This window comes from Palaemon carinicauda, chromosome 10, assembly GCF_036898095.1.
Source record: "Palaemon carinicauda isolate YSFRI2023 chromosome 10, ASM3689809v2, whole genome shotgun sequence".
In the NCBI taxonomy this organism is placed as follows: Eukaryota; Metazoa; Arthropoda; class Malacostraca; order Decapoda; family Palaemonidae; genus Palaemon; species Palaemon carinicauda.
The window spans coordinates 151,759,669-151,831,757 of record NC_090734.1 but is presented as its reverse complement, the minus strand read 5'-3'; the positions used below and the strand labels follow the sequence as shown (position 1 = coordinate 151,831,757).

At 44.0% G+C, this 72,089-nt stretch overlaps 1 protein-coding gene across 1 annotated transcript; it reads right to left on the bottom strand.

Annotated features, from left to right (window-relative positions):
• Positions 1-13,410: 13,410 nt before the first annotated feature.
• On the bottom strand, positions 13,411-69,628 carry LOC137648867 (serine-rich adhesin for platelets-like). Its single transcript, XM_068382033.1, has 4 exons — positions 69,497-69,628; positions 53,081-60,249; positions 44,855-45,082; positions 13,411-13,907 (listed from the first exon to the last, which is right to left on the bottom strand). The coding sequence occupies exons 1-4, from the start codon at positions 69,585-69,587 to the stop codon at positions 13,827-13,829; spliced, it is 7,569 nt and encodes a 2,522-aa protein (XP_068238134.1). The 5' UTR covers positions 69,588-69,628; the 3' UTR covers positions 13,411-13,826.
• Positions 69,629-72,089: the final 2,461 nt, after the last annotated feature.

The following is a 72,089-nucleotide window of genomic DNA, read 5'->3' as shown; positions in this document are numbered from 1 at the left end:
ATTATATTTTGGTGAGCTGATACTATGTAAAAGCGGAATGTTAAATTACGAGGGCACTTTTTTTTTTCTTTCTTTTTCAAAATTAGAGAATATTATGACCACAAAAACCATGCAGTATTGTAAAAAAAAGTATTTTGATAGGAATTATTATTTAATGAGATTTAATATAATTTTGAGACTATACTGATCATCCTTCTTTAAAATGTATTTATGATTTCATCACTTCTACTGTCCTTATAGAATCATGTTTCATCAATCACACTTTTAAAGAAATGTGAAAATTTTTCCAAGAAATAAGCATTTCCAGGTTTATCCTAAATTACTAAGCTAAGCATTTTCCTCATGTCCATTTTAATTTTTTTGACCATCCTCATGGCTAAAGGTTAAGCTATTCATTTCTGGAATAGACGGCATAATTTTTGTACAGTTATGTACTTTAAAGTTCCTCGAGGAACAAATATGCAAACCATTGTCATACATAATACTTCGGTTAATAATTCATAAACCATGTCAAGTGCCTGAGAGACAAGTGGGAGAGTCCCGCCCTTCAATTGGAGTTTGCCATATCATAGAAGCTAGTCCCATCTCATTCTATTCCAGCAGATTTTCTAAATATGTATGGTTAAAAGCCCATCGTACGTCCTGAGTGAATGAGAGTAGGCAAGTTGGGTGCAATTACTAACTTCTTCATAGAGAAGCGAATCCATTGGCAATGGTATAGATGAAGACTATACAAAGTAGAAATGAGTTTAAAGACATGGCATATACAAAGTATGTCCTTCTACTCTTTTTGTACCTTTTATAAAGCTATAGGTACACTTTGGCACTGCTACTTGAAGTGTTTAGATTCCCTTCCTTTACATAGTTACATGATGTGTACACTCAAACTGCACAACTCCCACATAGATGTTTAACACCTAGGAAGTCTTTTTCCTCCTCTTCATTCTGCTCTTGCTTATATAATGTCTTTGTCATCCACATCAAGCAAAATCTTATGGTACATCTTGACAATACCCTTGCAGATACAATACACTCAACAGAAGTGGGAACTTGTGAAATCTTGGACACAATCAAACCATACATTTCACCACATGGAAGGGATGGATCATTGATGACTGCTGTTTACTCCTGCACCAATAATGCAGTCAGTAACATTATATTCATGTTGAAGTTCTTTCTAAATTTATTCACTGCCATTCAAGTGGCTAGTGGAATGAAGCAAAACCAACTGTCCTCCATCATCCACCATGGCATGACTAGTAGACTGGATGAAAGCGGTGATTTTACGAGGTAAGAGCAATACCTTAAGTCTTGCTCGCATCAATCACCAAAGACCTTGAAATGACGGGAAACATCATCTATGAAGAGGAATCAGTTGGTACAGTAATGCTCCGCTCAACACTGTTAATGGATGCCAAGAGAGAGTACTTTAGGCAATTTTAGACGTAGGTTAGGTTTTGCCTTGTAAAATAACTTCTATGTTCCCTGTAGACATATTGAAAACAAAAAAGTACTTATTTGTTTTATATTACCAGATATTTATATTTATAAGCTTACATGTGAAGTACTGTACAGTACAGTCCATAATAATTATTTTACAATGTAGGAACAGACGTTGGGTCAGGCAAATCGACCTAACGTGGATTTAATTTTTATATTGAATACTTGGGGATAAGCAACGTAAAGTTGGAGCCCATGTGTGTTGAACCGACATAAAGCAATGTATTACTGTAATTCTTATATTACTCAATTGTTGACAATACAATTGCCTATGTAGTAATGGGTGACAGCTGGTATCATCCATACCTTCTAATTGGGCTTCTAGATCCCACACAGCTGCTCATTCCTAAGTATCTCAGAGCTCTTGGATTCTCTGAAGGATGAATATTAAAGAACATGAGTGTTTGATTGCCTTCATAGGGAAGTAGAGCAAAGGTGTTATCCTACTGCATTCTTCCACTTCTTAACAATGCCAGTCTTGTTAGATATCATTACTCAGAAAGTCATCTCACTCATGTTAATGTGTTGTTTCTGGATGCATTGGAACACCTGGGCAGCCTACTAAGCTGCCAAAAGGAAACATACTAGATTTTTAAATAAATCTTTACTACAAGCTATAGCTTGTAAAAAGTGCTTTCCTTCTTTAAACTAATATTTTGATTCCATTCAGTTCTAAAGATTTTAGAAAAAATATAACGCTGTTGTATGTTTGACAGGATATGATATCCTGCCTGCAGCTTAGTTGCTTAGACCCAGATGAATATGACCCTCTTTTCCTCTATGATCATGTTTCACATTTTGGTACCCCTCATCATAGCTATAAGTGATAGCCTGTCCAGTTGCACAAACAGTGTCATAGTTGGGATGGACAACAGTCTGCTTTACATGTCCTAGTGGATTGGCAATACTATTGGCCATTTGTCTTTTTTACTTTCCTTCCTGATCAACTTATGACACTTCTGACTTAGAAGTGGCACTAGACTTCCACTGGTTGGCAGATATTGTCTCATTTGAAAAAAAAAAAAAAAAAAAAATTGTCAAAAAGTTACAATTATGCACTTAATTTTTTTTTTCATTTATTTTACTTGAAGATTTAAATGAAATTCAGTCATCCAAATTCCTAAGGAATGACTTAACATATAGGATTAAAAAATGAATGTTTCATGTACTGGTAAGATTGGTAATTGCTGTCTGATTCCATGATGTAATGCCTGCATAATCCCATGCTGTATTTAAAATTACTTGAACCTTTTTCCCATTTCTATCTGGATGGTTTTTCTTTTGATCACAACAGGAAGGGCTTATCTTTGAGCTAGTTGCTGACATGATTGACTCGTGTACAGCTATCTTCTTTCGAAAATGGTACCATGTATTCACATATTTATCACTTAAAAATATTTTACTGCTTCAAGCAAGCAAATGTATTTATACCTCTAACCAAGTACCATTTGCCAGTTCTCAGGTGGGCAGATCTTCAATACGGTTCAATCTAATATTATCCTTTTGCTAACTCTCGGATAAAGAGACTTTTCCCAACCTTGTTATCCATGCGTGTACTGTATTCCACTTTTCTAGCAAATAAGCTTGAAAAACCTAGTCTTAACTGTCTATTTTTGGAGCAAGATTAACTCGATCTGGAATTGTAGCAGTTTTCAATCCTCCAATTGGTTGTTGTAATTTAGGTAAAACACAATTTCCCCATCGGTTTCACTTGAAGCGGGTTGCTAGCTGTAATATTCTTTCTTAGCAAATAAGTACTTTGTAGTTTACCAAGAAAATATTAAAAGCCGTTATTTCCTTTAGTTGCAAACCATTATTTTACTGGGGTGTTTTGATTTAAAATTGAAACTAGAGTTAAAGGATGCAAAAAAAGGTCTCTTAAAGGGCATGCCTAACCAACTTGTACCAAGTGTTTTTCTTGTGTATATTCTCATTTCATCTGCCATTCAAAAGTACCAGAAGGGTTGTACAGATAGATAAGCAATGGTTTATATTGTAAAAAACAGTTTTTGAGCTTTTTTATGCAGTTTATGCTGAATTTCTTGCATCCTGTGCTGATTGTATTCCTCCCAATGTTCTTGCTGTCATATATTTACCATTTGTATAGTATTGGTCCAAAACTAAGCAACCTGCTCCTCTTTTAAGGTATGAATAGACAGAATAAACTATTCTGATTTTATGATTAATGTAGGATTAAAACTTCATTGTATAATCATTCTAAGTATTTTGTTGTTTTCTACATTTTTTATTACATTGTCATTTCTGCTATTACCTTTTGATTACCTCATTAATCTTGTGAATAGTTATTTGTTTAGTACAACCCAATTAATCCTATATTACCCCTATTTTATGTCACACTAACCTGCACTGTTCAAGAACAAGAATTGCCCAGTGAGCATGCCCAGTATTGTTGCAGGCTCAACAACTTCATTTACAGTATTTGTGCAGTTTTGTTGTTTACACCATTTTTTTGTTGCTCTTCCAAGTTACAATTGGATCAGATTTATGAATTTGGGCTATATAGCCCATTGTTGGGGCCTCTTGTGAGGCCATTCAGCAATGCCCAAATGAAACTGGGAAAACCTTGCAGTAACTCCATGAAGTAAAACTACGCCTACAGTGCATCACATTAGGTGTATTGATAGCACTATAGTATTCTCCCACTGGGTCTTCCAGATTATGGCTATCCAGTGATTTAAACCTTTTTTCTTATTTACTCACCATTCACTCATTTCATAATTTTATGGTGTACTGTATATATTTGATTAATTCATTTATTATGAACCTTTGTAGTACTGATTTTTGGGACTGCTTTGTCTACTGCTCTCTGCATTCCTTTTGATTATTCCCAAATTGTGGTAATTTTAATTTTGTATGCTTGGTGACAAATTCATTTGTATATGGTAATTTAAATGGAGTTTTCTGAATATTTTTTTTTTTTTTATACAAAAGCTGAGGTTTAACATGATGTAATTCTTTACGAGTTTAGTACTTTGTTTAATTTTCTGTTTACTTATCATAATTGCATAAATTTTGTCTGAATTTTAAACCTTGTATTTTTCCAGTATAAGAATTTCATACATTAATTTACCTTGTGATTTGTAAAGTGACTAAAGGTATTGTGTTTGTTTGTTTACTGTGTTGTTTACCATGTCTCCAACTGTGTTTATTTAGTTGTTTACTATGTCTCTGTGGCCTTATAAAGACAGTCTTGTCATGGAGGGGTCTGCAGTGTACTCCACGGCAATCTTGGAACAAGTTCTGGTAAATAGTAGTTTCTGCTCATAATGAAGAACCTATTAAAGCTATTCCTTGTTGCCCTTTACAATTTTTGCCACCATCATGTGGCTGAATTCCCATGTAACTTTTTAAAAAACTCGGTTGCTACTGTGAAGGCTCGTTGATGATTCTGATGCCTTCTTCCATATAAAAACATGTGAATATGCTATGAGAAGGAAATGCAGGATTTTTTTGGATTCCCTACTCATTACCTTGCTCTTCTTCTTGTTTGGAAGCCTTGCCACCAATGAAGACTACAAGGTTGATGATCTTCGTGGGATGCATGGATTGAATATTCCTCATCTAACATGAGCATTCATTCTTCTGAATCTTCTCTTATCACTGCCTTAGCCATTGTATTGGCCCACTACTCTATTGTCCAGGTTGAATTCGTTGAGATTAGTCAATTCTTAGCTTCCTTGACTTTTCTGGACTTTTCATGTTTTCATTGGACAAATTGCATACCACAACCATTCCAATCTATCTTACACTTCTTGATGTACTGCATATGTGCCTCCAGTTGTATATAATTCTGCCTTAGCATGCAGTTCCTGATTTGTATCTGCCATTTTGTGTGTTGGCCTATCTACACCTGTTGAATTCGTTGGGCCACTTCCTGTCCTGTGTTAGGATACGAAATGAAGTGAGCGATTGGTTTCTGGTGAGAGTGGGGCTGAGACAGGGATGTATGATGTCCCTGTGGTTTTTTAACTTGTATGTTGGAGTGGTGAATGCTCGAGTGCTTGGACGAGGATTGAAACTGGTAGACGAGAATGATCATGAATGGGAGGTAAATCATTTGTTATTTGCGGATGATAGTGTACTGGTTGCAGACACGGAAGAGAAGCTTGGCCAATTAGTGACAGAATTTGGAAGGGTTTGTGAGAGAAGGAAGTTGAGAGTTAATGTGGGTAAGAGTAAGGTTATGAGATGTACGAGAAGGGAAGGTGGTGCGACGTTGAATGTCATGTTGAATGAAGAGTTACTTTAGGAGGTGGATCAGTTTAAGTACTTGGGGTCTGTTGTTGCAGCAAATGGTGGAGTGGAAGCAGATGTACGGCAGAGAGTGAATGAAGGATGCCAAGTGTTGGGGGCAGTTAAGGGAGTAGTAAATAAGAGAGGGTTGGGCATGAATGTAAAAAGAGTTCTCTATGAGAAACAGATTGTACCAACTGTGATGTATGGATCAGAGTTGTGAGGAACGAAAGTGATGGGGAGACAGAAATTGAATGTGTTTGAGGTGAAGTGTCTAAGGAGTATGGCTGGGGTATCTCTAGTAAATAGGGTTAGGAACGAAGTAGTGAGGGTGAGAACTGGTGTAAGAAATGAGTTAGCAGCTAGAGTGGATATGAATGTGTTGAGGTGGTTTGGCCATGTTGAGAGAATGGAAAATGGCTGTCTGCTAAAGAAGGTGATGAATGCAAGAGTTGATGGGAAAAGTACAAGAGGAAGGCCAAGGGTTGGGTGGATGGATGAAGAAAGCTCTGGGTGATAGGAGGATAGATGTGAGAGAGGCAAGAGAGCGTGCTAGAAATAGGAATGAATGGCGAGCGATTGTGACGCAGTTCCGATAGGCCCTGCTGCTTCCTCCGGTGCCTTAGATGACCGCGGAGGTAGCAGCAGTAGGGGATTCAGCGTTATGAAGCTTCATCTGTTGTGGATAACGAGGAAGGGTGGGCTATGGCACCCTAGCGGTACCAGCCGAACTCAGTTCAGTCCCTTGTCAGGCTGGGAGGAATATAGAGAGGAAAGGTCCCCTTTTTTGTTTCATTTGTTTGATGTCGGCTACCTCCCAAAATTGGGGGAAGTGCGTTGGTATATGTATGTCCTTGAACCTCCAGTTCTTCCTGTGAATTTGTCTATCCCATACCATGAAGATATTCCTCTGTCTAGAAATTAACCTGTAGATTCAACCCACTTGTTTACAAAGGTTTTAGTGTGGATGCTCATCCTCATTCAAGTCCTTGATGGTTCCCAAATTATCTTTGCAATAGCCTACCAGCATAGAGACTAATTCTGAGACCTTTAGTAATGCCACAGGTTCTGTCGCAGGCTCTCGAGCCCTTTATTGTTGGCAATCTTTCTCCCCAGGATGTAGATACAGTTTTATGCATTGTTCCTGAGATACACATAAAAGTAGTTTTTTGGATCATTTTGTCTTCTGTGCCTTGTGAGTCATGTTCATCTTGGCCTACAACCTTTTCTTAGCTGATTGTGATCATGAGTTATTTTGAAGATTTTTTTTTTTTTTTTTTTTTTTTGCCAGTCGTATGTTGACTCCAATAACGGCCATTCCCCCAAAATTGGTGTCTGAGGTCTCTTTTTTGCCTCCCATGATTCGTCCATCTGGACCTTTAGGCATAGTTAACTCATATACCTAGCCAACCCTTTGGACCCTTACCTCTTCCTGGCATCTTTGGCAATGAAATAATTTGAGAAGAAATGCCCATAACAACAATGACAGCTGCCAGCTTCAACGTGTGCAGCTCCTCCTTGGTTTTAGTCTTCCTTCAACCGTGCTTCTCCACTCAAGTCAATCTAACCCACAAGTCTACTGTACATGTGATACCAAGTCTACACATTTTTTTTAGATAGATTCTCTTACTCTCCTTTATAAGACTCTCTTTCTTTACAGTCCAAGAGCCTATAATTGGTATTTGCTCCAGTGGGAGCAGTTGGGTTTCATTTTAAATGTGTAAATGGCAGGAGCATCATAGATGAGATTCCTCTTCTTGCAGTCTCTTTTTCCAGTGGCAACAGCAATGCAGAATTTTATGGGCTTATGGAAGGTTATGGAGTGGATTCTTGGGTCTCAAGGTCCTTCAGGACAATTATCACCTATGTTTCCTAGAGGCAAGTCTCCCTTACTCATTCTGACGGTCGTTTAATGTCCTACTTATCCAACGGGAAGTTAAATGTCCTGAACAAAATGTGTTATGGGTAGAAGAAAAGGACTCTCAACCAGAGCTTATGGCATACATCAATTTCAGATAACATTCTGGTTAGTCAAATATTGTGATCTGCTGAATCTCTGCTGGTAACACCAGGGGCGAGAATTGTCAGAAAATTTTTCACATACGTCAATACAAAGCTGGTGAGTTTAACCCGTAGATTTTCAGGTGGAAGGTGTGTAGTCAACCAAGAAATGGGGGAGGCCTCCAGTTTCCTGATATAAAAGTCTCTTTTCTTGGCCTTCAGGCACTTAGAGTAATCTTGTTAGAATGGAATTTTGGTGTTAGCCACCACCACCAACCCCACAGGAAAAACTTCTTCTTGGATTCTTAGTGTCATCTACAGTGGAAGTCTTCTCTGTGACATTGTACTGGGTGTTCAAAATATGGAAGCTAATAACCCAGACATTTCAGGGTGATTGGGTAGGTGTAGGGCACTATTAGGTCTGATTGAATCATTACATTACATTCATACTACTGATTTATTGTTTTCCACAGCTAGACCCCATGGATGCAGTATTACAGCTACAGTATGTGACAATTTGGATGTCTTATACCTTTAGTTTAATCCACCAGGTTCTGGTGGAGTTTTGGGTCCTCATTGTTTGACTGGATTTCCCATTGGGTCTCCCTTGCTTTTCAGCAGAAGTGGTTTGTGGATCCCCTTGGATTTTGTCAAAGATAGTTGTAGAATACCTCTCTACTTGAGCTAACTTATAAAGCAGCCACACTTCTATTGGTTTTCCGTTGTCTAAAATCCCATATGTTCATTCTATCAAAATAATTTCCAGAAGAGATGGTTTTCAGAGATTGTTGCTGCTGCTTTAGTCTCACTGTGTTGGATGCCTATCACTTAACTTCAAAAAAGAAAATGGTAGATATTTCACTCAAAGCCTTTAGTCCTCTCACAGACTTCTTTGTCTCTCCCGAGTGTAAAGATCTTTGTTGTTGAGGTATACCGTGATTTTCTCGTAGGTTTTTAAAAACATTCAGTGGCACATGGACATGGGTGGTGATAATGATGTTTCAGACCAGTTTAATAATTTTGAACCATCAATTTCCAGGCCAACTAGTGACCTGGTAGGCTAGTATAGGGTATGGTGGGAAGGGCTTGGGAGGAACTTGTTGGGGGAGGAAACTGAGAGGTAGGGAGAGAATTAGATGGCAGGATAAGGTGAAGGATGGCTGATATGGAGAGAAAAGGTACAGTGGAAGAAGATCCTTTTGATAAAGGCATTGAAGAGGTGCATCAAGCAACTAACCCTTTAATGTAGGGATAATGGTGGGAAAGATGGTGTTGGGAAGCCTCTTTAGTATATCTTTACTCATAAACATGTTTTTCCAAGAATCTTGCCAAATTCCATGCTTTGAGATATTTCCCACTCAAGTTACTGGTCGACAATTGTTGTCTTGTGATTCCGGTACTTTTAAGTCTTGGTTTTTCTATCTGTCATCATGCCTCTTGTTGCCATCAAGTGTGTTAGTCCTCTTTGAAATGATTCATTTGGAATAGAAGCCAAAATTTTCCCCTAGATTATTAGGGATTGAATAATAAAGATATGGCCGCCTTATGTTGCTTTGCCTTTCAGAAGGATGGACTACTGATCTTCATGTCTTCTATTTGCTGAAGTGTCCACACTCCTAAATTGTAATGCAGGAATATTGCTGGGGAAGAACATTCACTTTTATAACTCAGAAATATTTTTCATACAAACTTATTTACTATATGCCAAACTCCCTCTCCTCTGCCTTCTGAAGGGCACATAAAATTTAAGAAAAAAAGGAGTCATAGGAAGACTGGGCATGCACAATGGAGGCTAGTTCTTAATTAGTACGAGTTGGTGTATCCGTTTTAAGGAAGAATGTATAAATATGATTAATGCCTATTTATGGAAAATATGTTTTAAGGTATATAGTTATTTTATTATGTAATTTAAACTAACTTATGCTTCATGAAATTTTTAAAGATAAAGGTTATGTGGGGGGTGTAATGCAAAATAATTTAGCATAAAACATTTGTTCCCCACAAATACAAACCATCATTTATCAGAGGATGACCTAGGCAAAGTTGGAAGGGCTGTTAAAAACTTTTGACTGGGTAAACATAATTTCTTTTGGGTGGAGCAACTGTCGCATCAACTTGTGCCGCCAAATAGTACAGGCTTACCTCTCTACATCCACATTTGGCTGTTTTAATAGTTACCTTTTTCATTCAGATTGAATAAATGTTCTTGCAAACAACCATTTTAGAGGGATATTACTAAAAGAAGCCAAGGATATGCAGTGTTTCCTGATAAATGTAATAGTGTGACCGTTTTCTGTACTACCTGCTGTTATCCACATAATTATTCCTGTTAGGCAGAATGTATATTGTGCGTGACCTTTCATCGATGACCACAACATGAATCTAAAGAAGTTGAATTTCCTTACATTGCTAATGAGTTCCATCGCTATCGAGCGCGAAGGGAAGAGGTGCTGCTCTTGCTCTTTTCTTAGTGTATGCCGATCTTGCAAGACACTAAGGACGTACCACCTGGTTATGTCATTGTGATCTCTTTCCACAGGAGAATGCCTTTTAGTCTTCACTGTAACTTGTGTTAAAGAATGATTAGTAGTAATCATCGTTGACGTCTAATTGGTAGCAGTCATTCGCGTAAGCCCTACGGTTTCAATCTCCATGGGAAAGACAGTGGGGTACAGAAAATTCCCTTTTTGAGTGAGTGCCAAATGTTGTCCCATAGCAAGAAGAAACTTCAGCACTCACAATACTAGGGAGATGCCTGGGTATGTTTCACACCTTTTACCCTTGCTCTGTCTTCTACTGGGAGGAGTAAAGGCCAAGAGTTGTCCCATAGCATTATAAGTCGAGTACTTCTGGTCAGCTTGGAAGGATGCCACCCTTATTTTTCCATTTCCTGGACAATATCTTTCAGGTGAGCGACAGAGAAGTGATGCGTGCCAAAGAGGTATCATTAAGCATTGCTATTGCTGTATCCCTTACGCAAGACCATAGAAGCTGCTGCCAGAGGGGAAGGTCTTTGGATTGTTCCTCTTCCTCAACTGAGCGACAAGAACCTCCCCTAATAGACTATCCCTATGTAGGCGTGAAAGGGACAGTACATACCAGAATTGTATCTACCAGGGAAGACGATTCTAGTATGTCCTTGCCCCATATGTAAGCTAAAATACGTATCAGGAATGCCGCTTTCCAGGAGAATGTGTTTTATTATGCGGTATTGTACATGTGTTCACGTGAGTGCTACCAGTGCTTGGTCTCATACTGGACTGCACCAGGGCATTGCTGTTCAGGACGTGGACTCACTGCCCTCTATCTCCTCCTCCTCCTGGACGTTTTGATGGCATGTCGGTAACAACTATAAAGATGATTGGCCCGGTTGGAATGTTCTAGCTTTCTAGGAGTTCTCTCTTCATAAGCCTGTAATCAATGTGTACTGAATAAACTTCATACATACGATCATCAACAAGCACAGTCTGCAAGCCCATCATCTCCACGTTCACTATTTTCTATGTCCAAGATCATCCACTCGCTCGAGCTTCCACACACACAAGCTTCATAAATATGATCATCCATGCATATAATCAGCCATCCACCTGACCAACACAAGTAAAGCATCCACGCATTATGTTCCAAATTGTGTCCGATGTCCAAATTCTTAGTCACCACTTCAGCAGTCTCGATGTGACCAGGTGCTACACGATCGGTCTTATCTAGCTCAGCTGAATGATAACACCCATGACTGATCCCTCTCTGCATAAGCATGAAAGGGACAGTATGTACCAGGGGGAACGATTCTAGTATATCACCACCTTGTACGTGAGGCGAGAGGCCAAGAATTGGATATGTTTCCTACCCCCGAGAACACAAGGTTGTTATTCACTGTACTTGTAGGACACTACGCAATCAGACGCCTCCCGCCTATTCGTCAGTGACTTTCAGGTCATAGAACTAATGGCATCTGCTTTGTTGCAGCTTTTCCAGTCCATGATAGAGCTGGAAGAGGAATCTATGGTCATTCTAATCGCTTGTACTGGCTATATTTTCCCTTCAAGCGCCGATGTTACTCCATGCCCTTCATCCTTTATCTTCATGGAAACTTTCTAATTGTATTCTCTCATGGCAAGCCAAGTTTTCTCATGCTTGTTCTCCATGATCATGGTTTCCTACAAATTAGGGTGCAATCGGGAATCATAACAATAGGAACTTATGCTAGTTCTTCAGGGAACTATTACACCTCTCGCTTGTTCCTTCCCATTACTGCAAGACCAGAAATCTTTCAACAAGATCTTCTGACACCCCAAAACTGTTCCCCGACCTAAATCTAAATACATTATGAAACCAATCTAGGATGTGAGATCTACCTATGCCCAGAGTGTTTCCCGTTGTCCAAGGTCTCTCACTCGCTAACAGGATAGGGAATTAGAACAATTTATTACTAGGTTTCAATCTCAGCATTCATACAAACTCTGAGAGGATTCATTGTGCTTGCAGTCTTCACCAATAATCCTCCTTAACCAAGGACAGGCTGGTCTAGAATGAAAGGTAGAATTTCTGGCCTTTCTCGTCTTTTCTTTTTCCCCTCCTTGGGGTGCAGCAGTCATTCAATTATGAGCTGGACCTGATGTTACATGAAGGTAAGCTGTAATCAAAGTAAAGTATTTCCCTCATCCTCCCAAACAAGGGGAAGGATGGCCATACAATCCGACAAAAGTATCCTTTTGGATGTAGGTTCTAACGTGACCACCACCTAGTGTCTTGGTGGGGATCTAGCCTAACACCTGCCATATCTTCATGCTCAGGTAGTACCTGATAGAACCGAAGTGCACTGGATTTCCCGGGTTAGTAACAAACCAGTTTGGTTATAGGGACTTCCGCCCTTGAATGAATCTATTAAGGATGATGGTTCGTATTCTTGTGGGAACAAATAGCAAATCTTTAAATTAATTTTTACTTTTCCTAAATACAAGCTCATGTCTGAGTCTGCCTCAACGCCCCATAAGTCCTAGGCTAAAGATCAAAGTGAGGGTTGCTCCACTTATCAGGAGGGCAACCTACCTGCCACCTGACAAACAACTATGTTTACCTTGTTTAAAGTTTAAATGACTGTAACAACTTCGCTGAAGTATTTATACTCCCACTGTATTAAATAACTCTGATTGTATATTAGGAAAAATTCAAATTACTTAATTTGTGATTTTACATGACATTGTTGCATACAGTATACTGTACTAAGATATTTTAGATTACTGGTTTTACAATGCACTAAGAAAAGCTTTTCAGGTGTACACTGTCAATCTGCTCTAGCAAATTCTTAACTCTAAAGTGGTTTACACCATTGATCTGTGATAAGAAAAAATCTTATGCTGTTTAGTTATTTAACTTAAGGTTTGACTGAATTTATGGCCAGATACATGAAATCATTATACTGATTACTGTATTTAATATTGTATATATATTGTAAATAATTGCTATATCCCTTGTCATTTGACAAGGGAATGATTGTAAAATATTTTACTATTCAAACCCCATGTATTTTATATCATTTAAATGTTTCTTGTCAAGTTTTATATTGGGACATTGCACTAATAATGTTAATAATACGTATAAAATGCACAATATGCTGTGATTTATCATAAAAAGGAATTTTATAAAAAATTACTATAGAAGAAAAAGCATTTTATTTATTACCTTTTAACTATATTGTAATAACTTTAATGTACAGTAATCCAAAGAACCTCCAAATATAAACTAAATACTGCCAAAGAACAGGACATTTAAATAAAAGAGACAAATGCATAAGATACAGACTGATCTATTACCTAACCTAATCACATTTACAATGTATATCACAGTTTAAGATAGCTGCGCTAAGGAAAATTGCAAATACAGTATTATCACACTTTGAAATTCATATATAATTCTACGAAAATAAATCTGAATAGCATTCATTTTAGAAAATTATTCACAAACCCACTTCAATCACATTTTAAATATCATTAAAACAATTAACAATTTTTTTGGCCATATATACATAAATATATACAAAATTAAAGGATACTTGCTTGTCACTTTAAACCTTAATGATCAGGCGTTGGAAAGTTAATGCCCGAGAAAGAGGTGGGAGGCAATGATAGCGATGATATTTGACCAAGTCCAACCTAAGAAGTGAAAAAGAAAAAAAAATAGAAGCTTACAACTGAATAAATATTAGCTAACATATTTTGCTAAGGCTGATATGTTCTGGTACAAATACATACCTTCGTCTTTCACATAGGAGTACAGTATGACAGTTTAGCTGGGATACAGCAGTTAGAATTTCATAACCAAGTAGTTACCAGCCGTGAGTGGGGAAACCCAACCCTCTTGCTTCCTCACTGAGTAGCCAATTTGATAGCAGACATTCTCGCTGTACTTCCTAACAAATTTTTCTCTTTCCGGCGTGTTTGTAACAAAATTTTTCTCTTCCCGGCGTGTTTGTAACTTCTCCAACTAGTAAGGATGCCAGCTGATAAGCAGAATTATTTGCAGATGTTGGGCAAAAAGTGCAGCACCACAAGCTGAAGGAGACTGAGGCTCACCTCTTGTGCCCTGCCTCGAGAGGACAATCAAGCAGTCGGGCCTCTCACTGTGACGAGTGTTGGGAGTGGTTGCCGACCCAGTGGAAAACTTATGTCAGAAGGAAAAAGTAATCCTTCAACCTACTGGTCGAAAAACTCCCAATTTCTTTCCCGTAACCCTAGTACTCTGTACTCCGACCCTTCTACGTCAGTCTCTAACAAGGGACGGTTGAGGAAGATTAGGGACCCTGTAACCTTGTATCAAGCCTCAAAGTAAGGAGACCCAGTTTCCTTTCACAAAACAGGGGCTGCCTCCTGGGTCAGAGTCTCCTGTTTCTTCCTCTTTACAATGATGCCTTGTTTGTTGTGGTCCTTGGGGCTTCACGGAGCCCCACAGGAACAGAGCGCATGGAGATGATCTCTTCAAGGAGCCCCTCCCCAAAAGGAATAGAATAGGGGCCTTGTGGAAGAAGTCATTGGCTCTTTTCCTCCACCAACCACTGAGAAAAATGTCTCCCAGTTGCTCAGCACTTGGGAAGAGCCCTTTGTTGGAGGACTCGACAGAGGACCATGTTCCTACAGCAGATCGCCAGTCTCCTGACCTTCACTCTTAAAGGAGAAGGACTCCTCCAGAGCACATGAGCTCCTCAGTTTGTCCCCACAAGGTTGCCAGTCCCTTCCTCTTCAGAGGATAAAGATCTTCAACGAGCCTCAACCTCATTGCTAGACCCTACTAAATACGATTTACCCTCATGTGCTGCACCTCGACATGCATTGTCCAGACAAGCCACACCCAGACACACCTCTACACGCATCTTGCCCAAATGCACTTCACTTAGACAGGCATCATTTAGGCACACTACACCTAGAAGCCCATAGCCCGGATGAGCATTGCTTACGTCCATTGGAATACTATCACAGTACCAAGGATCCTCCAATCGTGGTTCCCTCTCCTACATCAACTAAGACACACTGTCCTCAGCGGCCTATCCCAAAGTTTCACGACTTGGAGATAGCCCAAATAAACTGGATACCGCTCCTCAAGGCGACTATCGGCACCGTACGCATCAAGGATCATTATCACCAAAAAGAAATCTCTCTGGTAGACAATTATTGCCTGTCCGAATTGATTTAAATTTAATCTCTTGCTCACTTTTTTCCAAGAAGAGTGGCCAGGACACAGGGGAATAACAGCCCACTCCAACCCAGGACCATTGAACTGTTCAGAGGTTGCCAAGGAGAGGAGCAAACCATCTAGCCACCTCTCACCTTTCTATGAGAGTGCCCACCTCAAGGAAAGAGAGGATCTTGGGGGCATTCCAAATAACAGGTCAAACATCCCAGCAGACCCTAGATATTGGAATGAGGCACAAAAATGAAAATTCTGAGAGATCCTAAGAAAAAGGTGGATGTCATTTCGCCCAGTCTTAGTCTCCTTGGCCAGTGAGAGGAACGGGAAATTTTTCTAGACTCCAACCCCTCCCGAGACCAGCTGGGTGATTCCGACTGCGCTCCCCCCCCCCCCCCAAGGTTTTATGGTGCCCGACACGAAAGAAGGCAAGTCAGATTCAACCATCTTTTATGCGCTAAATTGCATCAGAAGGGTCAATGGAGTGAGAGATGCTCATTACTCCCCTCCCATGGAGAGGAAAACAGTGATACAGACTTCGTCAGCCGCATCAGGTCTCATAAGGAACTTCCGTGTTCAATCCTATCTTTAGAAGCCCTGACAAGGTGGATACGGAGGTCAGCGAGGAAAGATTCCCTAAAGGTGGAGAAAAAATCCAGCATAAAACCTCCGGCTTTCGTGAGGCAAAGGAAATATTACTGCACACTAAGGAGGCTTCTCTTTTCCCTTTATCCCTTGATCTCACACTGACCATGTTGGCACCTGCCCGTTGCTGACCACCTAGCTGCACATAGTACAGTAGAACCTCGGTATCTGAACGTCTTGAAGCTAGAACAAATCTGTTTTCGACCAAAATGTTTGAGTAAAAAATGCCTCTGTTCTTGAACATGAATTTGGTACTCGACCAGTGTGAGTAAAAACCCGCCATGCCGATAGCCATCTGTTATGCGTTGGCCATTACTTCGGATGAATGTAAACATATGCTCTGCCTCACTTTTTGTGTTACACTGTGCTATATCTTTGTTTTGTATCCTCTTTAATTGCATCAGAAGGGTCAATGGAGTGAGAGACGCTCCTTACTCCCCTCCCAGGGAGAGGAAAACAGTGATACAGAATTTGCCAGGCATTTCGGGTCATCAGGATACATAACAAACTTCCATGGTCAATCCTGTCTTTGGAAGCCCTGGACAAGGTGGATACGGAGGTCTGCGAGGAAAGATTTCCTAAAGGCAGAGAAATAATCCAGCACAAAACCTCCGGCTTTCGTGAGGAAAGGGAAGTATTAATGCACACTCAGGAGGCTTCTCTTTTCCTTTTACCCCCTTGATCTCACACTGACTGTGTTGGCACCTGCCTGCTGCTGACCACCTAGCTGCCCATAGTACAGTAGAACCTCGGTATCTGAACGTCTCGAAGCTAGAACAAATCTGTTTTTGACCAAATTGTTTGAGTAAAAAATGCCCTTGTTCCCGAACATATATTCGGTACTCGACCAGTGCGAGTAAAAACCTGCCAAGCCGAACGCCATCAGTTATGAGTTGGCCGTTATTTAAGATAAATGTAAAAATACGCCTTGCCTCACTTTTCGTGTTACACTGTGCTATATCTTTGTTTTGCATCCTTTTTAATCTATTTTGACTCATTAGCACTTAAATGTAAAGGTGTTTGGTTTCGGTTCCAGTTTCATCAGAATAGATGCTCACCAGAATGTCAGCCAGGCAAGCCCAACCCCCCCACTGTGGTGCCCAACCACAGCAGTGGCCTCCCCAATAAACAGCTTAAACTCAGGGTCCGATCTGCTGCCATGCAAATACTAGGCGAACACATTACCACATTACTAGCAGGAGGGTCAAAAGAAAAATAAGAGTGAAAGTGGTCAAGTAAAAAGGAAAACGGTGCAAAACGGTATTGAAATGAAAAAGGAAATTATTTCTAAGTATAAAATGGAATGCGTGTTTTGGATCTCGTTCTCGAATACTCTATGGTTAAGTCAACAATATCGACAATTTTAAAGAATAAAGAAATAATAAAGGGAGCTAATGTTGCTAAAGGAGTGACTACTTTGATGAAGCAAAGGCCTCAGATACTTGACGTAGTGGAGAAGTTGTTACTTATTTTCACAAATGAGAAACAGTTACGAGGTGATAGCATTAGCGAGGCACTTAATTGTGAAAAGGCGCTAGAAATCATGCTGGGGGGGGGAAGGGAACTTCAAGCTTTTGCTGAAAAAACTCAATCCTGATACAGTAATAACCAATAGAGCTGTAAACCTATTCATTGATAATGTTATGTCTCACTACTGTATGATTCTGCAAAAGAAAGACAAAAGCAACAAACACTGGATCAGTGTTTAATTAATTAAAGGAAAAACATCCCCAAAAAGCAACAGAAAAGGGAAAAAACCCAAACCTCAATTCTCCAAAGGCGATAGAAAAGGGAAAAACCCAAATCTCAATTACCAGACATTTTTGTGGAAGAGGAATCCCTCCTTGGCAAAAACTCCTCCCTTCCTCCCCACACCGCCATCCACTTACACGGTCATACTGCAACCAAAGAGGGAAATTTTCTTATGATAAAATGATGTCTAATGTTTTCACTTTTACTGTGTGTTTTATATGTTTTATTGTATTTACTATTTGTGTATAAACTACATAACTGCATCACTTTTTATGCTAAGACGTCACGCTAATAGCAAGTCAACTGGGGCTTGGAATAAATAATTCACTTTTACATTATTTGTAATGGTAAAAAAAATGGCACGGTATTTGAACGAATCTGTATACGACTCATTTTGGAACAAATTATGGTTGAATACCGAGGTATGACTGCATCTCCTTTTCTGCATCAAAGGCTTCAATTATAATGGTAAAAGCTATGTTGACCCTTCAGGCTGCCTCCTCTCACAAGACTGCAGCAGGAAGAGGGGCCATAACTCTCTGGCCAGCCTGGCTACTGAGGTAGTTGAGCCAATCAGGAGCCATACACCTCCCCGAAAGAGAGATGAGTTGTGTGGTGGAGAGTCCTTCCGGCTACTTACAACTGGCCTTCTTAGACTGCTGCTACTTCTGAGAAGAAGAATCAGAATCAGAAGGGCTTAAATAGGAGGAAGATAGCTTCACAAGACAGCGTTACTTCTCCTTCAATCGCCTGGGAGTTGGTGTTCTGTCCAGAAGGACCGCTGACCTAATACCAATGTAAACAGTGAATTAAAAAACACTGTAACACTAGTCTTGCCTCACTGGCCAACCCCAAAAGTACTGGTTGGTGACTCAAAGATGAATAGCAGCAGCTGTTACCCAAAGCTTAAGATTTCTACACAGCCCCATTAATACTGGTTGGCATGTCAGCTTTGTCGGCTATGCTCTGTAATGGTATGAGGAGTTCAGTGAACGATACCCAACATGAAGGATATCCCCATTGGCTTACTATGCAGTGCTGGAGATTAGTCCTGTTAGGACTGTTCACTTACAGCTGAAGATATCGCAGTGGCTGTCATACCAGGCTCATGATCACAACTTACCCAAAAGGTACCAGCTGATGCGTGAGTTCTATATGGGCCCAAGGCAGTAAAATGAACAATACAGTATTCCCATTAGCCAACTGGAAGGTGCTGGAGATCAGTCTGGGTAGGCCAGTTCACTTGTAACTGATGAAACAGCAATTGCTGTAACACCAGGCTCATAACGGCTAACTGACCGGAAGGTACCAGTCAGTCTGCAAGGAACAGTCCTCTATATCGCAACAAAAATGGCTCATAAACTCTCTTTCTCCCCAAGCTTACCATGCTGATGTTTGGTCCAAGTAACACTACTTGCCAGCTCTCTCACTGGTTCAAGTTTCCTTGACTAACTTCAAAAGTATGTCATCAGATGAGTAACATTACTCCTTCCATAAGAAGGAAATCAATTGCTGTAAGTCTCATGGAACTTTTAGCAAAACTCGTTTACGCACGACTAAGCGAATGGAGAAGGAAGATGAGATTGGTAGAGAGTGAATTCTCCTTCCCCTGGCTAACCATTTCCCCTTGCCAATCATTCTTTCTTCAAAGAGAAGTCATGGACTGAGCGACCGATAACCACTGCCCTCCGAGTAAGTTAACAATAGCTTCTTCCACCATTTCACTGGGGTGGGGTTTTGTCACAAGGGGAGCACTGGAAACAGGTAGCTTGGCCAGGGCACCAGCCACCTGTTGAGATACTACCACTGGGGTATTATTGGGTCCTTTGCCTGGTCAGACAATAGTACATTACATCCCTCTCTGGTTACAGCTCATTTTGTCTTTGCCTAAACATAAACCGAATAGTCAGGCTTACTCTTTCCACATTCTTTCCCGGTCCTCACACCTGACAACACTAAGATTACCAAACAATTCTTCTTTGTATATGGAAGATCTAATTTAATGTTGTTACTGTTCTTAGAATATTTTATTTTGATTGTTTATTACTTCTGGTTTATTCATTTCCTTGTTTCCTTTCCTCACTGGACTTTTTTTCCTTGTTGGAGTCCTTAAGCTTATAGCTTCTTGCTTTTCTAACTAGGGTTATATCCTAGCGTATTATAATAATAATAATAATAATAATAATAATAACAATAACAATAATAATAATAATAATAATAATAATAATAATAATAATAATAATAACTGTAAGACGGATCACCATTTGGGGAACACCGTCAGCATCAAATTATCTTCTCTATTAAGGATGGGTGAAACCTAGTCAGAATCAGGCTACCAAGTAGAGAAACAACTACGAAGTAAGATGAGTAACATTCTGAGCTCATCGTTTTCCTGACTGATAAAGTGAAAACACTCCAAATGAATGGCCCATCAGTCAAGAGAAGAACACAGTGGCATGTCTGTACTCACCATAGCCAAAGATAAAAGGGGCTACTCTGTGACAGGAAGGCAGACAAGGCTTCCCCCTCATACACCTGTTGTTGACCGACTACTGTAACTTGTTAACGATTCAATATCTATCCCACTTTGGCTGAAACATATCCCTATTTTATAGAATGAAAGGTTTGTATACGCATAGGAAAAATATGAACTAGAGACATAGCTCTAGTTAAGAGGACGAAAGGTTTGGTGACACATAAGAACAAATATGATAAGTACCATTTGTCTGAGAGTTTGTTGCAGATTACCTTGAGAAACTTCTTCTAAACTATATCAATCTTTTTAATCTCTTCCAGTTATTGAACTTCTTTACCTGGTAACTTTAAAAGAGTTTAGTTGGTAGCTTTACAGAAGGCAAAACCACAAAGTGCATAGCAGTGAAAAATGTTATTTTTATTAATAAAATAAATTTTTGAATATACTTACCCGATAATCATGTAGCTGTCAACTCCGTTGCCCGACAGAATTCTATGGAGGGATACGCCAGCTATCACAATACTAGAAGGGGGTGTACTTACCAGCGCCACCTGTGGCCAGGTACTCAATCATTTGTTGTTTACACCTCCTCAATTATTCCTCGGTCCACTGGTTCTCTCTGGGGAGGAAAGGGAGGGTCGATTAAATCATGATTATCGGGTAAGTATATTCAAAAATTTATTTTATTAATAAAAATAACATTTTTCAATATTAAACTTACCCGATAATCATGTAGCTGATTCACACCCAGGGAGGTGGGTGAAAACCAGTGTACATGATTAAAGGATAGCTAAGTATCCCCAAATTTCATATAACAGTTATCTCAAATAACAATGAAATAATAAGTACCTGGTAAGGAAGTCGAATAGAACCGTTACTCTGCCTTTTATTTAAAGTTCGTCTTCCTTACTGAGCGCAGCGTTCCTCTTGGAGGCTGAATCAACCCAAAGGTGCCAAAGTACAAGGGGTTGCAACCCTACTAAAGGACCTCTACCAAACCTTTAACCCAGGCGCTTCTCAAGAATGAATAGACCACCCGCCAAATCCAAGGATGCGGAAGGCTTCTTAGCCTACCGTAACAACCATAAAAACAACAATAAAAGTATTCAAGAGAAAGGTTAAAAAGGTTATGGGATTATGGGAATGTAGTGGCTGAGCCCTCACCTACTACTGCACTCGCTGCTACGAATGGTCCCAGGGTGTAGCAGTTCTCGTAAAGAGACTGGACATCTTTCAGATAAAATGATGCAAACACTGACTTGCTCCTCCAATAGGTTGCATCCATAATGCTCTGCAGAGAACGGTTTTTATTAAAGGCCAACGAAGTAGCAACAGCTCTTACTTCGTGGGTCCTTACCTTCAGCAACGCAAGGTCTTCCTCCTTTAAGTGAGAATGTGCTTCTCTGATCAGAAGCCTTATATAGTACGAAAGCCCATTCTTGGACATGGGTCTCGAGGGTTTCTTGATGGCACACCATAAGGCTTCTGACTGTCCTCGAATAGGTTTAGACCTCTTCAGATAATATTTGAGAGCTCTGACAGGGCAAAGAACTCTCTCTAGTTCGTTACCTACCATGTTGGAGAGGCTAGGTATTTCGAACGATCTAGGCCAAGGACGTGAAGGAAGTTCGTTCTTTGCTAGGAATCCAAGCTGAAAAGAACATGTAGCTGATTCGGTTGTGAAACCAATGTTCTTGCTGAAGGCATGAACCTCACTGACTCTCTTAGCTGTTGCAAGGCAAACGAGAAAAGCAGTCTTGAGGGTAAGATCCTTGAAGGAAGCTGACTGGAGAGGTTCGAACCTAGATGTCATAAGGAACCTTAAGACTACGTCCAGATTCCAGCCTGGAGTGGAAAGACGACGTTCTTTAGACGTCTCAAAAGACTTGAGAATGTCTTGAAGGTCCTTGTTGGAAGACAGGTCCAAACCCCTGTGGCGGAGGACTGAGGCCAACATGCTCCTATACCCTTTAATTGTAGAAGTAGAAAGGGATCTCTCATTCCTAAGATGAATAAGGAAGTCAGCTATTTGGATCACAGAGGTATTGGTAGAGGATATTGAATTGGCTCTACACCAGCTTCGGAAGACCTCCCACTTAGACTGGTAGACTCTACGAGTGGAAATTCTTCTAGCTCTGGCAATCGCACTGGCTGCCTCCTTCGAAAAGCCTCTAGCTCTAGCGAATCTTTCGACAGTCTGAAGGCAGTCAGTCGAAGAGCGTGGAGGTTTGGGTGCAACCTGTCTACGTGTGGTTGACGTAGAAGGTCCACTCTTAGAGGTAGAGTCCTGGGGAAGTCGACTAGCCATTGACGTACCTCTGTGTACCATTCTCTTGCAGGCCAAAGGGGAGCAACCAGCGTCAGCCGTGTCCCTTCGTGCGAGACGAATTTCTGCAGAACTTTGTTTATAATCTTGAACGGAGGGAATGCGTACAGGTCGAGATGGGACCAGTTCAGAAGGAAAGCATCTACATGAACCGCTGCAGGGTCTGGAACAGGGGAACAATAAAGCGGAAGTCTCTTGGTGATGGAGGTGGCAAACAGGTCTATGGTAGGTTGGCCCCACAACGTCCAAAGTCTGTTGCACACACTCTTGTGGAGGGTCCATTCCGTGGGAATGACCTGATTCCTTCTGCTGAGGCGATCCGCTGAAACATTCATATCGCCCTGGATGAACCTCGTGACCAGAGTGAGGTTTAGACCTCTTGACCAAATGAGGAGGTCCCTTGCGATCTCGTAAAGGCTCCTCGAATGGGTCCCTCCTTGCTTGGAGATGTAAGCCAAGGCTGTGGTGTTGTCTGAATTCACCTCCACCACTTTGCCTAGCAGGAGGGACTTGAAGTTCAACAGGGCAAGATGGACTGCTAACAGTTCCTTGCAATTGATGTGGAGTAATCCTTGTTCCTTGTTCCACACTCCTGAGCATTCCCGTCCGTCCAAGGTCGCACCCCAGCCCGAGTCCGATGCATCCGAGAAGAGAAGAAGATGGGGGGTCTGGATGGCCAATGATAGACCCTCCTTGAGAAGAAGATTGTGCTTCTACCACCGGAGAGTGGTCTTCATCTCTTGGTTGATAGGGATAGAGACTGCTTCTAGAGTCGAGCCCTTGTCCCAATGAGCTGCAAGATGGAATTGAAGAGGGCGGAGGTGGAGTCTCCCCAGCTCGACAAACAGGGCCAGAGATGAGAGGGTCCCTGTGAGACTCATCCACTGTCTCACTGAGCAATTGCTCCTCTTCAGCATGCTCATGATGCACTGTAGGGCTTGGTTTATCCTGGGGGTCGATGGAAAAGCCCGAAAATCCCGACTCTGAATCTCCATTCCCAGGTACACAATGGATTGGGAGGGAATGAGTTGAGATTTCTCTAAATTGACTAATAGACCTAGGTCTCTGATTAGATCTAAAGTCCAAGAGAGGTTCTCCAGACAACGACGACTCGTGGAGGCTCTCAACAGCCAGTCGTCTAGGTAGAGGGAGGCTCTGATGTTCGATAAGTGCAGGAATTTCGCTACATTCCTCATCAGATGAGTAAAGACCATAGGAGCTGTGCTTAGGCCAAAACACAGGGCTTGGAACTGATAGACAACCTTTCCGAAAACGAATCTCAGGAAAGGTTGGGAGTCTGGATGAATGGGAACGTGAAAGTATGCATCTTTCAAGTCCAATGAGACCATCCAGTCCTCCTGTCTGACCGCTGCTAAGACCGACTTGGTCGTCTCCATTGTGAACGTCTGCTTGGTGACATACTCGTTGAGAGAGCTGACGTCCAGCACCGGTCTCCAACCTCCTGTCTTTTTGGCCACAAGAAAGAGACGGTTGTAGAAGCCCGGGGATTGATGGTCCCGGACTATAACCACTGCCTTCTTCTGCACAAGTAGCGACACCTCCTGTTGCAATGCTAGCCTCTTGTCCTCTTCTTTGTAGTTGGGAGAGAGGTTGATGGGCGATGTGGTCAGAGGCGGTTTGAGGCAGAATGGAATCCTGTAACCGTACCTCAGCCAACTGACAGACTGTGCGTCTGCACCTCTCTTCTCCCAGGCTTGCCAGAAGATCTTGAGCCTGGCACCTACTGTTGTCTGGAGAATCTGAGAGTCAGTGCTTTCCCTTGGATGTCCTGGGTCCTTTCTTAGACTTGCCCCTGTGAGAGTCTGGACGGGAGCTTCCTCGGCTGGGGGCTCTACCACGAAAGGGCGGTATGAACCTAGTGGCCGGGGTATCAGCCACTGGAGAGCGATAAGTCTTGGGAACAGAGGTGGTAACCTTAGACTTACGAGCCGATGAAGCTACAAGATCGTGCGTGTCCTTCTGTATCAGGGCAGCCGACAAGTCCTTAACTAGCTCCTCGGGAAAGAGGAACTTTGAGAGTGGAGCAAAAAGGAGCTGAGACCGCTGGCACGGTGTAATGCTGGCTGAGAGGAAGGAACACAGTTGTTCTCTTTTCTTCAACACCCCTGATACAAATAACGACGCTAGCTCACCCGATCCATCCCTGATAGCCTTATCCATGCAGGACATAATTAACATGGCAGAGTCTTTGTCCGCAGGAGATGTTTTCTTGCTGAGGGCTCCCAGGCACCAGTCGAGAAAATTGAACATCTCGAAAGCTCTGAACAACCCTTTCAGAAGATGATCCAGGTCTGAGAAGGTCCAACAAACCTTCGAGCGTCTCATCGCAGTCCTCCTAGGCGAGTCCACCAGACTTGAGAAGTCAGCCTGGGCAGAGGCAGGAACTCCCAAGCCTGGTGCTTCCCCTGTGGCATACCAAACGCAACCTTTCGATGCGAGCTTCGTTGGAGGGAACATGAAGGAAGTCTTGCCCAGGTGTTGTTTAGACTGAAGCCAATCCCCTAAGATCCTTAAGGCCCTCTTGGAGGATCTAGCTAGGACAAGCTTAGTATAGCACGACTTAGCTTGTTGCACGCCTAGCGAAAACTCAGATGGAGGAGAGCGGGGAACAGCAGAGACGAAGTGGTCAGGGTAAAGCTCCCTGAGTAGAGCCAAGACCTTTCTAAAATCAACAGACAATGGAGAAGGCTTAGACTCCTCCACGTCTGATGAGGGATCAAGATGTGCCTCCTCATCATCCGACACTTCATCAGCAGAAGGTAGCGAAGCAAAAGGACCAGAATGCTGAACCGCAGAGTCAGAATGGGTAGGAACAACAGCAGAGGTTTCCTCAACTTGAGGGAAAACCTGAGGTTCAGACTGCATAGGTTGAACAACAGTCGGAGCAGAAGGCAGGTGCAAGGGTGAAGGAGGTTGACTCCTAGCAAGAGTTGCACCCAAGGAATGCACCAGCTGAACGGAGGACGGAGGCGGAGTAGTCCGTTCCTGTTCCTGTGGTATGAGTTGAAGAGACCGAGGCTGTGCAGAACAAGGTAAAGTTCCCGCAAGCAGAGATGTCTGAGGAGCAGGATCAGGGTGCACGGGTAGAGCTCGGTGCAGCAGCTGAGGAGACTGACTCACAGGTGGAAGAGGTTGTTGTACCTCCACCGAGAGTTGCACCGCCGGTGGAGCAGCCAGGGGAGGAGGAGGAAGAGTGGAGTAATCCTCCTGATCCCAAACCGAAGGTTGCCTTAAAGAAGGCTGATGCTGAACAACACTGGGAACAGTGAACACAGAAAGTGGTTCAACATCGTACGCCTGGCAGATGGAGCTGCGACTGGGTGCAGCGAGTGCAGGCGGGTGCAGCACAGGCTGAACGGGTGCAGGAGGTTGGTGCACCACCGGTGCAGGCGGGTGCAGCACAGGCTGAACGGGTGCAGGAGGTAGGTGCACCACCGGTGCAGGAGGGTGCAGCACAGGCTGAACGGGTGCAGGAGGTTGGTGCACCACAGGTGCAGGAGGAGCAACACTCTCAGCACGACACTCACGCATCAGGTCCGAAAGCTGAGCTTGCATGGACTGAAGCATAGACCACTTGGGATCAGCAGAGACAGTAGCAGACTGAGGTAAAGCCATAACAGTGGTTGCACCACCGGTGCAGCTCTGTTGTACCTTACTCCTCTTGGGCGGAGTACAGTCGCTAGATGACTGAGGCGAGTCAGAGCTGAGCCAACGACTGCAACCTGGCTGAGCACTCGAGGGCTGGACTCTGCGTTTAAGCGGTCTAGAGACCTGAGACCAACGTTTCTTCCCCGAGAGAAGATCAGCGGACGAGCGTAAGACGGGCTCAATCGTCTGCAAGTGGGAGTGACGGTCTGTGGAAGACACGCCCGCAACCACTGAGGATAATTCTGTGCGCCTAACAAGGCCTGCCGAACCCTTATGCCCTTCGACATTGCTTCTCCCCTGGGCTTGGGAGCTTGCAAGAGGTCCCGGACTGGGAGAACGACTGGCTCGCACAGAAAAATCCCCACGCACCACACTGGCACTAACACTAGTACAAGGCACTGCACCGACACTAGCACTCGTCACAGCACTGGCACTAACTTCACCCACTGCACTCTTGGCCTTCAACTCTTTCACTTCGGCCATCAGAGACTTATGGTCACTTACCACTGACTCTACCTTATCGCCTAAAGCCTGAATAGCGCGTAAAACCACTGACATATCAGGCGGAGGGCACACAGTAGGATCGGGGGTAGCCACTACAGGGGTAGGATCAGGTTGGGGATCATGAGATGAGGAAAATAAAGAAGAGTGAGAAGAACTCCTCCTAGCTCTAATTCTCTCTAACTTAGAAGAATACTTTAAAAGTCGGACAAAATCCAATTCCGAAAGTCCGGCGCATTCCTCACATCGATTTTCTAACTGACAGGGTCTGTCCCTACAGTCAGAACAAGCGGTGTGAGGATCTACCGAGACCTTCGGAATACGTCTATTGCAAGACCTACATCGTCTATGGGAGGGGGCTTGCGAAATGTCAGACATTTTGTTTTCAAGAGAAGTCAAAGGGAAATCCAAAAAACAAGCAAAAATTCGTTAACCGTTAAACTGAATTAAATAAAAGCTATCTAGCTAATATCAGAAGGTTTCTAGTAATGCGACAGCCGTAAATCAAAGAGAATACATCACCAAATAAGCGAGAATAAACTCGAAGACCATAAGCGTATCCCAGAACGTCTAGCCGGAGGCACGACAGGAATAATTGAGGAGGTGTAAACAACAAATGATTGAGTACCTGGCCACAGGTGGCGCTGGTAAGTACACCCCCTTCTAGTATTGTGATAGCTGGCGTATCCCTCCATAGAATTCTGTCGGGCAACGGAGTTGACAGCTACATGATTATCGGGTAAGTTTAATATTGAAAACTGTAAGATATTAGGCCAAAAGGATCTAACTGAAGAAATTAAAAGATCTAGGCTCAATAAAATTGAGCTTTGATCCCTTTCAATGAGACTCAGAGGCAGAACCAAAATGTGTAAACTATACAGTCAAGAACTGCAGACAAAGAACTAAATGTAACTATTACGCACCAAAACCCTTGAACCTAATGAACCTTGAGCCTCACCTTTTTTCATACACAAATGCAGAAGTATTTAGATCTACGTGACTGCACGGTTAAGGTCCAGCAATTTCTGGGTCTCAATAACATTCACCTTGAAATTCCTTCAGTGGGATTTAGAATCAAAATATGTAAATTACAGTATATCAAAATCACAAGCTATTATAGTACTGTACAGTGGTACCTCTACATACGAATTTAATCCGTTCCACAACCGACTTCGGGTGTAGAAAATGTTCGGATGTAGAAACGAACTTTCCCATAAGAATACAGTACATTGAAATAGGATTAATCCGTGGTTGAGCCCAAAAACCTATGATAACTCCTTAACAAATTACTACACATAATTACACATGACAATATGCACTCTAAATTAGATAATAGACATGTAAAAAAGAATAATTATAAAGAAATAATAAATGAGAAACGGGTTTTTAGCGTCACTTTACCTTAGAAAGTCCAGCGCAGGTGTCGGTCTTGCTACGCAGAGAGGAGACGGACGGGCGGCGGGGAGGTAGAGAGGGTGACTACGATAAACGTACACTACCGTAACTTATTCTAACTTACACTAAGTGAACTTTAACATAACTTAGCTTATTTATTTTTCTTTATTTCTATATTTTATATTTTTTTTTACATTTTCTTTTTTTCTTTTTGATGAATAATTTTAATCACTTTCACTCTCTACACTTGAAATTGATTGAATTTTTTTCTCTTCACTCTTTGCCGTTTTCTTTGAACCACTTCCTTCCTCTTTATCACGAGTTCGCTTCGTAGTTTCTTTAAAGAAGCTATCGATAGAAAGTTGCTTGGTACGGCTTTTCAGAATGTTTCGAAAATGAGTTAGGCAAGCATCATCGAACTGCACAACTACACGACAAACCTGCAATTTTTTTGGATGGTATTTGTCGATGAAGTCGACCATGTCTTGATATTTTCCTAACACCTCTTTTATTTGCGTCTAACCTAACACATGTTCTACCTCCTCGATCCCTTCCTCGTCATCACTCATGTGCTCAGACATAGCATGGAGTTCCTTGAGCTCCTCTGTAGTAAGTTCGTCGTAATGTTCGGCGACGAGTTCCGTGATGTCATCTGTGTCGACCTCCAGACCCATGGACTTGCCAAGGGAGTCGATTTCCTCTACGTCTTCCGCTGCACCCACCACGGGATCAGGTTCGTGGTCAAAACCCTTTGAAATCTCGGGGAGAAACTGCATCAGGCCACAGCTTCTTCCAGGCAGAATTGAGGGTTCGTCGAGTTAATCCCACCCAAGCCTGATCTATGATCTGCAAGCAGTGCACGATGTTAAAGTGGCTTTTCCAAAATTCATGCAAAGTTAAGTTTGTGCTTTGCATGACATTAAAGCACTGCTTGAATAGGTGCTTGGTGTAGAGCTTCTTGAAGTTCGAGATGACTTGCTGGTCCATGGGCTGGAGGATAGAGGTGGTATTCGGTGGAAGATACAGCACCTTTATGAACTTGAATTCTTCGAAGATATCATCTTCGAGTCCGGAGGGGTGAGCGGGTGCATTTTCAAGGCATAGCAGGCACTTTAAAGGCAATTTCTGCTCATGAAGATACTTCTTCACAGAAGGACCAAAAACTTGATCAACCCATTGGACAAAGAACTGCCTAGTGACCCAGGCCTTCGAGTTGGATCGCCAGAAAACATGAAGCTGGTCCTTATCCACATTCTGTGCCTTAAAGGCCCTAGGGTTCTCCGAATGGTAAACCAGTAAGGGCTTGACTTTAAAGTCTCCGCTAGCGTTGGCACATAGGGCAAGAGTCAACCGATCCTTCATTGGCTTATGCCCAGGCAATTTCTTCTCTTCGGCGGTGATGTAGGTTCGACTGGGCATCTTCTTCCAAAACAGCCCGGTTTCATCACAATTGAGCACCTGCTGCTCTACGTAGCCTTCTTCCTGCACGGTCCTTTCAAAGCTCTTCACAAAGTCAGCTGCAGCCTTGGTGTCCGCACTAGCAGCCTCTCCGTGGCGAACAACTGAATGAATCCATGACCGTTTCTTAAATTTTTCAAACCAGCCACGAGATGCCTTGAAATTGTCTGAGGAACGTTCAGTTGAACTCTCCCCAGCATCACCCCCAGAGCTCGCCTCCTTCAAGTCAGTGAAGATGGCATGCGCCTTCTCGCAGATGATAGTTTCGGTGATGGTGTCGCCAACAATCTCTCTGTCCTTGATCCAGATTAGCAGAAGTCGTTCCATCTCTTCTATGACAGGGCTACAACGTTTTTAAATGATGGTGATCCCCTTAAAAGGTTTCACTGCTTTAATGGCTTCTTTCTGTTTCAAGATTGTCAAGATTGTCGACATATTTCGGCCATATTCGTTTGCAAGTTCACTCACGCGCTCATGCTTTTCAATAATTTCTTGCTTTACTTCTAAAGAAAGCATTTTTTTCTTCCTTTTCTCACCACTACCACTTGCGAAACTAAGCCTTTTAGGACCCATGATTTACGTAAAAAACCGTAAAATGATGAATGTAAAAAATCACGATTAAGAATACAGTTAATAGCAGAACGCACAGGGCACATCCACACGAAGCCGACGAGAACAGAGGAATGACCCAAGCCACGCTAATTGAGGGTCCCTCCGAGGTCGAAGTGCTGCCTTCTATCGGCGGAAATAAAAAATACATCCGGCGCTATGAGTACCATCTACGTGTACGCGTACTGTATTGTTTAATTTGGGTGTAGAGTAGGAACGTGTTCGAATTGTACTTTGCGTGTCGAAAAATTCGGATACAACCGGTACGACGAAAATTGCTTACTTCGTGTGTCGAAATAAAATTCGGGTGTAGAGTTGAAAAATTGCTCGAATTTTACTTTGGGTGTTGGAAAATTTGGATGTAGATACGTTCGTGTGTAGAGGTTCCACTTATCAAAATGTCCAAAATTGTATGGGTCCCAATAATGTCGAACTTGGCTTTCCCTTCCATGTAAGCTTAAGATGCGTCAGATAAAAAATATGGAAATAAATGGTACCCCAATAGATTATAAGGTACAGGATAACTCAGTCGTTTTAGTAGAGAAGTTAACTGAGACTCCATAAATACAACCTAATTCAATACAGTAAACCATTAGCTTTCACAGCAATCTATCCCCAAAATTGCATTCATATACTGTATGTGGAAACAAAAATTTATACCAACATGTCAAGAAAAAATATGTATACAGTACTGTATACCAAAAAAAATACCCGTAAAATAAAAAAAAACTATACCATTGGTGCTTTTGTAAACTAACAGAAAGACTAAAGCCCCTTCCACACGAGGGGAAAATGCAGGACGGGCACTGCTTTGCCAGTAATTCTTTCGCTTCGAAACAGTGTTACCAGATCACACAGTCCAAGGCAGTCAGTAGGAACAAGCAGGCGAACATATGACTTAGGCTGGGCAGAGGGCAGAGAGCAGTCTGAATTGTGTCAGACAATAATCAGACACCCATCCACTGGCTTAACAACAGGCACAGACACTTCAATTGTTTGCCCGTTGCTTCCTTGTCTGACATCATTGTCACTTGATTGTCACCCATACAACAAAATTGGTAACCGTGTCTGACCACCGTGCATTTGTCCCTCAAATGGAAGGGCCTAAAGACTTTAAAACAACTACTAATAGTACATAACCCAAGCAAGTGGGTGACTTTTACAACAAACAAGTACAAAATATACACATTTCAGTACCCAAATACAGTACAGTACTAAGAATTGGAAAATCACAAAGTAATTCGGATTTTTCCTAATTATACAACCTGAGTCTTTTAATACGAGTATCCTTTCAGCAAAGCTGGATGCAGCAGTTAGAACTTTTTAGGAGGTGGCAGTAGTTACTACTGGGTCCCCCACCCACATGACAGGTCACTGATCTCTCACTTTGACCTTGAACCTACAACTTATGGAGTGCTCATGGTCGGAAGTGGAACTTAAAGGACTCGGGTTTGTATACTGTAGTTAGGAAAAATACAAATTACAGTACTTTGGAAAATTTGTGATTTGCTCCTACACAAACACAAATCCTTGTCCTTTAATAAGACACTTATCGTTAAGAGGGAGGAAGTCCCTATAACCCACTGCCTGGTTTACTTTACCGGGAAATGTTAAAGCACTTTGCTCCTGTATAGGAGCAAAACTGGTGATTACTTTTAATTCCCTAACAACCTGGACATGAAAATGAGGCAGGTTTTAGGCTAGGTCACTACTGGGGACTGGTAGACGGTCAAGAAAGAACCTACAATATATTCCTATAGGTATGTTGTCTAAATGTATGGTTATTATGTGAAGATGGGTGCATACATTTGTCCATACTCCTCCTCATCTAGGAGAAGGAGTGAGGTACAGTACAGTACTTCTGAATAATATTTTGTTTAAAAAAATTGCTCAATCATGGGGCTCATCTGCATCTTACATCTGATTAAGCAAATAACTGAGTGACTGCTGCAGCCCAAGGAATGGGAAGAAAGAACAGATAAAAAGTCAAATGGATCTTACCTCTCATTCACTATCTTGGAACAGATGTTTCTAGTCCTGTGAAAGGGCTAGGTTTACTACATGATCTCTTGAGCCACTACCACCAGTTCAAGAAGGAGATATCCAGTGACCTGTGGGTATTCCTACATGTACTGGGTAGCAAAGGTAGTCTGTTGTTACTAGGCTACTGTCTTCAAGAAATGCACCTGACAGGTTCTTCCTCAGAACTGGGGTAGATCTCGATGCTTACAGGAACGCATATCTGAATGTACCATGGAGCCATAAAGAACCAGTTTTAGGGTCTCTTCCCTTATTCCTTCTGTTGCTGAATGAAGTCGTAGTATTCTCCAAGTCACTTCTTGTAGGAAAGAGATGAAGAATGACTTGAAGTTGTGTATGGCTGGGTTCTAGGTCTCTTGGCCATGAACTCTTAAACCAAGATGAAGAGCTTCTATCCTTCAAACTGACTTTTGAAACAAGCAAAGATATGTCATTTCCTACTTGCTTCATCAGGACTAGGCTAGAAGAGGACAGTCTCGAGGGTCGAAGCTCATACTACGTACCATACGTTCAAGTGGGATCGCTTCAGAGACCTACAAACTTGTGAAGCGTTTCCTGAGGCTTGAGCTTCCTTGTACCTCCTCATGAGGCTTGAGCTTCATAGTACCTCCTCATGAGGCTGGAGCTTCATAGTACCTCCTCATGAGGCTGGAGCTTCTTAGTACCTCCTCATGCGTCTTGTCAATTCTTGCTAGGAGTTCTGACCTAGGACCTAGTTGAGAATGTGGATCAAAGGCTGAGCAGTATCCTTCACTGCAAAGACTAAGGAGCTTCCTTGATGAAGGAGGATAGAAAACAGATGAACTGGAACCATTTCGCATGTGGCAGCTTGAGAGCGATCCACATCATGCCAAGCCTTGATGTCATCAACTGACTAACGAGCAATCAGCGAAACGGGAAAATGGCCAGAAAGGAGGAGTCTAGCCTTCCTATGGATGATGGAAGGCATATTTGAACTCTGCTGACAGACTGGAATGGGCAGAATACTGGGAGCTTCTTGTCCAACTAAAAGGTGAACTGGTCGAGCTATGGTGAAAAACTGAAGTAAGAAACCATTCCTCCACACAATGATGTAGGGATCACAATTGATCCTTACGCCAGATCCCTATCAACCGATTGTGTATTCTTGAACAGTCCTCCTGCCTGGATGAACCTTACACGCAGCTCTACTGAGTTGTCAACTTCCCAAAAATACACCTGCTTGTTAAGACTCTGTGAAAGGAGCCCGTTCATTAATGTAAATCACAAAAGGAAGTAATACCATTCAGCTACACTACAGTACCAAGTGTTTAACCAAACTCCTTTGGAAATCTTGCAAAGTAGCTGTACTGCATGCATTACCAGTGGCTTGAAAAGTAAGTATGTTTCTGCCGTGGATCATATCCGCGAGACAGAGAGGATATTCAGGTGAGGCCCTATCCCTCCCCACATACGTATGAGGAAAGTAGATTCCCTGGAGGAGAGGACTTTCAGTGATGAGGATCGACATACCACCACTAGGGTAGATTACCATATTCCTGCTCCTATAAAACCAAAAGGCAACAGGAATGCTGGTTGCTGATTAGTACAGTAATTTTTCAGGAACTCCTGGAGTGATCACTGGGGAATGAATAGCATCTCTGTCTATGAAAGAGGTCTTATTGACAACCCATGAATGAGAGCAAAAACCTTGTAATCATAGAGTAAGTCATGAGGATCTCTACCTCCATAGGTTACGGATTAAGTTAGGTGCCATAGAAACAATGCTCTCAACATTCTTTGAATGTTAGGGGGTCCTTTGACTGGCCAGACAGTACCATATTGGATCCTTCTCTCTGGTTACGGTTCTTTCCCTTTGCCTACACAGACACCGAATAGTCTGGCCTATTCTTTACAGATTCTCCTCTGTCCTCATACACCTGACAACACTGAGATTACTAAACAATTCTTCTTCACCCAAGGGGTTAACTACAGCAATGTAATTGTTCAGTGGCTACTTTCCTCTTGGTAAGGGTAGAAGAGACTCTTTAGCTATGGTAAGCAGCTCTTCTAGGAGAAGGACACTCCAAAATCAAACCATTGTTCTCTAGTCTTGGGTAGTGCTATAGCCTCTGTACCATGGCCTTCCACTGTCTTGGGTTAGAGTTCTCTTGCTTGAGGGTACACTCAGGCACACTATTGTATCTAGTTTCTCTTTCTCTTGTTTTGTTGAAGTTTTTATTGTTTATATAGGAAATATTTATTTAAATGTTACTATTCTTAAAATATTTTATTTTTCCTTGTTTCCTTTCCTCACTGAGCTATTTTCCCTGTTGGGGCCCCTGGGCTTATAGCATCCTGCTTTTCCAACTAGGGTTGTAGCTTAGCATTTAATAATAATAATAATAATAATAAGACACTGGCCTTTCGGTCTGTAAACGGAACATGGCAATCCTCTATAGAGGAAAAGGGGATAAACACGCATTGGTTGGTCTCCTTCAGTAAGTGAACTGCTTCTGGCTCTCCTGCTCTCCAAGGCTAAAGGGCAGTAACTGCCTTAGCCTTTGCAGAGCAAATGGGAGAGAGTGGCACCTTGTGGCGTGTAGCAGCGTCACAAGACTGCCTGATTTTGGTTGGAGAGGAGCCTTGCAGACAACCATACGAGCTCGATATTGCATCTTGGGGCTTGTAAGAGTGCTGAGATTGAACCTGAGAAGGTACCTATTCCAATCACTATCACGCAAACGAGTTGGAAGATCTTACCATTTGATAAAATTTTGGAGCATGGGAAGATGTCGTGGTGTCTCAACAATCTTAAGAGTTCATATTGATCCTGATCTCGTCACCTCTCAGGAACTGTCGAAAAAAGGACAGGAAAGGAGGCGATGCCCAAAGATGCCCTCTACCCCGATTAAGAGTACAACAGCTCAGTCTCATAAGAGTGCTGGTAACAGGTGCATGAACACCTGTGCCACGTACACGTCAGAGTTTGGTAAAGTCTTAGTACATACCACTCCTCTTGGTATGTACTGTCTATGTGTACTCATGGAAATATCATCAGAGACATGTAGCTACATTAATCAGAAATGTTAGACAACGCTATAATCTTCTTCGGGTGGAACAGAAACATTTGGTTAAGGGCACAACTCTCGGCACGCACCGCTTCCCTCTCTCCCAAAAGAGAGCATGATCATCCTGGAAGGGGTAAAAAGGGCTGAGCCCTTCATTCCTACAGGCAGAGCATGTGCCCATTCTTGTAAGAAGCAGTAAGCAGGTATGTGAACACCTGTACCTTGTACCGATATGTAGGCTATAATCAGGATGGAACATTCACAGTACATACCATCTCACCTAGCGAACGAAGAGAGAATGTACTGGGATCCCTTTCCAAATCGGAACGTTCTCAGTGCAATATCATAATGTCTTTCCCACAGGGAGAGAAATGGTATAAATCACGAGTACTGTATGCGGCTCCTATCGATAGGTCTTCCTGGACTTGAAAGACATCTTCCTTGACTTCTTCAAAGACATCTTCCTTGTTCTCCTCTAGAAGTAACTGAGAAGTCACCTGTTTCGATACTACACAAGGACAAGTGGGAAGATGCCATGTCCTTGTACGGTCTTCGAGCATGGAAGGACCTTGTGACGTAGACTGGCCTCAGAGCATAGAAAGACCTCGATGCATGGAAGGAATTCTGAGAGTAGGAAAAACTTGACACGTAGGCATAGAAGGCTGAGAAGCAGGAGAAAGGTGCCTTTTTTTTTTTTAAACAATGCGATAATATGAAGCGAGTGACAACCTATCACTTGGAAGAGACCAGGAGTGTGGACCACTTATACAGTATATCAAATGTATACGCATGGTAAATGGTAAACAGTAAGATCTGAGCCCGTGCACATAGAGAACTGGCTTGTCTTATTCACTCTGGCATGTAAAGATCTTGTAGTAGTACGGTCTGAGCCCATACTCAGTCTGATCAAACCCTATAAATAGGTGTCAAGCTTGTATGCAGGGTAGGTGAGCATGCAGGGTTGGTAAGCAGGATGACAAAATGGTCTGTTGACAACAACAGGTCCCTCATTGATGTCATCACTCTCCTCGGTGACGTTGTCATGCTCATACAGGGTCTTCGCTGATCGGGCAGACCAAGCACATGAATCTCTGGTTCAGGTAGAACGCAGGATGTTCTGAATCAACAGAAGTGGAGACCTTGGGTGCAGAGCACATATGTGTGGACTCCTGATGCTTGTTGATTCCCTGTGCCCATAGATTTTTAGTGCGCATGGATTGCCTATGCCTGTGGATTTCCATTGCAAATGGATTATGGGGTCTGGTAATGTTATAGGCAGTCTCTCCCACAGGTCAAAAGTACTCAGCTCATATCAATAAGTCTTCATGGTAGTACAAGCAAAAACTCTCATGAAGGTATGGCAGAGGAGGAGGAGGAACCTGGAGTACGCCTTCTAAAGCGTCGTCCAGACCGATGACAAAACTTCAGCAAGGAAAGAGATCACAGAAAATCTATAAAGAGACAGCACAACCAGGTGATACACCTTTAGCACCTGCCCAAGAATAGGAATACAATATGATACGTCTTTAGTGGCTGTCCAAGAATAGGAAAACAATGACGTAAAGAAGGAAGGCAGTGGCCCTTCCCCTCATATTTGGCAGCAGCAGAACCTCCTTTCTCTGACTAAGCAAAATGATGTCCAGGGAGAGTTGACTTTCTCAGGGTTAATGATGTCGCCAAGCCACACTCACGAAGAAACAAGGAGCAAACAGGAATGATGTCTAACAGGCAGAAGAATGTGGATATCGGCAGGTCGTACAGACAACTGTTATCCATACTGTATACAATTACTGTATTGGAAAACAACTGCAAAATCTCTCTTCTTCCTTAATATCCCTTGCGTACAACGATCCACAAAGAAATTTATTCTAAACAAAAATGAAAAATTTTTAGATAATTTATATTTTTCCCTAACTAATACAATCCGGAGTTATCTACTATGAATATTCTTTCAGAAACGCTGGAAGGTAGCCAATTAAAGTTTTGATGCGAGGTGGCAACCCTACCCAGACAGTGGATAGGGGGTGGCTAGGGGTACCTAGTCACCTATACATATACTCACAAATTGGTGATCTAGTCACTTTTTCTATTGCAAGCAAGACTTATTGGTGGACAGTTGATGGCAGGACAATTTATATAAATATCTCCTAGTTTGTATTAGTTAGGGAAAAATACAAATTATCTACGAATTTGTCATTTGTTCACTAAATTAACAAACCTTACGTTATTTATTATGGATGAGTCGCCATAAAGGGGGGTGGACAAGTCAGACTACTAGTATAGTCATTGACCTGGGTTTGCCTAATACAGTATTAGATTGTAATCTAGGGAAACCTTGCCACCTAACTTATCAATACAAAGTGAGAATGATAGCGGCCTGGCAATACCAGTTGTGAGATACAGTATAGCGTATGAACGTCTCCGTAAAAATGTTTGAAATAGGAACCTTACACATAAAAACAGATGTTTCCCAGTGCCTACCTCGCGGGAACCATTGGGGACGTCTACATGTATATCAATATAAACTACTAGGTTACACAAGAGAAATTGTAATTACCTGCAGAGGTTGAAGCCAGCTTGCAGAGGGACCTATGGCATTGTACCCCAAGAGAGGGGAAGATGAAGAAAGGTAACAAATGCCTTCAACAAACAGCTACTTGTCCAACAAGGAGCCCAAGATATTTTAAACCATTTGTTGTGCAGCCACCACAGGACCGATAGAAAACGTATCGAGTCTCCTGTGGGTCACATCTTGTAGGTAGTGGGCTGTGAAGGTTGTCTGATGCTTCAATACAGCCATTTGTAATACTTGCAACATGGAGAAGTTGTGTTTGAATTCCAAAGATGTACTGATGCCCCTTGACATCATGAGCTTTAGGTCTTTGAGCTGGAGGATGTTCCGGATTTAGAGCCCCGTCAATGACCTTGCGAATCCAAGCTGAAACCGAGTTTTTAGTAATCCTCCTTTTAGTTCTACCCAAACTAACAAATAACGATGTTAGTCGGCGTCTGGTTGCTGCTGTAGGTTTAAGGTAGTACCTCAAACTCCTTATTGGACATGGTAACAATTAATCTTGTTCATTGGTTACAGAATGTAGACCCTTAATCTTTAAGGGCCTGAATCTAGGGTCCAGTACCCCCGGATTTTGAGTCTTTGCAATGAACTCAGGGACAAAGACGAAAGTCACTTCCCCCTATTTCCTTAAATGGACAATGTCATATGAGAGACCATGTAGTCCACTAACTCTCTTTGCTGATGCTAAAGCGAGTAGAAACGCCGTCTTTAGAGTGACATTACAGTCTATTGCATGGCGTAATGGTTCGTAGGGAGGTCCTTGCAAGGATCTCAAGATGCGTACCACGTTCCAAGGGGGAGGTCTTACTTTTTACTGGGGGGCAAGCAATCTCATAACTCCGTATGAGTAAGGAAAGCTCCAACAAAGAGGAAAGGTCTACTCCATTTAATCTAAAGGCTAAGCTTAAGGCTGAGCTATAGCTTTTCACCACCAAGAAAGAAAGGAGTTTTTCTTCTCGAAGGTATATGAAAAACTCCGCTATTACTGAAATAGTGGCATCGAATAGTGGCATCGAGGGGAGAGATATCCCTTCCACGACACCAACCACAAAAGATGTTCCACTTTGCCTGGTATACCGAGGCAGGGGACTGTCATAAGTGACCAGACATTCGTTTTGCAGCCTATTACAAAAAGCCTCTCAGAGAGAGGAGATGCTGGATAGTCTCCAGGCGTGAAGCTGCAGAGACGGGACCGTCTTGTGAAAGATGTTTGCGTGTGGGTGTTTGAGCAGATTGGGTCGTGGGGGTAGTTCTCTCGGGAGATCTACTAGAAGATGCATGAGGTCCGGAAACCACTCTGCATGATGCCATAGCGGAGATATGAGGGTCATCATTAGGTTGTTGGATGCTCTGAGCCTGTTGAGCACTCTCCTCATCAGATAGAACGGGGGAAAGGAGTACATGTCGATGATGTCCCACCATTTTTGGAATGCATCTTGCCATAGAGTCTGAGGGTCCGGACTTGGGAGCAGTACAACGGGAGCCTGAAGTTCAGGGACGTTGCGAACAGCTCCATTGTAGGGGAACCCCACAAAGTTAGGAATTTGTTGGCTATTAAAGGATTTAAAGACCATTCAGACCCCACTATCTGAGTCTCTCTGCTCAGGTTGTCCACGAGCACATCCCTCTCGCGTGGAATGAAACGAGCTGATAGGGACACTGAATGATCTGACCATCGTAGAATCTCTACTGCAAGATGGCATAGGGGCAGCGAAAAGGTACCTCCTTGTTTGTTTATGTAAGCCACGATTGTGAATTGTCGCTCATCAACACCACAGAGTGACCCACCAGCAACTGATGGAACTACTGGAGAGCCAGAAAGGCTGCTCTCATCTCCAAGAGATTTATGTGCTGATACTTTCGGATTCAGAACATAGGCCCGAGACCGTGTGTTGCAGCAAGTGGACACCCCACCCTTCCTTCGATGCATCAGTGTAGAGCAACAAGTCCAGAGGAGGGACGAGAAGACCCTGGCCCTTACGTAAGTTCTCCTCTGCCACCAACTATTGCAGGTCCGCCACTTGATCCTGTGAGGTGTACTAGAATGTCCTAGGCATACATGTGTTGGTTCCCCATGGATTTCAACTGCAATTGCTGGGATCTGATCGTGAGGAAGTCACTGGGAACTACATGGAGCTGGGAGGTTAGATGGCCTAGGAGACTTAACCACCGTTGGGCCGGGAGATCTTCCCGTTTGAGGAAGGGTTTTGCCACTTCTCTCAGCTGAGCACTCTATCATCTGATGGGAAGACTTTCTGGAGGTTGGTGTCTATAATCATACCTAGATACAGCAGTCTTTGAGATGGAAGCAGAGAATACTTCTGGAGATTTATTAAGATCCCCAGATCCTGATAAAATTCCAGGACCTTGTCTCGGTGATGGAGAAGGGTCATCTCCAAGTCTGCTAGAATCAGCCAATCGTCGAAATATCGTGGAGACGAATGTCATTCTTGTGAGCCCAAGATAACACTAGGGCGAACACCTCGATGAAGATCTGAGGTGCTTTCGCGAGACCAAACCAGAGAACTTTGAACTGGTAGTGTATGTTCTCGTGTATGAATCTCAGATACTTCCTTGAAGACGGACGGATTGGGATCTGGAAGTATGCGTCTTGGAGATCAAAAGTGCACATGAAGTCCCTTGGTCTTACTGCCTGGATGACAATGTCTGCCGTCTCCATTCTGAAAGGGGTTTGTTGGAGAAACTTGTTCAGGTGAGAGAGATCTATGATTGGTCTCCAGTCTCCAGACGCCTTTTTCATAAGAAAGAGTCGACTGTAAAAGCCTGGAGATCCATCGAGGACCTCCTGGAGAGCGGCCATCTGCAACATATTCTGGATTTCAGCCCGGAGGGCCAGCTCCTTTATGGATCCTTTTGTATAGAAGCTTAAAGAAATTGGATTCCGAGTCAGAAGAGGGAGAGATTGCATGAATGAGACGCGATAACCTGAGCTGACCACAGCGACCGTCCAGGGATCAGTCCCACAATGCTTCCCCCTCTGCCAGAGGAGTTGCAGGCATCCTTCCACTGGTGGTTGGTTGGGGGGATCGCCCTCCCTAGCGGGAGCAACCTCCATGGCCACTCCCTCAACCTCTTTTCTTTCCTCGGAAGAATTTTGTCCCTTTTTGATCTCTGGCTTGAAAGGAACATTTAGACACCATCCGGACCTGAAAGTCGAGGGGTTAGAGGTGTTTTACTGATTTCTGGCAGGCTGAGGAGCCCTACCGTAGGTCCAGAAAGTCATGGCCCTGTGAAGGAGTGAGTCGCTGGATGATTTCCTCCACCTATAAGCTGCCCGGCTCTGGGACGAAGAGTGAGGAACCCTCAAGCATTGGGTTTCTCAGACGCGTAATTTCCATCTTTGGCACCTGTCTGTAGAACCGACCTATTAGGGTATCACGTTTGAGGATGGCATTTACCCACATGTTGACTGTGTGGTGCGACAGGAACTCCAACATACAGGTACCTGATAATAGAAAGGATTCCAAAGACTTTCTCATGGACTCCTTATACAGATCCTCGGAGAGCACGATCTGGCCTAAAGCCCCAAACCATAAGTCAAGCCAAGAAGTGGCCTAAGTGGCATACTTCGAGCTTCTCTCTATGTTCAGGAGCTCAGATACCGAGAGGGAAGCTATCAATGAAGAGAGTTCGAGTTGGAATACCCCTAGTCAGCTGTTCTACTGAGGGAGTCGAGAGTTAGAGTTGAGTGAAGGTCGTTATCGATCTCATAGTATTTCCTTTGTAGAATAAAAGGAAGTGGAAGAGATCTCAAGGAGGAGCCTGCTCTCATGGAACGAGAACTTTCTGCTATCTGTGAGATAACCTTTCTCTTGGCTGCTGTCAGGCCCTTCAACCACAGCAAAAGGTTGTGGTGACCAATGTGGTAAAAAGGTGAAGTCCAGACTGGGGTTCGAGTCACGCTCAAACTCGATAGTTTCTTTGGTCGCTACAACCTCACCATCCTTGTGAGATAAGGATGGGGGGTTTGGGGGAGCCTATAAGTCTATTTGCTGAATCACCAGCAACCATATCCTGGCCCTCCTTGGTCCTAGCTTGGGTGGAGAGGGAGCTTGGGCACTGATCATATGAGTATATGGTCAGTCTCTAGGGAATTGTCCTGCTCGATAGGGCAATATCACTGTCCCTTGCCCCTGCCATACATGGGCAGCATCTAAAACCTTAAACCTTTAAAACTGCACTGGTCTTTGGGGGTCTCTGCATCCCAAAGATTTGGTCTAGGACCATTTCTTTGCCCTCCTGAAAGGTAGTACCAGTATGCAACAGCTTGTTGAAGGATCGCATACATGCCAGGACCTGCCAAAAGGCATGTTCAGAGTCTCTCCGTTCCTACTTCGAACGGAAATTTAGACTCGCTGGCTTTGGAAGGAATTCCTTGTCTGTGTCTGGGTCATCATCCACCTCCAAACATTTATCCATAAAAGCCTGGGGTAGATCAGTCATCAAAGGGGTCGCGAGCAGGACTTGCCTCAGGGGATCCTTTATCCATCTCCTGTCTCTGAGATTCCCTCGTCCTAGCATTCTTGGGAACCGCTTTCGAGTCCTTTGACTCTTTGAGAGGAGGAAAATGTTTACCCAAGATGGAAGTCTTCAGAAGAGTTTGTGGTTCCTTTGAAACGCCGGACTCAAGGACAGAGGGTTTGATGGGGATCTCCCTGGGAGATCCAAGATATCTGCTTGTGTGGGGCTGAACACGATCCACGTGAGCAGAATCGACTTTCCTCCTCCTCTTCTTTTTAGAGGTCAGCCTGTGTCCCTCCTTAACCGGAGTTAGAGGAAGTCACTGCACACTTGGCTATGAAACAGAGGGCATCCTTTTCTTAGCTCTGGGATCGGATATGAAAGTCCGCTGTGCTAAGTAAACACTGCTCTGGGCAGATGTTCTCCTGGGGTACAAGAGACAGTCCTGGAGAGAGGACCCCAACACCGAACTCTACAAAGGACTTCGCGGGGTAGTTCTGGCCTGGGAAGGTCAAGGCTGTGGTGGATGAGCCAAACTGAAGGACTTTTTCAGGTATGATATTAAAATATCATACCGCAAAGGAAGGATACCACCCTTCAAAAAGTCTGGGGTCTCCTTTGGGAGTCCGGGAGGGGTAGAACGCCTTTGGGTGGGAGGGCGTTTGGATGCCCGATGATCTCCAGGGAAGAGTCTCTGCGGCATGAATAGGTCCTCTTTCGTTGGTCAAAGAGCCCGGGTGAGATGGGAACACCCGCAAACTTATTCAGGGGTTCTTAAACTTTTCAGGGAATGGAATCGGTCAACTCCTAGAGGTAGTCTTTGCGGATATCGTTGCCAGAGGTGTTGGATGCGCAATCGATCGCAATTCCGGAGCTTCAGCTCATGAAACACACGTGAAATCGCAAGATTCACGCATGAAAACGCGAGAATCACTCTCTAACGGTAGCGTTTCACGAACGGAAACGTCCCGATTCACGAGCGACCAGTGACGATCGTGAAGACGGATGCCCTACGGGCTCCTGAGGAACTGGAGGGCAACTAACGCTTGCCACAGGTGAGAGTAGAGGCCTCAGAACCGGAGCGACTGGAAGATTTGAAGAGTGCTTCGCCACGGTTGAATGCGTCACCCTAGCAGATCGTTTGGCTAAAGCACCCCAGGCCGCAAATGGGACAGGGGCTAGCTTAGCAGAATGCATTTCAGTGGGTTAAATCAATGGTGCCACTCTTCCTTGACTTCCCCCCGGGGGAGGGAGGCAAGGAAGAGTCCAAAGGGAGAGAACGAGAGGCCAAAGAAGAGGCCCTAGACTTCCTACCTTTCAACAGCGAACCTGAAGGTAACGAGTCCTTCTTGGATTTCTTCTTCTTCCTCTTCCTGAACATCTCCCACTGGGAAGGCAACCCCTCTCTACATAATTAGCAGGGGGAGCCTTCAGAACACCTATGACCTCTGCACCCAGGGCATAGGAAATAAAGGTGCCACAGGATTTCAGGGGCACCCCGGGACACTTCCTCATAATAGAGGACATCACATCTAACAAAGAAAAAGAATTAATCAAAAGCACAAAAAAGAAAGGCTGGTCTGCCAGTCAAGCAAAATCAGGGGCAGCAGTGTTACCACTGTGACGGCTAGAATTCAATTGAAGGTAAACAGTAGCTACCTACCGACGGTGCTCCACCTCTAACAGGTGGATAACTACCTGACCGGTCGTTAACGACCTTGTTAAGGTTTTTCTGCCGTATTTTCCAGCTCGTGCTAGAATATCTCCTATAGTAAAGAATGAGGGTTTATATCAGTGTAGGGACAAATACTTCACTTACAAATACTTTTCCATCAACAGCCTGAACAGAAATTTATGATTCCAAACTCAGTGAGAACAAAATAACTGAAACTGCTGATGATACAGTTATGATTTCTATATCCAATAATATCATGTGAAAGCTTCATACAATAAACAATTCATCTGGGCAATAGGTGGAACATATGGAGAAGACAATGACTTTAGATAACATGAATGGCTTATATAAAAGTACTGCACATAAAAAAGTACTGTATATGGTATCATGACTATGAACAGTGTGTGAAGTCAGCACATAAAGCACTTCTGCATTCTTAAAAGTCAACACATTAAAACACAAAGAGTGCTAATATTCAAAGACTGAAATTATGAAAAACCAAATAAATTTCCCAATATTTTCACTAAATAATGAACTAAATACTTCAAAGCAATAAAGAAAAGCTTGGCACTAGGATTTAAATAAACAATGTTCCAATAAATATTAACCCAGTACTGCATATGATTACCCTATTGTATTATTTGTTTAACCACACTTCCCTACAATACCTGAAACAAATTTACTAAGACTTAAAGTTTATGAACGAAGTAAAGAATTTCATGTAAATGCTAAAATAAACTTCAACACTTTTAACTGTCATAAATTATCAAGCTAGAAATAACTGTACCTGGTGGTGTGGTGTGTGTGTGAAAATATTATTCATTGAGTTATTCAAGACAGGTGGGGGAAGTCTGTTTGCATCAGCTGGGAGGCCCTTCAGATGCTCAGAGGGCTGCAGCAGGGATGAAGGCATCGGAGGAAGACGTGCTTGGCCAGGTATTGCAGCACCCAAGACTTCATTATTTACAATTCCAGTGCCTCGGGATGAAGATCCCATTCCGTTATTTTCCCCAGCCTAAAAATACAATATCATATGAAATAACCTTTGGCAAATAGTGGTTCATTTAGCAAACACTTTGCAAGCTTGAGGAAAATGGTAATGACAATTAAATTACATTAGTACTCTAAACTACAGTACTCCATTATTTAGTTAGGGATTGATGCCGTTCATCATAAGCATATCGTGTTGATTACTACTAAAGTACTTGATAAGCAAGCACTTTAAAAGAAGTTTCTTCTTATTAGTATAAGGGCCTGTGTTGCTGTTAGCAAACAAAAATGGATTTCTAACAATTTACCTCGAGTATTTTCCTTATGTATACTATAGCATGTTTTATCAGAATTGAAATTTTTAACAGAAAATATAGTACAGAAACAATCTTATAACTGTACCAAGTTGTTCTATGGAAGACAATGCTTATTAAATCAAATGTTAACTGCCTTAAACATGACAAATTCGTAGATAATTTGCATTTTTCCTAACTATACAAACCTTAGCTATTTAATAGGTGTATTACTTTCGGCATAGCTGAAATGACGAGCCATTAATTTTTAACGAGGGTTTACTACCCATACCGTTAGTTAGCGGGGGTAGAGGAGGGTAGCTTGCTACCCGCCCCCCCCTCTCACACACCTGTGCATGAGCTCACTTTGCTTGGAGGTAGGACTTCAAGGGGGATAGGGCTGGCGGGCAAGTTTGGTTAAATAGCTAAGGTTTGTATAGTTAGGAAAAATACAAATTATCTACGAATTTGTCATTTGTTCCGTAACTGGAATACAAACCACGCTATTTAATATTGGTGACTCACCCATTAGGAAGGGTGGACGTCCCAGCCAGTCTGGCTTTTGGCTTTGCCAGGGGACTCCTTAATTGAGTGTGTAAGCACCCAAGAAATAAGGAGTCCCTGCACCTCACTAGAACCTTGCTACGCAAGATCTGCGGCCTACGAAAGCTGTGTGTGAAGGTATGAAGAAGTGTGACTCGTCCTAGAAAGTTGTTCTGAAGTTCTTTAGATGCAAACTTGTAGACTAGGACTTTTCCAATACCACCTCGTCAGGGTATGGGGACATAACAGTATTAATCTTAATACTAGGAACACAAGGGAGCATGGTTTATCTCCAGTGGTTTGAGGTCAGCTATGCAGAGAACCCAGGATGCTGCTTTCCCCAAGAGAGGGGATAATGAAGAAAAGAATAAGGGCCAGTCAAACCTTTTCATTCATGCAGACTAAAACCGGTTAACAATGCCCTCAACCTTCTGCTACTTGTCCAATAAGGAGCTTGAGGTTTTAAACCAGCTGTTATGCAGCGACCATAGGACCAATAGAGAACGTATTGAGTCTCCTGTGGGTCACGTCTTGCAGGTAGTAGGATGTGAACATTATTTGATGTTTCCACACCCCAGCTTGAAGAACCTGCATCACTGAAAAATTTCTTTTGAAGGCCAGGGACGTAGCTATGCCCCTGACATCCTGTGCTCTGGGGCGACGTGAAGGAGGAGGGTCTGGATTCAGAGCCAGGTCAATGACCCTGCGAATCCATGCAGAGATGGTGTTCTTGGTGACCCTCCTCTTAGTCCTTCCTGTGCTGACGAATAGTGCTGGCACACGAGGACGGGCTGCGGCTGTTCTTTTGAGGTACAGCCTCAAGCTCCTTACAGGGCATAGTAAGAGATGGTCGAGGATCCGCTACTCCCGGATTCTGAGTCTTAGCAATAAACTCAGGGACGAAGCTGAATGTTACCTCCCCCATCCCCTTGAATGGGCAATGTCATACGAGAGACTATGAAGTTCGCTGACTCGCTTGGCCGAGGCCAAAGCTAGCAGGAATACCGTCTTCCAGGTTAGGTGACGATCTGATGCCTGGCGTAACGGTTCATAGGGAGGTCTCTTAAGAGACCTGAGAACTTGAACCACGTTCCATGGAGGAGGTCTCACTTCCGACTAAGGGCAGCTAAGTTCATAACTATCTATGAGTAGAGAAAGTTCTAACGATGAGGAAATGTTCATTCCTTTCAGCCTGAAGGGGAGACTTAAGGCTGAGCGATAGCTTTTCACTGCCGAGACTGAAAGGTGCATTTCTTCACGCAAATACACGAGGAACTCCGCTATTGTTGGAATAGTGGCATCGAGTGGAGAGATACCCCTTCCATGACACCAACCACAGAAGACTTTCCACTTTGCCTGGTAGACTGCTGCTGAAGACTTTCACAGGTGTCCAGACATCCTGATCACAACTTGTTGCAAAAATCCTCTCTCAGAGAGGAGATGCTGGATAGTCTCCAGGCGTGAAGCCATAGTGAACCTACGGCTTTGTGGAAGATGTTGGCGTGTGGTTGTTTGAGTACATTGTGTCGTGGAGGGTGTTCTCTTGGTGGCTCCGTTAGGAGTTGCAGAAGGTCTGGGAACCATTCTGCATGATGCCACAGCGGAGCTATGAGGGTCATTGAAAGATTGACCAATGTTCTTGTATCGTCGAGTACCCTCCTCATCAGACAGAACGAGGGAAAGGCGTAAACGTCGATGTTGTCCCACCGTTGTTGGAAAGCATCTTGCCAGAGAGCCTTGGGGTCTGGGACTGGGAAACAGTACAGCGGGAGCCTGAAGTTCAGGGCCGTTGCGAAGAGGTCCACAGTTGGAGAACCCCACAAAGTCAGGACTATGTTGGCTACTAGATGATCCAAAGACCACTCGGTACTCACTATCTGAGATGCTCTGCTCAGGTTGTCGGCGAGCACATTCCTTTTGCCCAGAATGAAGTGTGCCGATAGTGGTATCGAGTGGATTTCGGCCCATCTCAGTATCTCTACTGCTAGATGGGATAGTTGCTGTGAAAAAGTACCTCCTTGTTTGTTGATGTAGGCCACTACTGTGGTGTTGTCACTCATCACCAACACAGAGTGACCTCTGACCAGAGGCCTGAGGTCGTGTGGTGCAGCACGTGGGCCCCCACCCTTTTTTTTAAGCGTCCGAAAACAGCATCAAATCCGGGGGGAGGACGAGAAGATCCACTCCTTTTCGTAGTTTCTCGTCTGCCACCTACCACTAGAGATCCGTCAGTTCCGCAGGTCCCAGCGGGATCTGGATGTCCGGGGAGTCGTACGCTTGATTCCACCGGGATTTGAGTCGTCACAGGAGGAATCCCATCCTGAGGCAACCATTGGGAACTAGACGGGCCAGCGATGAAAGGTGACCGAGGAGACGTAACCACGATTGGGGTGGAAATTCTTCTCGTCTGAGAAAAGGTCTTGCGACCTTCCTCAGCCTTGCTATCCTGTCGTCTGATGGGAAGGCTTTGTGGAGAGTGGTGTCTATAATCATGCCTAGGTATACCAGTCTTTGAGTGGGAAGCAGTGAAGACTTCTCGAGATTCACCATGATCCCCAGATCTTGGCAGTCTCATAAGTTTGTCTCGGTGTTGAAGAAGGGTTAACACCGAGTCTGCTAGGATTAGCCAGTCGCCCAGATAACGGAGGAGACAGATGCCAATCCTGTGTGCCCAAGATGATACTAGGGTGAACACTCTGGCGAAGACTTGTGGTGCTGTGGAGAGACCGAAGCACAGCACCTTGAACTGGTACTTTCTGTTGTCTAGGGTGAATCTTAAATACTTCCTTGAACACGGATGGACAGGGATCTGGAAGTACACGTCCTTTAGGTTCAGTGTGCACATGAAGTCTTGCGGTCTTACTGCTAGTCTTACCGTGTCTGCCATCTCCATGCTGAACGGAGTTTGTTTGACAAACTTGTTCAGAGCTGAGAGGTCGATGACAGGTCTCCAGCCTCCAGACGCCTTCTTCACAAGAAAGAGTCGACTGAAGAAGCCTGGGGATCCGTCGAGGACCTCTTGGAGAGCGCCCTTCTTCAACAGGGTCTGGACTTCTACCCAAAGGGCTTGCCCCCTTGCCGATCCCATGGTAAGGGAGTTCAACTACGCTGGATTCGTCGTCAGGGGAGGTAGAGATGTTATGAACGGGACGCGATATCCTAAACTGATCACGGAGATTGTCCAGGAATTGGCCCCGAGTTGCTTCCACCTATTTGAGCAATTTCGTAGGCATCCCCCCACTGGTGGAAATGAAGGGGGACTGGCTATCCTAGCGTTTGCGGCCTCGGCTGCTCCTTCTAGGATTCTTGCCTCCCCTGGAGGACTTTTTGCCTTTCCTTTCTTTGACAGGAAAGGGCTTAGACACCAAGGTCTTCGCTGCTGTTGTCATCTTAGTGGTCTTGACTGGACGGGACTGCTGTGGTGCTGGAGGCTTATAGGGCTTGGATGTTAAAGCCCTATGAAGGAGGGAGTCTTGATGAGACTTCCTTCACCTCTCAGCGGCATGTTCCACATCCTTAGGCTCAAACAAGACGGATTCCTCTAGGGAGGAGTGTTTGAGCCTATTGATCTCGATGCTAGGGACCTTCTGAAGGAATCTCTCAGCTACTGCATCCTGACGTTTCAGGATGGTATTTGCCCACAAGTTCGAGACTTGGTGGGCCAGAAACTCGATCGTGCGAGTACCTGAGAGAAGGAAGGTTTCCATAGCTTTCCTGGTACATTCTTTGGAGAAATCCTCAGAACGTATCAGGATACCTAAGGTCCCTAACCAGATATCGAGCCACGAAGTGGCTTGAATAGCACACTTCGCAACTTTCTCCTGGTTGAGGGTCTCAGCTGCCGAGAACGAGACCTGCCGGTTGGAAAGTCTCTCAAGAGGGACTCCCCTGGTTAGCTCTTCCAGCGAGTGGTGAAGAGGAAGAGCTAAACAAGGCTCCTCAAGGATCTCGAAGTACTCCTCTACTGTACGTGAGGAGGTGGGAGGAGCTTGTTGGTGGCACTGTAACGGTTGGAGGAGGACATCTCGGAGAGCTGCTGTGAGATCTTGTCACTGGCACTCTTAATCCCTTGAGACCAGGGCAGTGCTGCACTGGTCTTGGAGGGTTTCTGAGTACCAAAGACACAGTCCAAGACCGTGTCCTTACCTCTCGAGGAGGGATCTCTGGGTCGGAAAACCCGTTGAGAGCCCTCATTAGAGTCAGAACTTGCCAAAATGCATGTTCTGACTCTTGCTGGTCTCCTCCTGTTGTAGGACTTGCAGCGAAGTCTCCTTCTGTCCCCAAAGGCTCTTCTTGGGGAGAGGCGCGGACATTCCCTGAATGGTTAGCTGGCTCCATTCTAGTCTTAGTAGAGGACTTCAGCAATGTTTTGGAGTCCTTAGATTCCTTCCTAGGAAGGATGTAGGACCCCAACATTGACGAGGGTGGCATGTTCCTTTCATTCCTCGACTGAGTAGACCCCTTGGCACGAGGAGAGGTTTCCCCTCGCGATGGGCGAAAGTCTCTCTTCGTGTGATTCCCTTGGGGACGGGATATCTTCGTCCGAAAGGGAAGGAGAGGCAGTCTGAGGAAATGAAGGAATCTGCCTCGAAGGCCTGCGTGGAGTCAGTTCCGCCCTTGGGGAAGTGACTGCGTCTGGAAGAGGGGTAGAAGAAGCCATGGTTCTGTGTCCCAATTCAGAGAAGACAAGCTTGAAAGCCTGCATTATGGCTCTGATCAGTGCATCGAACCAGGGCTGTTGGCTGACAGATGCGCTGTCAGACATACCCCTTGAAGGGACAGGGATTGAAGGATCCCTTGGAGGAGTCCCCATCATTGGTGGGTTCGCCTGTGGTGGCTTTGGGATCCTGGACCCCTCTAGATGTTTCCCTTCTCCCACAATGCGTGGTGGTATGCGCTTGTTGGGAGGGGAATGAGGCTATGGCGACCTTGCCGTGGGTAGTTCAGTAGTCTCATGCGCGGGAAGATATTGACGCTTGCGCGAGGGAGAATAATGGCTCTCGCGTGAGGGAGATTAATGGCGTTCGCGCGAGGAAGAATATCGGGGCTCGCGCGCGGGAGACTGTTGGCGCACGGGCGCGCGTGCGGGAGACTGTTGGCGCGCGCGGGCGGGCAGGATTAACATGTTGAGTGCACGGGCGCACCTGTACCAGCCATAGGGCGCGCGCGCAGGAGAAAGATCCCTAGCGCACAGTTGAATCATGTGAGGCGCATGGGAACGCGAGAGAATGTTGGTGTGCATCCTTTGGAGAGGATGGGCAAGCACGCGCTCGTATCCTCGCGGATGCGTGCTGGAGAAGGCTGGCGCGAAGGTGAACGCTGGCGCGATGGTACTGGTTGGCGCGTGGGAGAAGCCAGCTTTGTTGACTTCCCAGCAGCATTATGTTCAGTAGATCGTTGGCACGCAGGAGAGTTGAAAGTTGGGCGCGTATGCGCGTGGGCAGGAGCGCTGGCGAGCAGGAAAGCGCTGGCGCGCAGGTGAGTGTTGGCGCGCAGCTGGGTGCGGGCGCGTAGGCGCAGACAAGACCTGGCGCGTAGGAGAATGTGGGCGCGTATGCGCATGAGGGCGAGCGTAGCGTGTGATGGAACTATACTCCTGTTGGGGCATATGCGCGTGTTGGCGCGTACGCCCTTGATGCCCTGTGTTAGGGTTTAGTGATGGGGCCTGACGAGCTACTAAGGAGCGTTCGTCAGGTTTCGTTGGCGCGCCTTAGCGTGCTTAGGAGAAGCCTTATTAGGCCCATGTAGAAATGATGACGGCAAGTCGGCAGGTCTGTCGAATGGAAGGTCGACGTGTCCTTTAAAAGGACGACCTTCCACCGAAGGAGATCGTAAACGATCTGCAGAAAGGTCCAGGACCAGTGCAGGAGCAGTGATAGATGATTGGTCTCGAGGCTCCTCTGCGGTGGACTGCATCGAAGGTGTTGAACCAAAGAGGTGCCTCCTCACTGCAGGTGAAGGAAGGCCTCTATGGCAAAGAGGAAGGCGGGCCTTCCGACGAATGCGCCCTCTGGGGGCCGTTGGATCAGAGGAGTCTCTGTAAGTGAACTCCCCCGAGGGGAAGAAACACTAGCAGGAGAGACTAACGATGGACTTAGTTTCTCCCTCGTAGGTTGAACAGGAACGGGAGAAACTAAGCCGTCAGCTACCGTAGAGTTTGGAGAGGCAGAGGTAATGGGTGATACCGCATTGGATACCTCTGACACCACAACGTCGACAAGAGACAAAGGATTAACCTCTGACAGTGACGGCGATTGCTTGACAGCGGCACCCAATAGGATGTAGTTAAGCAAAACCTCCTTGGAGGGCAAACCTGTGAGTCCCAAGGAGGGCCAAAGCTGAAATAAGGTTATTGACATATCCTCCCCCGGGAGGAGAGGTGGAGCTGCTTCGCTAGGGGAAACAACGTCATCTCTCGAGCCCCGAGGTTGGTAAACAGTACATCGGTCTACGCTACCACTCGACGGTCTCTCAAAAGAGACCGACCGAGTGGGAGCTTCGGAGGAGGTTTGGGCAACGGAAGAAAAGGCCTTGGGTTTTTCTCCTTTCAAAGAAACCTTTGAAGGAGAAAAATCCCGTTTGGACTTCTTCCGTCGTCGCGAAAACCTCTCCCACTGGGAGGTAGACCACTCCCTACAATTAATACACCTGTTGTTGATATCACACCGTTGGCCCCTACAAGAAGGACAAAGGGCGTGAGGATCAGTCTCGACCGCCGACATGAATGTTCCACAGGGGCAGTCGGGAAACCCAGGGCAGGTGCACATGATCGCAGAGGCCAACTTCACATATATAGAACTAGAAAAAAAAAAAAAAAGACAAAAGTAATTAAATGGCTGCCAAATGACGGCGAGGAGGAGAGCGGACACGTCCGACCACCATCCGAGCCGGGAGCAAAGTGAACTCAAGCACAGGTGTGTGAGAGGGGGGGCAGTAGCAAGCTACCCTCCCCTACTCCCGCTAACTAGCGGTGTGGGTAGTAAACCCTCGTTAAAAATTAATGGTTCGTCATTTCAGCTACGCCGAAAGTAATAGACCCCCTATGAAATAGCATGGTTTGTATTCAAGTTACAGAACAATTTTTGTTTAATTATTTCGTTTCTGTAAAAACCCATTGTGTTCTAATTTTAAAGTAATTTGAAAAAACTAAACTAATTGAAGAAAACACTCACAAAAAAAAAACTTACTTTGCCATCAATTTCTGGAATGATGCTAGTTAGGTTGAAGTTTGAGAGAGACGATGACAAATGAGGTGCTGTTGGAGGGGCCATATTAACTTGCTGACGGTCCATTACACGAAGAGGACTAAAAGGAACATGTCCCGGAGGAGCCCCAGGAGGGAGAACGACCGACGTTCCAGTCCTGGATCCTGAAGCAGCGCCAACACTGCCAGTACTAAGTTGGCCAGCTCCAGCTGCTCCCGCACCACTGCTACCACTTGGATATTGTGCAGCATTAATTGGCATCAAGTTATCCGGTCCCAAAAGAAAATTGCTTTGATGGCGAGGTGCAGTACCTGGGAATAAATTTGAGTGCACAAGGGTGGATTCATCACAGGGAGGGGTGAAAGAATGAAGCGATATATGTGCAAGAGCTCCACCCTCCAAAAGATTGGCTGAGCTACTCATCCCTCCACTTACCATATTTGTGTCCCCATATCGAGATCGTTTTGAACTCACACCGGTGCTACTTGCAATTCCATGATTATTACTATTCACACTACTTGGAACACTCGTAATACCTATGTTGCCACTATTACGATTAGAATTCGACCTGGAATAAGGGACAGAAGTAGAGGCTGAAGAAGAAGACACTAACTGCATATCTGAATGGGGTGCCCTAACACTCATTGAGCCACTAGCAGCTCCCATCAGTCCACCTCCACTGCATACATCCTGTGGGTCTAATGGTAATGGGAAAGTTGGGTTAGGAGGGAAGTTGCTTTGGTCAGTAGGAAATTCATGAAAACGTGGATAAGGTCCCGCTGGATGCGGCGGGGCCATGATATCTCCAGAGAGCATAGATGATGAAGAAGGGGGAAGATTCTGGTATGGATACCCTGTAGGCATGTAAGCCATGTTACCACCATAAGCTAGTGAGCCTGAGGCCTGAGTATGAAGCTGGAAATTATAATCTGGATTACAACCACCCTGACCATTTCTGTCGTGGCTTGAATATCCAAAGGAGGAATTTGGTACAAAATTTTTCATCTGCTGAGGGGAATAATTACTCTGGTACATCTGATTAGGAGCCATTAATGAATAATTATTATTTGTTGGAGGTCGATGTACAGTTCGCCCGTAGTTCTGAGAACTTAAAAGTGCTTCTGCTGAATAATTATGACCTTGTTTATGTGCAGGTGAAGATTTATTACCCCACATACCCGAGGTGGCAGTGGCACCATTACCTTGCTGAGAACCTCGTGCAGGGCTTCTTCTACGAGAATGAGAATCTCCCTGTGAACTATTCTTATTACTTCCTGTGCCACGTGACTTGCTTTCAGATTTTCTACTTCCAGACTTGCTACGTGGGGAATCTTTAGATTTGTCCTCTGACTGCTGTGCTGAAGAATCCTTCTGCTGTCCACTAACAGATCCTTTCCGAGATTCACTTGAATGGCTGACAAGATGGCTGACAGAAAAATATCGAACATGCTCAGAAGAAGGCTCTGGCCGCATTGGTGTAGGATCTTCAGCTGTTTCTATAAAGCCTGTCATTGGCATAGGCATAGGAGGATTGTGTGGAAGTCGAGGGTCAGCCATCATCGTAGGATCCGGGGGTAGCAAATCACTATGTTGGTACTGGTGTTGCTTACCATATCCATAACACTGGTGACGGCCTTCAGACCTTGGTGAATGAGGAGCCTTACGACAATAAGCATTATAGTCATATGTAGGAGGTTGCATATAACTTGAAGCACTAACCATAGGTGGGTGATATGGCATTGTAACCATTCCTGGCTGGTGTGTGGGTTGCATCACTGGCCCAGACAAGTGACCTGCTGTTCTCTTATCTGACAACAGTTCTCCAACTTCACCAATGACTGACCCTGGTAACAAATTATTTGCATTGTGTGGCTGTACAGTGTGCCCAGAGACTTGCTGTTGAACAACTGGGTTTTGCTGTTGCTGTTGCTGCTGTTGCTGTTGTTGTTGTCTTTGTTGTTGCTGCTGTTGTTGTTGCTGCTGTTGTTGTTGTTGTTGCTGCTGCTGTTGCTGCTGCTGTTGTTGTTGTTGCTGTTGTTGTTGCTGTTGTTGTTGTTGCTGTTGTTGTTGTTGCTGCTGCTGAGTCAACTGTTGTGCCTGTGAATGCTGATGCTTCTGAATAGAATTTTGATTAATAAGTGGTTGACTTTGGCTTGTACTCCCATGCTGTTGACTTCTATGATGATTAGACAACTGCTGATGTTGAGCCTGTTGTTGAGGCTGTTGCTGTTGCTGCTGGCCACTATTGTTTGATGGCTGATGTTGCTGAGTGTGCTTCTGGCTAGTCTGGTACTTCCCAATGGACTGCTGTAGGACTGGTTGAGAATGTGTTTGGGATGTTACAGTCTGAATATTGGCCGGTGATCTTTGTAGTCCACTATTATCTTTAGATGGCTGGTGCTGGTGAAGATGCTGTTGTGGTTGTTGATGTTGAGGTAGCTGCTGCGAATGCTGTGAAGGTGCATGTGTTTTTGTATGCGAAACTTGATGTAGCTGCATTCCCAATTTATCGCATTCTTGACGAGGGCTTGTTACCATTTGATCAGCCTTTCTAGTTGGATTTGCTACAGCAGACTCTATGACTTGAACAGTTTGGTCTTTCTTGCTCAGAGAAGACTGCTGACGTGCCAAATGCAAAGATGACACAGGCTCTGAAGCAATGGCTTGCATCTGTGATGGTGGTGGTACCTCAGCAGACGGGGAAGACTCTCGAGTCCTGTTTATTGATCTTGCTTGATGAACATCAGTTACAGGAAGAGAATTGTGAGGTTTACTTTGTTTTTCATACTTACTGGTTGGTTGCTGTGGACCACTAGTAGTACAACTGGATACAAAACTTTCTTGTGCCAAAGATCCATGGATTTTAATAGAGTTATTTGAAGACTCTCTTGAAATGCTTTGATTTTGATGTTCTCCAGAGGCTTGACTTGATTCTGAAGTATTACTTCCAAAGGAGTGGATTATTTTCATCGAATCCGATTTCTCCTGGCTAGCTTGAGCTGCTTGACTACTCTGTGATAAAGTCTTCTGAGATGATGAATTGAATGTATTAACAGATATGTCTTTCTGTGCTTCATTTTCCTTTTGAGCACTACATGTGACCATTTGCTTTGGACTTTGTTCACTCCATGCTCTATACGACACAGAGCAGTGACTGAATTTTTCTACAGGTGCACTCAGAACACTGCTTGGTGCTGTACCACTGATAATAGAACTTGCTATGGAAGCACTTGGCAATACTGGTGACCTTTCCTTGAAGATTTCTTGATCTGATTTATCTTGGGGTTTCTCCAAAGTAAACGAGGCCACTTTTGGGGTTATTTCTGATGAACTTTGTGATGATAACTTATTACTAGGTGAAGTCTCAGAATTGATGCTCTTGACATGGGATGACTGCTTAGTAGATTCTTTTACTGACATCTCCGATGTAACTGAAACAAATGAAGTCCTCTTTGCATCATTGCTGTTTGCATTTGATATGCTAGCTTGATGATAACCATAACCTTTTACCTTATCATTGTTATCTGTTAAAGTCTGGGGCTGTATCTGACTACCTGATGACTCAGGAACCTCCATAGTAATAATTGCATTTGAGATTCCCCTTTCTTGTTTCTCTTTGGTGGAAGATTCAGTTACAGCCTTGCTTGAAGATGATCCATCATTGCTTTTTGAAAGAGGTGTTATGCTACCTTTAGAATTTCCTCCTCCATTATCCCCATTTCCTGCTGAAGGCTTTTCTAAAGATAATGGCATTATCATGCTTGAAGAGGCAGAATTAGGCAATGTGGTGCTTGAAATTCTTGCCTGAGTTGTTGAGTTAGTGACAGATACCTGATTATTTTCTACAGCTGTCAAATTAACACTTTCTAATTTTGACCTTTCACACTTGGTAGAAAGAGGTGGAAACATTGAGGATATATTTGCAACACTTGCAGCACTTGTTTGACAAATTGAGCTAGGAACTTTTGAATATAATAATGGCTCAGATGTAGCTAAACATGAAACATTAGTCCCTGGAACAGAAGAAGCCACACCTGACAGCAAGTATGTTGATTTCTCAGAACTAATGGAAGTTGGGAGAATGGATGATGCAGTGTTGCCTACCATAGAAGAAATAGTTGAAGAATGGTGTAAAAATGGTGTAGAAAAGATTGATGTACATGTTGTTGAAGCCTCAGTACTTGCACCTGATGTTGAACCATAACTAGTGGGTACTGAAGACACATTTGTGGTAGAGTGGTTACCTGCAGATGAAAACGACATACTTCCCGTCGACGGTAAAGTTAAAGAAAACGAAAATGCAGGTGAAGGGTTTGTTACTTGATACGAGGAAGTAAATGCAACTGACGACGTTGGCAGAGTTACTGCTGGTGATAACTGAACATCAGTACTTAGAGAGGGCAGATTTGATGAATTTCCTACTGGGATCGAGGAAGACGAGGTGGTTAATGGGAAATTTGATATAGGATCAACTAAAGGTAAATGCCCAGATGAATGATGATCTGCTGACAACGGTGGCAGATGCGGAATTGGTGGCAACGGGGGAAGTGGGAGGGGTAAGGAATGACATGTTGCAGGCAACATTGGTGCTCTTAAAAATATACATGGGGGTGGAAGAGATGCTGTGGAGGGTAGGGATAATGGGCAGGCAGTTGGAGCTGATGATGCCTTAGGCAAATTTTCACGAGAAGGTAATGGCGTTGATGCAGATGAATAAGCTGAGCTTGGTAAAACAAGAGGTGTAGAAACTCTGGCAAGACTATTTGAAACAGCAGTTGATGTAAGGACATTTGAGCTCATTTCAGGAAGTGAGTCTGTTAAGTGTGGAATGAAAATGTTACTGCTGCTTGAAGTAGCCTGGGTAGACACTGCACTCAAAGGTGGATCTACAGACTCCTGGGGCTTGGAAGATAAACAGAGAGCTGTAATACTGTAGGAACTATTGTTCAGTGATGTCTCCGTGGGACCCTGGGAACTACTCTTTGTAAGGCATAACGTCTGAGACACACTTTGAGATTCTAATGACGGAGCAGATGATGAATTCGCAACAGAATGGCTCTTTAGTGGCTCTGTCTGCATATTTTGGTTTTCCTCATGTACTTTAGCATCAACAGAGTTCTCCATGTGGGCATGAATGAGAGACTCAGATTTAGAGCCTGGCTTTACAATCTCTTCACTGCTGGTGATTGGTGATGAAGGAGGAGAGAAATCACAAGACCTTGGGTCACTTTCATCAATGGAACGTAACATTTCAACTAATCTATCATCGGTGGGGTTACTAGCTTCAATGCCACTCTCCCGGATAGTCTCTGGAATGACGCAAGGCATATCAACACGAATATCCATTATATTTCCCAGAGACTCTTCCACACAGTCCATTATTCCTGCAGAATGGACCAAACCTGTGAGAGTGGATGAGGATATCTCCTGTAGATCTGGACTCTGAGCGCTAGGTATATCAACCTGGTTCAAGTCAACTGGTTTAGGCGTTGTTTCCATTGACTGCAAGGTTTGCATTGAAGGATTAATTTTGGAGAGCGAAGGAACCCCATACTCACTCTTGCTGCACTTGGCTGGTTTATCACAGATATCTAATGTCATTGGTCTCTTGGTCCTACCATGACTTTTTGAATCCCTCTTAGGAGGTAAATTATTTGCCTTGATACTGTTTTCAGAAGTTGTATTAGTGCAATTTTCTTCTGTTGACACATCTTTCACTTGGGAAGCAGACACATCCTTGCATGAACATGGCTTGGGAGCAATGGGTTTTAATCTAGTCTGTTGGGGAACAGATACAACAGGGTTTGACGGAAGTAACAACACAGGACATGTGTTCATCATCCTGACAATCCTACCCCCTTGAAGGAGAGGGGGCGGAACACCAGTAGACATGATTGGGACACTTGAAAGTGAGGGTGTAACATATGTCAGCTGAGAGTTGTATACAAGTGGAGGCACTAACTGAATCGTTCCAGGTGCTGGATTGTTACACTGTAATAAAACTACTTTTTGCCCTTTAACATTTTCTTTGTCCCCACCACCATCTTCTACCTGAACTGACACCCGTTGCTGGGGATTATTGTTGCAAAAGGAAGAAGCTTGGACTGAAATAACCTGACCACTTGTTGTTGATGGATTCTGTACTTCTGGATGCAAAGCAACATGCTGGCCATCTTGCATCACCAGACAGGTGCCTGATGAGGTCAGAACAATTTCTTCTGACCTGTTATTAATTTTTCCTGTTACTTCTGGCTCTAGCTTCCTTGATGTTCCTGCAATCTCACTGGATTTCAAGGTTGGATCAATTCTTACAGATTCTTCCCCTTCATTTCCTGTTTCTATTATACTGACAGTTACCATACAATCTTTGGTTACATTTTCCACCAAAATACTCTCCGTTGATGAACCATTATCAGTAGACTCTAAAACAGTGTTACAAGGTTGTGGTAATACTGAAATGTTTTCATTAACACAAGAGAGAGGAATACTCGTTCCTTGGCCACTTTGACAATTTTGAGAAAGAACAGTTCTCGATTCAGGTACAACTCTAACTTGTTTATTTTCACCATTTTCAGATATAATAGTGAGTGGTTCACCTTCACAATTGATAAGCGGAACAGAAATACTATTATTCACTTGATCATTAGACGATATCACAGACGTTACAGATTTAAACGAAGTTTCTGCAGTTGGTTCATTATACAAAACAGAAGTAGCCGAAGCTTTTTTTACAGAACGCAATTCACTCTTAGTTACTCTACTGCTTTGTTCATCTGATTTAACACTAGAATTTTTGGTGACACTGCGATGATCATCTGAGCAGCTGTTTTCCTTTCCACAATATGCAGTTGACACCTTTTCACTGGATTTCGATACTTGGGTAACGGTACTTTGCGTAGAACTGAGGCTATTGGAAACTCTTTGATCTCCACTAAACCCTTTTTCAACACTAATACCCACATGAGGAATTCTGTTCTCATTATTCTGAGAAGAGATGCTAGTATGAACATCATCTTCCCCATCACTAAAAGTTCCATCAAAATTTTCCTCAGGAACATATTCATAATTATCCTCAATTACAATCTGGCCTTGAGGTCCAGTTGAGAGTTTCTTCATGCTAATGTTAGTACAGTTGTTTTGAATGCATGTACCTACAAAAAACAAAAAGAACCAACATCAATATTTTACGTAAACATTATAATTTCAGACTTCAATAATATGACCAACAGAAATATTCATATATGTTAAAATGTCTAATACTCTATAAGCAGTACTATAGTTTGAAAATTAATACAAATTCCTCTGGTTGAATGAAAAATTGTTGAACCTTATTATTATCTTTAGGCTAGTGTAACCTTGAGCAGGTGTCTACATAATTTATCTGCTTCTGAATACGTTTCCATATTTCTAATCACAAACAATGAGAGGAAGACATGTGCATAAAAACAATGATTAGTGCATTAATAAATTTTTAAAACGAAGGAATGTGTGCATATCAAAATATAATTTACTCCCCACCAAATCTGGTTTTATAAGTTTGACAGTTCTAGTCAGTCAATAACAATTTCATCAGCATAAAACTTGACAGTTGGAACAACTCTGTAATACTGTATTACAGCCTAAAGGTTAACAAATAAAATTTTCTTAGCAGATAACTGATGTAAAGATATGGTATTGCCACTACAAATATTCAAAAATAGAATTTCTCCATAATGAAATATGACAAATTTGGGAGTAATTTGTATTTTTCCTAATGATTTAAACCTTGAGCTCTTTATAGGGAATATACTTTAGGTAAAGTTGGAAATTAGTGTGCGAGGCTCAAGGTAGGTGATAACAGAGAGGCGAGGTGAATGCAACTAAAATTTATTAATGAGACATCAAACTTAAATGCCAGGACTTGCGAGCAAGGACGTCAGAAAATTTCAAACAAAATTAAACATAAGTTATCAGGGTTAAACAGGTTGGTTTATTAACAGTGCAGAGAAGAGCAAGTGATCAGATACAAAGCAAAACCGTTACTGTGTACGAACGTGTATAAAACACGTGCGATACATCGCTCCCGCCTTAAAAATGACAGTACAGTACTGTACATGTGAAACAGGATACCCTGCTCTTGAGAGGCATACTATGGGGGGGGGGGGGGTTCATCTTGGCAGGAGATACTGAATGCAGGCTATAGGCAATCATTGGAGACACAGTCTTCTTTGCCACGAATGTTCACGAAGAAAGCCTTTGGTGTATGATTTATCACAAGGAAAGGGCCCGTTATGGGGGGAAGTTACCGGTGGCTTGCTAGTCTTGTTGCGCAGGAAAACGTGCATTGCCAAGTGCAGATCTGTCTGTATGTGTTGTTTAACTGGGGGCTTGTAAGTCTGGCGGCAAAGAGTAAATTTTCCCACAATGTGACGTAGGCGTTGGATATTGTCGGAGGAGGTTGCAAATGGAAAAATTTGGCAGGGACAACCAACAGGTCGCTATGCACCCTTTTAGCTGACGAGACGAGACATCCAGGGCATCTTTAGGATTAGTCCTTAGTCCCAAAAGTTACCAAGGGAAGAATCAACCATTCCGTTGGCAGCAGGGTTGAAGGCGGTTGTCTGATGTAGGGTGATTCCCAGGAGATTTTCTAATGATGTCCACAATTGAAAGGTGAAAGTGGTTTCCCTGTCAGAAATATTATGCTCAGGCATGCCAAATCTCATTATCCATCCTGAGAGTTAGGAAGATGTACATGAGGTGAACATTGCAGTTTCCATGGATATGGATTCAGGCCAACAAGTGGAGCGGTCGATAACGGTAAACAGGTAACCATGTCAGTGTGATGTTGGTAGGGGCCCTACTTCGTCGACATGAATGTGGGAAAAATGACGGTGAGGTTAAGGAAAGGTGCCCACTCCTGAATCCATGTGTCGATGTACTTTTGAAGTTTGGCATGAAGAACAGGCGAGGACCCAATCCTCAGCATCCTTAGTGATGCCATGCCAAATAAACTTCGTCTTCAATGGCTGTGAAGTAGATCGGCGCGAAGGATGTGAAAGGCCATGAATGAAATCAAACACCTATCAGCGCATGAGAGCAGGTATCTACGGTCTAGGTCTACCAGTACTAATGTCAGAGAAGAGTGGCATTGGGAGTCGTTAAGGGCGACATCTTCCAAACGGAGGGATGTGTAGGATGTCCTACATGCTTGGTACTCTTAATCATTCTGCTGGGCTTCTGCCTAGGCATTGTAATTCAATCCTAAGTGAATGGCAGCTAATGTGTTTTTTGACAGGACATTGGCACCAGGATTCATTTTCCCAGAGATGTGTTGAAGGGTGCGATTATATTTAGCCATGGCAGAGAGATGTCAGTGTTGATGGGTGGACCAGGCATCGGATTGTTGAGTGAAGGCGTGGACCAGAGGCATGTGGTTAGTGCGAATGACAGAGGGCGTACCTTCCAAGCATTGGTGGAAGTGACGAAAAGCCAAGCATACCGCCAGAATTCGCGTTGAAGGTAGAGTAGCCGGATTCCACCTTGGACAGTTTTCTACTGAAGAAGGCCAATGGGCGGGGCAAGCCGTTAACCACCTGCTCGAGTACTGCACCAATAGCGATGTCGCTGGAAGGTGCATGTGGCACAGGAAAAGTGGGAGGAGCAGCAGTTAATATGCATTCTTTGCATTGCAGAAGGCCGCTTCTTGAAGGGGACCCACTTCAGGTCTTTTGGCTTGCCCTTGAGGGAGGCACAGAGGGGGATAAGAGTGACAGCGATAAAGGGAGGAAACGGTGATAATAGTTGATAATGCCCATTGAATTCTTGTAGCGCTTTGACGGTTGAGGGCGTGGGAAAGTTCTGAACGGCTGCTACCTTCTCAGGGAGGGGGTGACCTCCTTCAGGCGTGATGCTGTGCCCTAAGAACAATACTTCGTTGGCGTCAAAGGTACACTTGTCAGACTAGACTACAAGGCCGTTCTGTTGTAGGCAGTCGAGCACGATGCATAGGTGATGGAAGTGTTCCTCTTTGAAGGAGGAGAACACAAGTATGTCGTCTACGTATCATACACAGAAGGGGAGGTCCCCCAACAAGCCATCCATGAGACGTTGAAAAGTGGCCACAGCATTACGAAGGCTAAAACATTAGTAATTGAAGATGTATATACCGAAGGGGGTGGTGATGGCGGTCTTGGGGATGTCTTCTGGGTTCATGGGCACCTGATAGTACCCCTTGAGGAGGTCAAGCGTGGAGAAAACCTTCACTTTCTGCATGTAGGAGGTCACATCAGCGATGTTTAGGAGGGGGTAGTGATCCGGTTCTGTCCGCATGTTCAGGAGCCTGAAGTCCCCACACAGATGCAGAGAGCCATCTTTCTTCAAGATAATGTATAAGGATGATGACCATGGGCTTGAGGCCTTTTGGTAAAGGCCCATTTCTTCCATTTCGGCAAACATTTATTTAGCGGCTGCCATACAATCCGTTGCCAGACGCCTGAATCTGGCGAAAACTGGGAGCCCTATCATCTTGATATGGTGATAAATAAAGTACTGTACCATGTTTGGAAGGAACTGTGGACGTTTGAAGAAGTTCTGGACGGAAAACTTACAGGTACAACGTGGAGGTGGGTGTAGGCATCCATGTGTGCACTGATGTGGAGAGCGAGTGATAAGACAAAAAGCAAAACAGTTACAGTACAAGAGTGTGTATAAAATGCATGCAGTACACTAGCCATAAAACTTTAAGCAAGGCATAACTACACACCACTAGTTAGCGGGGTGGGGGGGGGGTAGTACCGGTTACCCCAATCATACACACACCTGAGCTATATCGCCCCTTTTGATTGCAGGCAGGACTTGCAAGGGGATAGATGATGGCAGGACAAATCTGTATAAAGAGCTCAAGGTTTGTACCGTTATGAAAATTAAAAATTACTTCCAAATTCGTCACTTGTTCCAACACACTATACAAACCATTTCACACTTTATAGGGAAAAACTCACCCTTAAGTGTGCAGAGGTCCTAACCAACTGGCTGGGTTTTGATTAATAGTAGTAGTAGTAGTAGTAGTAGTAGTAGTAGTAGTAGTAGTAGTAGTAGTGCAAACCAACTTCTATCCCTTGTTGGAAAAGTGAATTTCTTCAAGACTTAGGGTCACAACTGTAAAAACAGTCTAGTTAGGAAGGTGAACGAGGGAAGTAAAGAATAAAGTATAGAAGAGCTTTGGGCTTCACACAAGCTTTATGGTGGAACATCCTGACACCCTACTAAATTCTCGTGCATATGCACAAGATACAGTAGTGGCCTGGGCAATCCGTGTGATTGTGTGATAACTAAGCAATGTGACCTTACTATTGGACATTGTCCAATTCCTCCCTTGCTAGGGGAATGGGGACACAACAAATATATAAACTATGAGGTTATACAAGGAAAATGGTTCAAACCTGCAGACGGAGGAGGCCAGTTTGCAGCGTACCGAAGGTGCTGTACCCAAAGAGGGGAAAATGAAAGAAAGAGGAGGCCCGTCACTTGTCCTTCATCCCAGACTAACCCTCGGTAATGTTTGCCCTAAACCACCTGCGACTTGTCCAAAAAGGGACATTGAGGTGTTTAGACCATATGTTGTGCAGCCACCACAGGACCAAAGGAGGAGGTTTCCAGGTTCCTGTGAGTTACGTTTTGCAGGTAGCGGGCTGTAAAGGTCGTAAGACACACTCCAACACACCATGTTCAGGTACCTGTGTCACAGAGTAGGTACTGTAGTTCTTTTTAAATGCTAGGGACGTGTTACTACCCCTAGCATTATGAGCTCTGGGTCTACCCCCTTGTGAGGGAGAGTCAGAATTCAAGGCGTGATCTATTACCTGTCAAATCTAAGAGATCACATTCCTTGTGACTCTACTTTTGAACCTGCCCTTGCTGACAAACACTTTGATAACATGTGGATGAGGTTGTGAGGTTACTGTATTTTGAAATAAAACCTCAGGGCCCCCGTAGGGCATAGTAACCTTTGATCTGGATGATCTGATATAGAACGAAGACTCTATCCAGAAGGGACCACACCTTGGGACCTCTATAGCTGGATTTTGAGTCTTAGCAACAAACCCATGGACGAAGCCGAGCGTTACCTGTCCCCATCCTCTAGAATGTACGACGTAGGAAAGACCATGCAACTTGCTGACACTCTTTGCTGAAACGAGAGCAAGAAGGAAGACTGACTTAAGTGTCAAGTTACAGTCTTATGACTGACGCACTGGTTCAAAAAGAGCTCCTTTTAGATATCATAGCATGTGGACTATATTCCAAGGAAGTCTGACTTCTAGCTTAGGACAGGTACGCTCAAAACTCTGTATGAGGAGAAAATTCTGTCTGAGTAGCCCTGGAAAAGAGAGAAGATTTCTCTTAATATCTCTGCCGGTAAGAATAGATCTAGTTGCAATTCTGCCTATTGTGACTGTGGCACTATCAAGGTCATAGATCGCTCGGTCGATGCTCTTTTATGAATGAGTGTATTGTACTCCTCAGACAGAAAGGGGAGTGCATAAGTGTTCTGATGTCAGGGGACCTCTAAAAGGGGTGCCTAAAGCACGAGCACTCGCCAGTGTTCCAGCGGGAGCTTGATGAGTAGCCTTTAGCAATCAAGCATTAGGAGTCACTAAAGATAAGTTGCAATTCCGTGTGCACGAGCATGCCAGGAAAGATGGGATCTATCCCCAGGGGGAAAAGATCCCTCAGTGGGGAACCCAAAAATTCCAGCTTGAAAAAACTGAAAGTTTTGCCGTGCCCTATGGACACGACGGTGAGAGGCCAAGACTGAAAATTTCGTAAGAAGTGTCTTTCGTGAAGAGTGATATGACTGTATATGGAAAGTTTCCTCCGATCTTACGGCAGAAATACCCTGTGATGGGTACTGCATTGCAAAACGAAGATCCAGGTGCAACCGAATGGTTCTTTGCGGCTGATACTTGATTGGAAAACATAGATAAATGTTTGGAAACAAGACCACCTCCTCCCTCATGACAGAGATGAAGGAGGTCCCCCCTAGAGGGCAGATTACCTATGTCAAGGTAGGAGTCCTTGCAACTCCTCAGGAGCGTGCATTTGGCCGCGAGGGTAGTGCATGCAACTGGCAAAGCAAACAACCTTTGTCGGCAGCGCTAGCTTGTTTGCCCGCATGTGGGTGTGTCAAGTCCTAACTTCCTTGCTCAGGGTAAGTGCTTGTACACAAGCTTCAGCATTGTGAACACGTTTTCATGTTCTGAGCACCCCTGAGGCAGCTAATGGGGTTGCTTGCGAGAACACTGTGTGTGCGATGGACCGCAACATCACTACTCAAAAGAAAATGATGGTTGACTAGCTGAAGCATTGTGAACATGTTCGTGGGCGTGCGTATGCCTACGAGGAGCACATACAGCTAGCAAAGCGATCATAGTTCAAACCTTTGTTGGTGGTAGGCACTTGCCCATCCGCCTCGTGGGCGGGACAAGTGTACCTGCAGGCAAACAACTAATTGTTTGCAATCATTCATAAACGTAAGCATAAGCTGATTCCATCCCATTGAAAATAGAGGCTTCAGGGAATAACCTCAAAGGGTTATGTCTCACAAGACCATTGTGCCCTGAGGGCATGATGGGGTGAGGCAGAGATCACAAGGGATCGGAGGCCAGCACAATGTGAGGGTTATGAAAAGTTCTCTATCCCATAGGGAGGAGTAGTCAGAGATTGTCTCACGAGACTTGGTGTACTACGGAGCACGGAGGGGTGCAGCAACCGCAAGCAAAAAACCCAGGGAGGATTGTATTGCCGCAGATACACACCTCCTTGCAATCGTAAAGGCAAGACCACATGTGCAACTAAAGTACAGTAGTTGGTGCTAGAGCCTCACTAAGGGGGGTGCTGGCGAGCAACTGCAGTTGCGCAAACCTTGTCTGTGAGAGGAACTCACCTGTACTCATCGCTAACGATTAGTGTTTGGATGGCTTCTCTCATGGAATAGAGGTGTTGCCTGCATTCAGCATTTGAACCGCGACAGTTTGTTCATTCATACAAGAGATGAACACTCATCACTCCCAGAGGAGATCTGTCGAGTAGTCTAATATACTCCTGCATTATGTGGCATGACTAAGACTGAAAAAAGGTTTTGTGTGTTAACGCACTGTTGGAAATACCAAACTTTCCCTCATAAGGGTGCAGTACCATGCGACCTGGTAAGTAGAGTCTCGCAAACTCACAACAGGTACTAAGGCAAGCATCCTGGGTTGTTCGCAGACCTTTTTCATACTGAAGAACTCCCCCACCTACCTACGCATGACTTCTCTACAAATCTAAGGTCTTTGCGAAGTACTGTACTCATGCTTATCCTACCCCCACAAGGGGTTGGCGAGTAGCCCTATGTCATCACTTCGGAAGGGAATGAAAAAGGCTGTGCTGGACTTGAACAGCAGCAGTTTCTCCCTTGTAGGAGGGTGAAACCATTAGGCTCAGGTCCCGAAGGGCTGGGCCTCGCTTGTTGTGCCTAAGAGGCATGATATAGGCAATAACCCTGAAGAGTTATAGCCTACAAGTAGTTTCTCCCCATAAATGGTAGAAACCAAAGGGGCCTGGCCTCAAAATGCTCTAAGAGTATTGTTGTGTCCAAAGGCATGATGTCAGCAATAGCCCTTAAGAGATAAAGCCTATCAGACTCGTCAATGGGAGTGGCAGCAGCAGGCATCACTATTTGCAGTAAAGAAGCCCAAGGGGAAAAATGTTCAGGAGACTCGTTTTGTACCCTGAGGGTATGACAGCGATGTGCAGGAACTGCAAGCAGTCACCTAACTCCCTCATTACCAAGCTCCAAAGAGCAAGAGTGGGGCATGAAATCCAATTCTTGCCTGAGGAAAACCCCTGAGGGACAACCACTCAAGACAGGCAGGAAAGGCGACTAGGCCCTGTTGCTGCTGTCGGCAATTCTCCCCACAAGCGGGAAGATTGCTGGACAGTGGCTGGTGAAAAGTAACTCTCCCTCGGAAGGGAATGTTCTCCAACACCTGGAAGCTGACCACCAGACAGCGTTCTGCTTCTTGTCAACAAGCTGAGCTTAAGTTGAAGGTCAGCATCAAGAGCTGCCTGTGAAACGTAGCAGAAGCCAGTTTCTGGGTTATCCTCATACTCCAGCATTAAGAGGAATGAGGGAGAAAACTCTGAATGATAACTCCAAGGAGCACTAGTTGAAGATGCTTTTGTTCAAGCAGCTTCTGAGTCACCCTCTTATTCCAGTATTAGGAGGAACGAGGGAAAAAACCCTGATTGGTAACTCCGAGGAGTATTAGTTGCCATTACTCCCGTTTGTACACTGGAGCTGTAGGAACATGAAAAAACTGTTGGAGCATTACCTCTAGATTCTTGGAAAGGATAACCATGCTTAATTCTTAGGGAGGTAGATATGCACTCCCACTCTGCCCTTAAATGTAGTACTCTTAAAAATCCATTCCTTAGTGGGGGAGAACCGAAAGCCCTACAGAAGGCAAATGAGAGAGACAGCCCCGGTGGTGGACGCCGTTGCTTTACTAAGGAAAGCGACGGTGTCCGCACCTAAGGGTTGTCCTGGGATCGCAAGTGCTCTATCAATGTATTACCTCCACAGCGGACATTACTCTTACTCAACAATCCTCCGGAGGATAACGAGCGAGCAGAGTCGGAGTGGAGGGATCGAGCCGACGGAGAAGGAGGTCGGGGTTTCTTCTCCTTCAAGGAAGACTCAGAAGGAGAAGAACCCCACTAGACTTCTCTTTCCGCCGTCTACCAATCTCACCCACTAGGAGGATGGTCCCTCCCAACACTCAATACAAGGAGAGGCCTGCGAGCAAGAGAGTCTATGCATGCAAGATGAAGTGAATGTGGAACAGTCTCAAAATCCAAAAGAAGGTGCCGTATTGGCAACCTTCAAGGTCGGGCAAGCCCGCAAGACGGGAACCCCGAAATCCAAGAACTCTCAAACAAGAAAATTCAAAGTCAGCCTGTTAATAGGGAGAGAAAATGGAACATCTTCACTTCCCCCAGCCAAAAGCAATAGTGGCGATATAGCACAGGTCTGTGTGAGCGGGGTAGCCAGTACTACCCGCTATCCCCACAAACTAACAGTTGGTAGTTATACGTCGCGTAAAGTATTATGGCTAGTTTCCAGCTTCGCAGAAAGTATACTCCCTATAAAGAGCGAAATGGTTTATATAGTATCGGAACAAACACATTTTATCAGTGGAAGATGAATAAGAAAAGATAAAAATTGCTTATAAAATCAACATTTTTTCAATGCTACCATGGAATAACATAGTTTCTTGATAAACTAAGTTTACAGCAAAGATTATTAAAAATTGTAATGGCCCCTAAAAACTCATTGGTACTTCCTAGATGAAAAGCCTTAACAGTACAACGATCTACCTGGAAAGGTGCAGAGAATTTCTCGGCCTTCATTTCTGGATTCAACTTTGAGACCAGTTTCTTGCACAAGCTTAACAAGTAAGGCATTCATGTGCTTCAGATCTATTACTTGTCTTTTGAGCCTCTTGATTTCTTCTTCTGCAAATAAATTCAACCATATGAGGGTTTGATATTCTTAAAATAAACTACAATTACCATTTACAACATCTCTAGGTAAATATCTTCACAGGCTTACAGTTGTCATAGAAACTTCCCATGAATATAAGCAATATTGTGCAAATATAACAATCCTTCTTTGGGAGACCCTGTACTTTTCCTCCCTAGCAAAGTAGACAACAATTATCTAATAAACAAAATTGATGCTTTAAAAAATAATTAAAATATTTTTTACCCTTTTGACCCCATCTCAGAGTTAATTAAATTTTCACTCAATTCCTGTGCCATTTTTCTGGAAGTCTTGCTTAACTAATCTTATCACAAAAAACTATTGGCACTATGAATTTAGAAAAATGTTATTTTCATTAGTAAAATAAATTTTTGAATATACTTACCCGATAATCATGTAGCTGTCAACTCCGTTGCCCGACAGAATTCTACGGAAGGGATACGCCAGCGATCGCTATACAAGAGGGGGGTGTACTCACCAGCGCCACCTGTGGCCAGGTACTGCAGTACTTCTTGTTGACACCACCTCAATTTTTCCTCAGTCCACTGGTTCTATGGGGAGGAAGGGTGGGCCAATTAAATCATGATTATCGGGTAAGTATATTCAAAAATTTATTTTACTAATGAAAATAACATTTTTCAATATTAATCTTACCCGATAATCATGTAGCTGATTCACACCCAGGGAGGTGGGTGAAAACCAGTGTACATGTATATCAAGAAGCTAAGTATCCCGTATTTCATATTATCAGTTATTCAAAATAACAATGAAATTATAAGTACCTGGTAAGGAAGTCGACTTGAGCCATTACTCTGCCTTTAATAAGTTCGTCTTCCTTACTGAGCACAGCGTTCCTCTTAGGAGGCTGAACAACTCTAAGGTGCTGAAGTATCAAGGGCTGCAACCCATACTAAAGGACCTCATCACAACCTTTAACCTCGGCGCTTCTCAAGAAAGAATTGACCACCCGCCAAATCAACAAGGATGTGGAAGGCTTCTTAGCCGACCGTACAACCCATAAAAAGTATTCAAGAGAAAGGTTAAAAGGTTATGGGATTATGGGAATGTAGTGGCTGAGCCCCCGCCTACTACTGCATTCGTTGCTACGAATGGTCCCAGGGTGTAGCAGTACTCGTAAGGAGACTGGACATCTTTGAGATAGAATGATGCGAACACTGACTTGCTTCTCCAATAGGTTGCATCCATAACACTCTGCAGAGAACGGTTCTGTTTGAAGGCCACTGAAGTAGCCACAGCTATCACTTCATGTGTCCTTACCTTCAGCAAAGCAAGGTCTTCTTCCTTCAGATGAGAATGTGCTTCCCTAATCAGAAGCCTGAATAGTAAGAAACTGCGTTCTTAGACCTTGGAAAAGAAGGCTTCTTGATAGCACACCATAAGGCTTCTGATTGTCCTCGTAAAGGTTAAGACCTTTTTAGATAGTACCTAAGAGCTCTAACTGGGCAAAGTACTCTCTCCAGTTCATTCCCCACCAAGTTGGACAGGCTTGGGATCTCGAACGACTTAGGCCAAGGACGTGAAAGAAGCTCGTTTAGCAAAAACCGAGCTGCAAGGAACATGTAGCCGTTTCAGATGTGAAAACTATGATCCTGCTGAAGGCGTGGATCTCACTTACTCTTTTAGCTGTTGTCAAGCACACGAGGAAAAGAGTTTTTAATGTGAGGTCCTAAAAAGAGGCTGATTGGAGAGGTTCAAATCTTGATGACATAAGGAACCTTAGGACCACGTCTAGATTCCAGCCTGGAGTGGACAACCGACGTTCCTTTGAGGTCTCAAAAGACCTAGGGAGGTCCTGTAGATCTTTGTTGGTGGAAAGATCCAAGCCTCTGTGGCGGAAAACCGCTGCCAACATACTTCTGTAACCCTTGATCGTAGGAGCTGAAAGGGATCTTACTTTCCTTAGATGTAACAGGAAGTCAGCAATCTGGGTTACAGTGGTACTGGTTGAGGAAACTGCATTGGTCTTGTACCAGCTTCGGAAGACTTCCCCTTGAGACTGATAGACTCTGAGAGTGGATGTTCTCCTTGCTCTGGCAATCGCTCTGGCTGCCTCCTTCGAAAAGCCCCTAGCTCTTGAGAGTCTTTCGAAAGTCTGAAGGCAGTCAGACGAAGAGCGTGGAGGTTTGGGTGTACCTTTTTTACGTGAGGTAGACGTAGAAGGTTCACTCCTAGAGGAAGAGTCCTGGGAATATCGACCAGCCATTGCAGTACCTCTATGAACCATTCTCTCGCGGGCCAGAGCGGAGCCAACCAACGTCAGCCGTGTCCCTTTGCGAGAGGAGAACTTCTGAAGTACCCTGTTGACAATCTTGAACGGCGGGAATGCATACAGGTCGAGATGGGACCAATCCAGCAGAAAAGCATCCACGTGAACTGCTGCTGGGTCTGGAATCGGAGAACAATACA

What these genes read in the sequence shown, in the direction of transcription:
- LOC137648867 (XM_068382033.1), bottom strand. Translation starts at nt 69,587, where the DNA reads ATGAATGCCTTACTTGTTAAGCTTGTGCAAGAAACTGGTCTCAAAGTT. An exon ending in TTCCAGAAATTGATGGCAAA is followed by an intron (nt 45,083 to 53,080) that starts GTAAGTTTTTTT and finishes TTGTATTTTTAG; the next exon opens with GCTGGGGAAAATAACGGAAT. An exon ending in CACACACACCACACCACCAG is followed by an intron (nt 13,908 to 44,854) that starts GTACAGTTATTT and finishes TTCACTTCTTAG; the next exon opens with GTTGGACTTGGTCAAATATC.